The sequence below is a fragment of the Pseudophryne corroboree genome, chromosome 11 (assembly GCF_028390025.1).
Source record: "Pseudophryne corroboree isolate aPseCor3 chromosome 11, aPseCor3.hap2, whole genome shotgun sequence".
NCBI classification, from domain to species: domain Eukaryota; kingdom Metazoa; phylum Chordata; class Amphibia; order Anura; family Myobatrachidae; genus Pseudophryne; species Pseudophryne corroboree.
The window spans coordinates 121238160-121310248 of NC_086454.1; the positions used below are offsets into that span (position 1 = coordinate 121238160).

At 44.2% G+C, this 72089-nt stretch overlaps 1 protein-coding gene across 2 annotated transcripts; it reads right to left on the reverse strand.

The window, feature by feature from the left end:
• Positions 1 to 4151: 4151 nt before the first annotated feature.
• Positions 4152 to 54414, reverse strand: PNPLA2 (patatin like phospholipase domain containing 2). 2 transcript variants are annotated; one of them, XM_063944773.1, is made up of 10 exons: positions 54255 to 54414; positions 53850 to 54051; positions 17545 to 17777; positions 17340 to 17405; positions 15832 to 16041; positions 13481 to 13541; positions 12752 to 12922; positions 12227 to 12359; positions 12018 to 12140; positions 4152 to 7953 (listed from the first exon to the last, which is right to left on the reverse strand). In XM_063944773.1, the coding sequence occupies exons 2-10, from the start codon at positions 54034 to 54036 to the stop codon at positions 7662 to 7664; spliced, it is 1476 nt and encodes a 491-aa protein (XP_063800843.1). In that variant the 5' UTR covers positions 54037 to 54051; positions 54255 to 54414; the 3' UTR covers positions 4152 to 7661. The 2 variants fall into 2 exon arrangements, with proteins under 2 accessions (XP_063800843.1, XP_063800842.1); XM_063944772.1 differs by having other exon boundaries at positions 54248 to 54413.
• Between the last annotated feature and the right edge of the window lie 17675 nt (positions 54415 to 72089).

The following is a 72089-nucleotide window of genomic DNA, read 5'->3' on the forward strand; positions in this document are numbered from 1 at the left end:
AGCACATGTGACAGACGTGACAGAGTCTGGAGATGTCAAGAAGAACGTTCTGCTGCCTGCAACATCCTTCAGCATGACCGGTTTGGCAGTGGGTCAGTAATGGTGTGGGGTGGCATTTCTTTGGGGGCCGCACAGCCCTCCATGTGCTCGCCAGAGGTAGCCTGACTGCCATTAGGTACTGAGATGAGATCCTCAGACCCCTTGTGAGACCATATGCTGGTGCGGTTGGCCCTGGGTTCCTCCTAATGCAAGACAATGCTAGACCTCATGTGGCTGGAGTGTGTCAGCAGTTCCTGCAAGACGAAGGCATTGATGCTATGGACTGGCCCGCCCGTTCCCCAGACCTGAATCCAATTGAGCACATCTGGGACATCATGTCTCGCTCCATCCACCAACGCTACGTTGCACCACAGACTGTCCAGGAGTTGGCGGATGCTTTAGTCCAGGTCTGGGAGGAGATCCCTCAGGAGACCATCCGCCACCTCATCAGGAGCACTCCCAGGCATTGTAGGGAGGTCATACAGGCACGTGGAGGCCACACACACTACTGAGCCTCATTTTGACTTGTTTTAAGGACATTACATCAAAGTTGGATCAGCCTGTAGTGTGTTTTTCCACTTTAATTTTGAGGGTGACTCCAAATCCAGACCTCCATGGGTTAATAAATTTGATTTCCATTGATAATTTTTGTGTGATTTTGTTGTCAGCACATTCAACTATGTAAAGAACAGAGTATTTAATAAGAATATTTCATTCATTCAGATCTAGGATGTGTTATTTTAGTGTTCCCTTTATTTTTTTGAGCAGTGTATATATATATATATATATATAGTATGTGCTTATATATAAAATAGTGGTGGATAGGGTTTCATTAAATGTTCTCAACCTAATTCAATCATTAAAATAAACCAGATGGTTTGAGTGTTTTTTGGAAAAAATATTAGCCAATTAAGTGATTAAAAGGTGTCAAATATATACTGCTCAAAAAAATAAAGGGAACACTAAAATAACACATCCTAGATCTGAATGAATGAAATATTCTTATTAAATACTTTGTTCTTTACATAGTTGAATGTGCTGACAACAAAATCACAGAAAAATTATCAATGGAAATCAAATTTATTAACCCATGGAGGTCTGGATTTGGAGTCACCCTCAAAATGAATGTGGAAAAACACACTACAGGCTGATCCAACTTTGATGTAATGTCCTTAAAACAAGTCAAAATGAGGCTCAGTAGTGTGTGTGGTCTCCACGTGCCTGTATGACCTCCCTACAATGCCTGGGCATGCTCCTGATGAGGTGGCGGATGGTCTTCTGAGGGATCTCCTCCCAGACCTGGACTAAAGCATCCGCCAACTCCTGGACAGTCTGTGGTGCAATGTGGCGTTAGTGGATGGAGCGAGACATGATGTCCCAGATGTGCTCAATTGGATTCAGGTCTGGGGAATGGGCGGGCCAGTCTATGGCATCAATGCCTTCGTCTTGCAGGAACTGCTGACACACTCAAGCCACATGAGGTCTAGCATTGTCTTGCATTAGGAGGAACCCAGGGCCAACCGCACCAGCATATGGTCTCACAAGGAGTCTGAGGATCTCATCTCGGTACCTAATGGCAGTCAGGCTACCTCTGGCGAGCACATGGAGGGCTGTGCGGCCCCCCAAAGAAATGCCACCCCACACCATTACTGACCCACTGCCAAACCGGTCATGCTGGAGGATGTTGCAGGCAGCAGAACATTCTCCTTGGCGTCTCCAGACTCTGTCACATGTGCTCAGTGAGAACCTGCTTTCATCTGTGAAGAGCACAGGGCGCCAGTGGCGAATTTGCCAATCTTGGTGTTCTCTGGCAAATGCCAAACGTCCTGCACGGTGTTGGGCTGTAAGCACAACTCCCACCTGTGGACATCGGGCCCTCATGGAGTCTGTTTCTGATCGTTTGAGTAAACACATGCACATATGTGGCTTGCTGGAGGTAATTTTGCAGTGCTCTGGCAGTGCTCCTCCTGTTCCTCCTTGCACAAAGGTGGAGGTAGCGGTCCTGCTGCTGGGTTGTTGCCCTCCTACGGCCTCCTCCACATCTCCTGATGTACTGGCCTGTCTCCTGGTAGCGCCTCCATGCTCTGGACATTACGCTGACAGACACAGCAAACCTTCTTGCCACAGCTCGCATTGATGTGCCATCCTGGATGAGCTGCACTACCTGAGCCACTTGTGTGTGTTGTAGGGAGGTCATACAGGCACATGGAGGCCACACACACACTACTGAGCCTCATTTTGACTTGTTTTAAGGACATTACATCAAAGTTGGATCAGCCTGTAGTGTGTTTTTCCACTTTCATTTTGAGGGTGACTCCAAATCCAGACCTCCATGGGTTAATAAATTTGATTTCAATTGACAATTTTTGTGTGATTTTGTTGTCAGCACATTCAACTATGTAAAGAACAAAGTATTTAATAAGAATATTTCATTCATTCAGATGTAGGATGTGTTATTTTAGTGTTCCCTTTATTTTTTTGAGCAGTGTATGATATTTACATTTGTTATTACTGGTGGAGAAATTATAGTAAGCAAGTGTTTTTCATTCAAGGTTGCTTTCTAGCATCTTGCCGTAATTTTTCAGTGTTTTATATCGCTCTGGAATAAACAATTTTTCACAGACCTCCTTTGCATTCCACTATCACACAGGAAACATTTTCCACTTTAAATTTCCATATGGCACAATTCACTTCTTATCTTTTCCTCACAAAGAACAAACAACTGTATTTACTAAGCTGTAATAAAATGTACCTGTCCTAACTGCTTAAGATGTAGGACCACAACAGGAAACGTACTGCATATATGTGGGAATGCCCGCTGATTCACACTTTTTGGGAAGATGTTATTGCGCTCTTTTCTGTGATACTCGATATAGCCATTCCCACTACTCCTGCTTTCTGGCAACTAAACTATTCTTCCACTACTCTGTCTAACTTTAAAGCACTCGTTACTCCACCATCTGAGCAACGCTGCTCGCGCATCCATACCTGTTTTATTGAAATCTTCCCTCCCACCTACTCGCAACACCTGGTTTGCTAGGTTAGACTACTTCCAGACTATGGAAGAAATCCTCCTGACCTCTGAAGATAAATTATCTGAGTTCAGGTCGGTCTGGTCCCCCTGGATATAATTTAAAGCTTCAAGAACTTAAAGATTATATTGCTAAACCGAAAGGTCGAGAAATACCTCAGTTTATTTAAAGGTTTATGGGGTCTACCCTGATTGTAGCTCCGTATGTACTTTAATGTGCCATTCTCTCTCTTTTCTTCTTCTTACTTTTCTTCTTTGCTCTTTGGGGATAATTCAGACCTGATTGCGCGCTAGCGTTTTTTTGCAGCGCTGCGATCAGGTCAGAACTGCGCATGCACCGCAATGCGCAGGTGCGTCGCACGGGTACAAAGCGGATCGTTGCTGTGCGATGGGTTTTACGAAGAATCCATTCGCACAGCTGATCGCAAGGAGATTGACAGGAAGAAGGCGTTTGTGGGTGGCAACTGACCGTTTTCAGGGAGTGGTTGGAAAAACGCAGGTGTGTCAAAGCGTTTTGCAGGGCGGGTGTCGGACGTCAATTCCGGCCCCGGACAGGCTGAAGTGATCGCAGCGGCTGAGTAAGTCCTGGGCAACTCAGAAACTGCACAAAGTTTTTTTGTACCGCACGGCTGCACATGCGATCACACACTTGCACAGCTAAAATACACTCCCCGGTGGGTGGCGACTATGCGAATTCAGGACTGCAAAAAACAGCTAGCGAGCGATCAGGTCTGAATTACCCCCTTTGTCTTTACTCTTCCTAGCCTCCACCCCCCTCCCCTCCCATGTTCTTAATACTCAACTTGTTTGGAATGTTTTATGTTAATTGTGACACTGTGACTTTATAGGATGTGCTGTATTTTAGATTGGCCGTATTGTCTACGATTTGTCTTATTTTTTGTTCTATGGCTATATGGTCTCTCGCTGTGTTGAGTGTCTGTATTTTTGTGCTATTAAGCTTTTCTTCCATATTGCTTCGTGTTTGCAGATATTTCAATAAAAAAACGGATTATACAAAAATAAATAAAAAAATTACCTATCGCAGATACATCATCTGCAAATGAGAATTCTGAGACAGTGACCGTATGCAATCAAAAAAATTTATTATTTCTATACATATATAAAAGCAATTTTTGTTACATTTTTACAGCTGGCAGTCAAACAAGAAGAAAGTGCAGCAAATGCAATGTTTATATACATTTATATTACAGCACAGGTAAATCCGTATGTCTTACACACACACACACCTATGTTTAAATACTTAGTTATATGCATAGTACTGTAGTTCCTCACTTCCTACAGGCTGCATAGTAAATGGCAATAGAAAATGTGGCACATCACAAAAGATTGCTAAGTATCAATGTTCTATATGGCTGCTTGGTGTAATCTTATAGATGTACTCCTGTATTCTGTATTGTCATAATGTATGTGCACCAGATAACAATGAAAGCAGGTCATTTTCAGTAGACTCTTTAAAATAACAACTAGCCTTCTTAGAAATGAATGAGGCAATAATATGCGATATTTGAATGCCTGACCCAGAGTTACATGACATTTGTAGCCGGCCTCCTTATTGATTTAATAGATTGGAATTTATGGAATGATTCTCTCTGTTGTACTTAGTGCTCCATAGATACCAATAGAGACCGCTACAATTAATATCTTCACAGTTCCCACTCAGGTATTGAAACAAAGGTTACTGCTTCAATTTATTCTCGAAGATGTTTTTACATTAAAATTCTGGAATATGACAACACTTTCCTAAGGACTTAATACTTAACAGTAAAAGCGAATGGTTACAATAATTTGGCATCCCTTCAACACCAGGATGCAATGGAAAGCCTGCCACATATGTGCATGACAACCAAAGACCTTAAACACTTGTCAATATAGGTAACTGGCACACTTGGCTGTCTAATCCTGCAGCACAAAATCTAAACTGACTTCTGTGGTTACATGCTGTACAAAGTTCAGCCAATACATTGCACCAATATATGAAATGACTAAATCGACCAGCCACATAGGCATTAGGCTACAACGCAGTGTTAGTTTTTTAGCATCAACTCACACTAAACAGATTTCTTGGCAAGTTGAGTGAGTGATCTATAAAAATGACTATTTCTCTGATCCAAGCAACCTTATAAAGGTGAGAGGCTAACGCAAAAACGGCAATACATATAGGCTTGGAGGGCTGACTTTGCAAACTGCTGATTTGACATTTAACTCTGGTTCCTCGTGATAGCTAGCTGTGAAAGTACACCAGCATGAAGCACAGCTATTAAGCCAAAACTAAATAACGTAGCTTAAGTCAAACAAGTACATCCTGGAAAAAAGATCTGCACCTACTGAGAATTCTAGAGAGAAACACATTAATGCACACATGCATTAATAATAATATGGAGCCGTTGAAAAGGCTTATTCCAATATTTAAAGGAACTAAGGGCCAATGGTGAGTAGGGCATACGTCCGTTTCTTTAGCGTGAGATACACAAATTTGCACTGTTCCCATTGACTCAACAAATGATACATGTATATTTTAGAGCTTTTTTAATCACATAATTGTCCAGCTCAGCATCGGTATGTAAGTTCTCTTTTGGGAGTCTGCACTGAAGTGGCATTTCTATTCCACAACAGAATCCGAGATAAGCAACACCTGACATACAGATCCCTGCAGAGCAGTCAAAGTTCAAAATATTTCTCCCTGGGAAACACTCAGATCTTTAAATATTCTGTACTATTTCCACCCTGCTATAAAAATCTATACGCCATGTTATAACCACATTATATTGACCACAACAGTGATTTTGTTTCATTGGTGAAACAAAGCAGCAATGGTTGTGACTGAGGTAGAAAGAGAATATTTTGGGAACTGGAGTCCCTGAGGTGAAATCCTTCTCATTATCACCCATTCTGAGGTTCATGAAAAAAACATTATATATAAGTTAATATATATATATATATATATATATATATATATGAAAATACTATAGACTGAATGAAGAGAAGTACATTTGTACACGGCATAAAATAATTAGTTTCTAAACAGAAAAAAAAATTAAATTAGTAGGGAAAATAAAATTTGTATTTAAAAATACTGATTTTGTATGTAAATGTGTTACAATTCCAAAGTTAGAAGCAACTATAAAATGTCCTATAATATTACCCACAATTTCTGATAAATCAAAATTTGGTTGGTAATGAACAATTGGCTTTTTTGGAAGTCTCAAACAGCTCACTAAGTGCCTTTTTTATATAAGTTATTCAAAATTAAAGAAAAATTATCCTGAAATAACCTGAATCCCTGCACTGTATGTAAAATAGGAAAATGCTTCACTTTCTGTGAGCAACAAAAGCCGCTGACATTTTCCATAACTTGCAGAATTTACCAACCTAAATAATCCAACGTACGTTTCCTTCAGAAGCTGGTCCTTCCTTTATCTTCTACATCAACAAAGTAATTACATACTTTTACCTCTCAAACATTCTTTTATCCAAACACTTAAGCAAAAATAAAGAAAAGGTTTTTCAGATTTTTTTAAGGCGAAACATAAATTCTTAAAAAAATTGCTGTGAAACAGTAATGTTATTAGGACCTGAGAGCTATGAGGTAAGAGGAAGCCAGTCTGAGATAGAGCTCTCTATGCTGACATGCCGACTCGCCTTCCGAGTCCAGCTAATTAGGAAACACTATGCTCCCTCTGCTTTATAAAACAGCCACTCCTACTGTGTGCTCTGGAGGGAAAAACATGCTGGATTAACGTTCGCGTGGGAGTGACTATATAGTGCCAAAGGCTTTCTGTTGTAAGGCAATAAAATTACATCATAGGACCTGACAACAGGTCCTCTGTAATGCTATGGGCCCTAGTCGGTTTTGCCCTAGGCACTGATATTTTTAACCCCAACCCTCTAAGGAATCTACTACGATTCCTTGCCTCTTAAACGTAAATTTGGCTATCATTTTATACAAGTGACAGACTTGTATAAAATAATAATGAGGATACTAGATCTCATTTTATGTAGTCAAAGGTTAACATTGAAAATATATGAAAGCATTTGTTATCACTTTCTCTATGTATGATAATGTATGTCTGAGCTCTAATAAGAGCTCAGACATACATTTGTTTTGTATTATGAAATGTACAATGTCTTTTTCCTTCCACTGAATTTACTAAGATCCCCTGCATTTCCTTTCTGTGTAACATCAAAGTAATATTTCTGCACCATTATGGCAGCTAAATATCACAGCCACAGAATCTCTTCTCCATAGCAACACTCACTCTGTACTCTTTGTGTCTATCCCAATCTGGTCCCACAAGACCATAGCTATACTTACTCGGTGGGCACCTGGATTGTGTTTACACAACCTCTTAAACATTACCGGTTTTCCCAGATATGGACATGCTAGGCCCAAGGAGAATTGGTCAAACTGAATTACTATGAGCTTACATCACCAATTTACCTCAGGGAACTACATCCATGAGTGACCCAAGTCAAATGAATATCACTTGATAAAAAAAAAGACCACTAGTAGATAAGGTCCAAAACCAAAAATGGACATAAAATAATTGGCATCCATTTAAAAGCATGGTTTTCACAACGTCTCCAAGCTATTTGCTTTGGTCACCTCCACCATCACTAGACTGTTAGGGTCCATGGAGATCTCAGACTTCTGTGGTTGTTGATGGTGGTACAGTGTGGCTTGCATGTCTACGTTGATACAGAAGAGTCCGGGCATCAACTGCCTTTGGTAGTCCTCCCATTTCTGCATCATGTCCATTAGAGAGGTATTGCTCCTCAGCCATCTAGGCAAAGACTCGCTGGCACCAAGGACCAATGGAACAGGAAGGCTCTGAGATCTCCTCAATTCCAGATGGTAGTAGAGCCTAAAACACAAGACAAATCATAAACTATAGAATTTATTTTCAAATTCACACAGTTGCAAACCAAAATAGTAACATATGCAAAAAGACAGCTCTCACTAAAACAAGAGAGGTCTGGGATGTTTTCACCTGGGTTACAAGCAGAAATAAGCGGACATTTGTATGGTAGCACCAGCCACCTGTCTACAGTAGTGTTGGATGGTTATGGCTACAAGATTCCTTTTCGAAATTGTTGTAGTGAAATATGCAATATAACAGTTTCTATGGGCCAACTGCATGAAATGCACAGTTACAAAGAGGCTCTATAAGTTATATGGCATTTATTCAGTACTACGGAGAGAATAATGTGCTTTAGTGAAGCCCCGTGCATCTCTTTGTGCCAGTCCTCCATTAGGTCGGGGAACAATTGCCCTCCAGACAGTTACTTGGCTTTGCAGCATTCCCTCAATATACAGTGCTGCGTAACTGTGACTGTGCATTTACATAAATGTGGTATGCTGGGATGTTAAGGGCATGCAGGAAAGTAACAGAAGAAAATACATTTGTTTTAATTTTAGGGGTGATTAGTCATATACAATTAATCGCATAAAACTGGACTATGGGGGTAATTCCAAGTTGATCGCAGCAGGATTTTTTTTAGCAATTGGGCAAAACCATGTGCACTGCAGGGGAGGCAGATATAACATGTGCAGAGAGAGTTAGATTTGGGTGGGGTGTGTTCAATCTGCAATCTAATTTGCAGTGTAAAAATAAAGCAGCCAGTATTTACCCAGCACAGAAATAAAATAACCCACCCAAATCTAACTCTCTCTGCACATGTTATATCTGCCTCCCCTGCAGTGCACATGTTTTGCCCAATTGCTATCAAAAATCCTGCTGCGATCAACTTGGAATTACCCCCCATGTGCCCGAGTCAGAGATAGACCAGTCAGCACAGCCGCTGCGTACAGACGCAGTCAGCACAGCCGCTGCGTACAGACGCAGTCACTACAGCCGCTGCGTACAGACGCAGTCAACATAGAGGCAGTACTGCGTACAGATGCAGCAGTAGTGCTAAAATATGTAAAATCAGCAGGAGGCATTTTCACACTGCTGAAGCCAATAAAGCTATTGCTAAGGACACAGGCACTGGCTTCAGCACAGCCAGAAAACTTTGAGAAATGAGGTAAATCTCCTTCAGCACTGACAGAAGCTGACGTAACCACTGTAATTATATCACATTTTTTGCCTTTGATCCCTTAAATGCAACGTGAGCTCATGGGCTAATAATATGGCTGCTGGTTACAACCTGACATAGGGCCTAATTCAGATCTGATCGCAACAGCAAATTTGTTAGCTAATGGGAAAAACCACGTGAACTGCCGGGGAGGCAGACATAACATATGCAGAGAGAGTTAGATTTGGGTGGGGTGTGTTCAAACTGAAATCTAAATTGCAGTGTAAAAGTAAAGCAGCCAGTATTTACCCTACACAGTAACAAAATAACCCACCCAAATCTAACTCTCTCTGCACATGTTACATCGGTCCCACCATTAGAGGAAAATGTTGTTTTGCAATCAACCTTGAATTAGGCCCATATTGTACAATTCTCCAATGAAAGACATTTGACATAGATAAACGTATAGGTTGGAAACTAGTTTTTCCCTTCCCTATACCCAGTGGAATCATTTACAGGATAACACACAGTGATAAAATGATGTTTTTGTGGCCTTATTATGCTGAAGAGAAAGTGATCAGCTTTAATGAATATATTGCAGCAACCAGCAAGTCTGCCATAGAGATTGTGGGGGAAAAAGTGTGATTCTTCAGAATGGTTGTAATTGCTTGGATCACCATCAGGCAAGCAGAAAGAAGAGGACCTCTATAATCCACTGTGTACAGCCATCTTCTCCTCACAGTGAAAGCAACCTGAATGCCACATAGCCTTAGGGCTCATCCATCCAAATTGAGCAGTACTACTGTAGCTGGGACCCAGTGTCCAGAAAGGGATTTTGATTTGTGAACCTCTTATGCAGGGGATGCCTTGGTACGCTATGTTGGCCAACTAGAGAGACTCACAGACCTACAACATTAGCATGCAGTGTAGCAATGTCGTATAGATGTTTGACTTGCAGTATCAAACCAACTTACTTGGCTTTTATGAAACAGTAAGTGCGAACCTTGATCAGGGTAAGGAGGTGGATGTAATTTTTTTTAGACTTTGCCAAAGCTTTCGACACAGTACCACACATGAGACTTATCTATAAGCTACAAGAAATAGGGCTAGGGAGCACAATATGCACTTGGGTCAGTAATTGGTTAGATAATAGGGAGCAGCGCGTTGTGGTTAATTGATCATTTTAAAATTGGATTAAAGTGCTAAGTGGTGTGCCACAAGGGTCTGTACTTGGACCACTATTGTTCAACATTTTCATTAACGACCTAACAGTAGGTCTAGAGAGCATGGTGTCAATTTTTGCTGACGATACCAAATTGTGTAAGGTTATAAATACGGAGGGGGATGCCGAGTCTCTTCAGAACGACTTAGTTAAACTAGTAGCATGGGCAGCAAAATGGAGACTGAGATTCAATACAGACAAGTGTAAGGTAATGCACTGTGGTAGCAAGACCAAAAATAACACCTACATACTAAATGGAGTAATATTAAGGGATTCTGTACTGGAAAAAGGCTTAGGTGTTCACATAGATAACAAACTAAGCAGCAGTACCCAAAGTAGGATTACAGCAAAAAAGGCTAATAAGATATTAGCATGCATAAAACGGGGAATTGATGCAAGGGACGAGAGTGTTATACTCCCATTATATAAATCACTAGTGAGGCCACATCTTGAATACGGAGTACAATTTTGGGCACCATACTACAAAAAGGAGATCCTGGAGCTAGAAAAGGTTCAGAGGCGGGTGATCAAACTAATTAAGGGCATGGAGACACTGGAATACGAGGAAAGGCTTGCAAGACTAGGCATGATTACACTGGAAAAGAGGAGACTAAGAGGGGACATGATCAACATCTACAAATATATGAGGCGAAAAGGTTTTTTCACAGTAAGGACAATACGTGTTTGGAATTCCCTGCCTGAGAGAGTAGTAACAGCGGACTCAGTTAACACCTTTAAGAATGGGTTACATAAATTCCTATTGGATAAAGATATTCAGGGATATGGTGCTAGACAAGCATTATAAATAATATAACTAGTCCTAAAATAAAAATAACTAGTCCTAAAATAAAACTGCATAGGAGACCACAAACAGGTTGAATACGATGGACAAATTGTCTTTTTTCAACCTTAGATACTATGTTACTATGTTATCATACAATTGCGCTGCAGAGGATTTCAGGGCAGCTTCTTACACTGAAATTAAAAAGACAAAGTTCAAGGTTTTGTTCACACTCTTACCAGGTGAAACAATGGCCCTCATTCCGAGTTGATCGCTCGCTAGCTGCTTTTAGCAGCATTGCACACGCTAGGCTGCCGCCCTCTGGGAGTGTATCTTAGCTTAGCAGAAGTGCGAACGAAAGGATCGCATAGTGGCTACAAAATAATTTTGTGCAGTTTCAGAGTAGCTCCAGACGTACTCAGCGCTAGCGATCACTTCAAACTTTTCAGTTTCTGTTTTGACGTCACGAACACGCCCTGCGTTTGGCCAGCCACGCTTGCGTTTCCCCAACCACACCTGCATTTTTATCTGGCACGCCTGCGTTTTTCCACACACTCCCTGAAAACGGTCAGTTGACACCCAGAAACGCCCACTTCCTGTTAATCACTCTGCGGCCAGCAGTGCGGCTAAAATGCTTCGTTAGACCTTGTGTGAAATAGTACTTCGTGCGTGCGCATAGCGGCGCATACACATAAGTGCAGTTTTTTTGCCTGATCGCTGCGCTGCGACCGAAATCTGCTAGCGAACAACTCGGAATGACCCCCAAGGCCCTTACTACTGATGCATACAAGTGCCTGGTGCAGCAACACTATGCCTGTCAATGACTTCGTACAACAACACGTGTAAGTAAGTGTTGGGTTTAGTGCCAGTATTATCCCTGTGTCAGTAGATGGTAAAGCAATGTATACCTGGCTGATATGTGGCTCCCCAGTCTTTTCTTTGCGTTCCTCAGCACATAGTGACATACTTTGCGGGTTTGATCTTTAATCCACCGGATATCTTCTGGGACATCAGGAAGCCATTCCAGAAGCCTGCAGACAGCATCATTACAAAATTAATACATAATAGTAACTGAAGGTAGATGCCGGCCTGAAAACCTTAAAAGTCCATTCTTTACCTGACAGTGAAGGACAGTGCAGATTCCAGGGGCAGAGTGTATGGCAGCATCATGGCAGATGCTAAGCGAACAGGCAGCAAGTTGGATATTGATAAGTAGACACTGCGCTTCTCTGTACAGGCCTCCAAGAGAGCTGGTGGGGAGAGAGAGTGTTAGTTCTTTGGTCAAATTAAGAGTAGCACACAATAGGCAATATGACCAGGCTGTCATGCTTGTGTTGTGTATCTCACTGGTTATGTGGAGTCTAATGTGGGTAGTAGTGCAAGCAGTCATTGTGCAGTCTCTATAGGGCTACATAATACCTATAATGGTATATTGCATGCACGCTTTAAGTATGGAAAGTGACATGAAACTCCTCACCTTCAACAACCAGTACAGGAACATGATGAACACAAGGAAAATACCTTTCTACAATAAGTATCTTCCTTTTGTTGTTTTGTCACACATGTATTTATATATTGATTGTGTATCACACCTGTACTATATGATCTAGTATATATCTGTAATGGGTATTTGTATTCTTACCCTGGTTTAGTCTCTGGGGAAGATGCTCAAACACATGATCCTCAGCCTCCTCTACAGTGATCACTTCTGCAGCCTGCTCTTCCCTTTCACTGTTCTCTTCATTCTGATTGGCCAGAATGGCAGGAGCCGGCAGGGGCAGGCACCTCATAGGCCGCGGCTGATCCAGCAGCCCTGTTGTAGTAACACACATCACCACATTACTTCTCACTGAACTAATGAAACAACTCAACACATCAATTTCTGATTGTATTGATTTAGTTCTCTGTATTTAAATATAAACATATCTTCCTACGTGACTTGAAAGGCTGGTGGCACAGGCTTGTTTTCATTGGAGCATAATGCAAAGCCAGTAGAAGACGCTAAAACATTTTGCTGGATATTATATACACTTAGAGTCAGATTCAATTATCGGCAGTGTTTACCGTGCGAGCAAAGCTTCAGGTTTAACGGCAGGGGCTATTCAATTAATAGTCATTATCCCCGTGTGGTAAATCCAAGGATAACTTGTGTTAACCCATAGATTCTGGCAGAGGGTGCATTTAATGCAAGGGAAAATCCATGTTAAGTCACCTCCGGGGGTTTACCATGCCAGGTTGCAACCCTTAGTTGAATAGTTGGGGGCTGACAACCCCACAACTCAATGAAACTCCCCCTCAAATGCTACTTTTTTTATTTACTATACTTGTTATATCTAATAAATATTTCATATACATTTGTACATATACATACCATTCCTCTTTAAGAAATGTAGAGCATCTCTGTACCCCTGCTTACACATGTCTTTCAGCACCTATGGAATATAACACAGAGAGGAAAGGTTACACCTATGCACAGAGCTTCCTTCCAATTGCAGCATTCAAGTAGCTGATTCAAAGTATATAGAGCTCTATTTACCAATGTGCATAGAGGCCCCTGCTCTGATTCTGGAGCAGCGCAGAGAGCCATATGTAGTAATGAGTTATTACATAGACAGCTGCTCTGCTCCTAGCCTCCATTACCTCAGAGGGGGCAGGAGGAGAGGGAGATGAGCTACCATGTAGTAATCATTAATCTCATTATTACGCATGCACCTGAGGCTCAGTTCTTCCCAAATCCTCCTTTGTGCTGCTCTGTATTTGTTGTGATACACTGAACCCATGAGATGTTACAGTGCTGGAATGTGCTCTGGGTACCGGATTTGAGGGGGTACCGAGACGACCGGAGCTCCCCCGACCCATCTTTACATGATGTCCAGTCCAGTGATTGTGAGCAGGCTACATGTCTGCTCTGCTGGACTAATCAGCAGGGCACAGGCATACAGGGACTGGGAACACCCGGCACAATTAAGATTTATGTTTCCCTATCTGCGCTGTGATACTAGGAACATACACTAATGCCGCAGTCTGTAATTAGTAGGCACTCACCGGCTGTGTCTTTCATCTACCACTTGCATACAAAAACACATCATTGGTTGCACCGGGTGTGGATCATTAGATCGACAGTGTCTAGGTCGAAAGGGTCAGAAGGTCGACATGTTCTAGGTCGACAGGTCAAAAGGTCGACATGAGTTTTTTTATGTATTTTTTTGTGTCGTTTTCTTCGTAGAGTGACCGGGAACCCCAATTAGTGCACCGTGTCCCCTCGCATGGCTCGCTTCGGGATTACCGTTCCAATCGTAGTCCACGTGGTTCGTGAAGTATGAAAAAGTGTAAAAAAATAAATTGAACAAAAAAAAACACAATCATGTCGACCTTTTGACCTGTCGACCTAGAACATATCGACCTTCTGACCCTGTCGACCTTCTGACCCTGTCGACCTATAGTGGCTGACCTAAACATTGTCGACCTAGACACTGCCGTTCTTCAGACCGGATCCCGGTTGCACCATCACACTTCTCTACAACCCTCTGACTGCTCAGAATGTCAGATGGAACCAAGCCGCCGGGGCCAGTGCAACTACATACAAAGAAGTGTAACCAAACCACCACTGAATCATTTACTCTTTACAGGATTCTCTTACCGGAGCCGCCTTGGTTGTTTAAACTACAGTATTATTTTTACTTGTTTTACGAATATACCCATCATTAGTTCATTTCACTGCTCCACAGCTAAAAACAACAAGATGGTGCTTGTCTTCACTAATGCAGTAGAAGGCTCTCTTATGTATTCATCCACTACAATGAATTCAGTCCATTCAAATGTATTCTCTTTGTGTAACTGCTGTATGTTAATAGGTTTTGCTACTTAGATTTCTGTATTTCTGTATTTACTTTTTGTTGCCACTAGGTGGAGATAAAGTACAATGCAAAGTTCTAGCAAAAAGGCACATTGGGGGTCATTCCGAGTTGATCGCTCGCTAGCTATTTTTTGCAGCGCTGCGAACAGATAGCCGCCGCCTATAGGGGAGTGTATGTTTGCTTTGCAAGTGTGCAAACGCATGTGCAGCCGAGCGGTACAAAAAAGTTTTGTGCAGTTTTTGAGTAGCTCAGAATATACTCAGCTGCTGCGATCACTTCAGTCCAGAATTGACGTCAGACACCCGTCAGTTGACACCCACAAACGCCCTCTTCCTGTCAATCTCCTTGCGATCGACTGCGTGAATGGATTCTTTGTAAAATCCATCGCTCAGCAACGATACGCTTTGCACCTGTACATACGGTGCATATGCATGCGCAGTTCGGACCTGATCGCAGCGCAGCGAAAAAACCTAGCATGTGATCATGTCGGAATGACCCCCACTGACCAAGACAGCATGGGTTTCTGGTGCACAAGTACAGTGGGGAAGGGTTTCTAGGTGCAGTACAGTGAGGATGGCATACTTGTTTTAATGCTTACAAAAACATTTCATAACGTTCCCTATGTTTCCAATTTCCGTAGACATGGAAAACAAAACTTGAGCCCATACCAAACAATTAGCTGTCAAGTCCAAAATGGATTTTATAACCTCTGCCCCAATATGAAAAATGGTTGATATACAGTATATAACTTATTTATTTTTTCCAAAGAAATGCTGGCCATATTACTAAACGCCATGCACAGCTGAATGATTACAATGGCAAGTCTCCCCATCCACACATCATCATGCACACATACGGCCAATACCTGAGGCTCAGGAGGGAACAGGGCCTTGGACAGCCTGTACAAGTTACTGAGGTTAAACTGAATGCTGGTGTTGGTGACTCTGAGCTCGTGGATATTGGTGCAGCCATCGCGTGGACAAATGTCACTCTCGCCCGAAAAGGGGGAGACGGTGATGGTATTCTTCAGCTCATACTGAGGCAGGTTGTCAGAAATTCCACCATCCACGTACCTCTGATGGGGTGATAAGACAAAGATCAATTGCAGGTGGCAAAATCCTTATATGAGCACAGTTAATTCCAAATGTAAATGTGCTGTATTATTCTGTATATCAGCTGTTCATATTACTGTATGTAAATGTTATATGTTTCTAACCTAACACATGCTGCATTATATACTAATCACAGTATTATAAATTCTTTATTTTAGTACTTTAGAGGGAACAGAGTATTATATCCCTTGCAGATGTTCTTCTCCAGCTATTGCTGAATGTCCACATTTATCCAGCATTCATTATTGGTTATATGCTCTCAACCATAAACTGAGGGAAAACAAAGCACCCTTTGCACTAAATTTGGTGAAAGTGAATTGGTAATTGGTCAGTAAAGGTCACTGTACATTTGCACATGACGATTACCCTCACTGAGATAACTAGACCCAGTAATACAAGAAAAAGCCATTTTACTCATCTCTGCTGTTGACAAATTGATGTTTGGGAATTAAGTGCCTAATTCAAGGTTAATTGCAAAATAACATTTTCCTCTAATGGACAAAACCATGTGCACTGCAGGTGGGGCAGATATAACATGTGCAGAGAGCGTTAGATTTGGGTGGGGTGTGTTCAAACTGAAATCTAAATTGCAGTGTAAAAATAAAGCAGACAGTATTTACCCTGCACAGAAACAAAATACCCCAATCAAATCTAACTCTCTCTGCACATGTTATATCTGCCACACCTGCAGTGCAAATGGTTTTGCCCATTAGAGGAAAATTGTATTTTGCAATCAACCTTGAATTAGGCCCTAAATATACTTTACAGGACAGGTTTGTCTGACCTTGCCCTCCAGCACTATTGTAGGCAGGATTATGCTAATTCAGGACACAGATGGATAAGCCTTTTCTGCAGTATGGCTAGCGACCAGTGTGAAAGTCAGCTAAAAAGTATTTGTACTGAAAGACTGCAAACCAGGCATCTTCTATACAGCAGCTGCTGAGCTGTGCACTATTCTGCCTCCTGTTCATGTGACAATAATGCTAAATGACAGTGTTTGCAGAAGCTCAGGAGCACAGAAGTCACCTGTCACACTGTGTTTCATCTCCTGTGCAAGGAGCCATAATGTGCTAGAACTGCGTGCCACAGCCAGCCCGGTCGTGCTCAGGACTCTTCTATCAGAAACAGAAATTGCTGCGGCTATTTTCTGAGCGGTGATAGAATGATCTTTTAACCATGTCACCGCCTGACAGACAGCAGCACAATATAGCACAAAGAAAATAGTTTAATGTAACCAAGGTACGATGTATCCTGTACTTACTACTCCTTGCAGGCATGGGGGGATGAGTCCGCAGTATACAGGTATGAATGTACTGCACACATTTGCCTGAAAGACACAGAGGGCTAAGTTAAAGGACAGACAAAACTTGGTTATAAAAATAACAATAAAAACTGTGTTAAAAAATAAAAATTATAATAATAATGATCTTTATAGCTAAAGGGATCTACACCCCAGAGAATGGTACCTGTATAAGCTCTTCCTTGGTGTTGAACTGTGTCAGCAGCACATTCTCCCCATCAGACACTCGTGTCAGTGATATGCCCAGCCGCCCGGTGGCATGCTCATGTGCATCATCGGGCAGTGTCTTGTAAAGGCAGTTCCGAATGATCTTGACCAGGTTAAATGATGGATGCAGAGGGCCCAGGAACCGTTTCCTTGCCTCCTTAGAGACATCAATAATATTTGCCCCAGCTTCTCCTAAGAAATAAAAGAAGAGAGTCAGATTGGAGAGAAAATCAGTGAGATATTACTCTACATTAAAAAGAAACTAAGAAAAACGTTTAAACCTTGGAATTTGTGGATGTTATTATTAGGATCTCAATGCAATGTACCTACAGTATGTATACAGGAGCACATGGACGTATCGGTATGTATTCATTTCTGTCAAATATGTTTCATTAGGAAGAAGATCACATTTCCATGCACATGAAGAGAATGTTCAGAGTGCTGCAATCTCAGATCATTGTTTCCCTTTCATTTATACATATGTAAGAAAGGAGTATAAAGTATTGCTATAATTTTCAGAAATATATAAATTATAATAAAGTGTACTTCTATTAAATACAATAGATTATGGGACGTCCCCCTTTGCAGTGGTGCCGGGCTGCATAGTGTTTATATTTTTTTCGAAGAGGGCTGGGTCTAATTCAGACCTGATCGCAGCAGCAAATTTGTCAGGAAATGGGCAAAACCATGTGCATTGCGGGGGGGGGGGGGGGGGGGCGGGAGGGAGGAGATATAACCTGTGCAGAGGGAGTTAGATTTGGGTGGGGTGTATTCAAACTGAAATCTTAACTGCAGTGTAAAAATAAAGCAGCCAGTATTTACCCTGCACAGAAACAATATAACCCACCCAAATCTAACTCTCTTTGCACATGTTATATATGCCCACCCCCTGCAGTGCACATGGTTTTGCCCATTTGCTAACAAATGTGCTGCTGCGACCAGATCTGATTTAGGCCCCAAGATTTTATCACACCCTCCTCAGTACCCAGGCCCTGCGGCTGTCTCAGCGGCCCTGCACGTATGCGCAGGCCCATATGTGTGTAAATAGAAATATCATTTTGTGGAAATGTGAAAGGTATTTGACCTTATGAGAGAACTCAACCATCCTTGTCCTTTACATGTTATTATCAAGAACTTTTACACAATGTTCATACTTTTTCTCTAGGGAGTTCTTCAACTCATATGTTCTTAAACCATCCTTGTGTTTATGCTGGGCAAGGGTCTCTTTTATACAACACAATAGACTGTTGTTGATTTCACATATGTTTAACCATTTGTCTGATGCCACATTCACATATATAAATAGTATTTACCAGGGTGGAATATAAATGCTTATAGAAATCCAGTTTATACACTGACCTTTATTAAAGAAAGCTCCTGCAGTCAGTTATATTATTTCACTAACACCAAATTACAAGGATTCAGATAAAAGATTTTCAGACAAAATCAATATTATGCCTGATTCTTCTGTAATGCTACTACTGTAGGTATTGTTACATTTCTTTCCACTGGTCTCCCATGAAAGCAGAGGGATTGTGTTCACTAAATTACTAGCTATTGTTACAATGTGATCGTTAACGACATTGAGTGTACACATTGGACGAGATTGTAAACAATCTTGCTCAGATTGGCCCTTCTGAGCGAGATCTTTTACTTTCTCATCTAGTGTGTATGGGGCTTTAGTTGCGAGGTATTATTGGGCTGCTTTGCCCTTGTGATAATGTAGAACAGAGAAAGAATTGGAGTAGTCCTGCACAACCTATAGCAAATTTCACTGTTCTAATGTTGTAATGTGTATGAAAACCAGCTATCAATAGAAAATCTCTATATTCAATTACATTGCTGGTGGTACTCCCCGAGGTAGAAATTACAAATGTATCACAAAAGGGTTGTTCCTGGAAAGGACCAGGGAACCAAGAAGTAAACCTCTTTGTGGGGGCACTCTTTATTTTAGAATGTAAATAATATATTTTTTTAAACTTAAGTTTAAAAAAAAAAAAGATTATTTACATTATAAAATAAAGAGTGCCCCCACAAAGAGGTTTACTTCTTGGTTCCCTGGTCCTTTCCAGGAACAACCCTTTTGTGATATTGTAGAACAGGCCTGGACTTGTTTGTAATAGACTAGGGTCCGCTAAAGGACAGCAGTGCATAAGTATAGCTCTGTAACCTGTGTGACTGTGATAAGTGGTTATCACATGGTTACAGCTGCCATATGCAGGGCTGTTTATCATATACTAGGTTACTTGCCATATGTGTTTGCTTCACCTAGTTCCAATACATATATCCTCTGTGTTACTTTGTCTGTACCTTCCTCTCTATGTAATATTGCAACTCAACATGCTTTTTACATAGCATTTAGGCAATCACTGCCTGTTTCCTCAGACAGTAGTACCATTGTCAGAGGAAGGAAGCAGTTGTGTCCTCTGAAATGTCTAATCTGCACAATAATTTATCACCTACTGCGAAACACCAAAGATTATCATTATCATTTCTAATAAGCACTTAGGTGGTCATTCCGAGTTGTTCGCTCTGAATTTTTTTTTCGCATTGCAGCGATTTTCCGCTAACTGCGCAATGTTCGCATTGCGACTGCGCCAAGTAAATTTGCTATGCAGTTAGGTATTTTACTCACGGCATTACGAGGTTTTTTCTTTGTTCTGGTGATCGTAATGTGATTGACAGGAAGTGGGTGTTTCTGGGCGGAAACAGGCCGTTTTATGGGAGTGTTTGAAAAAACGCTACCGTTTCTGGGAAAAACGCGGGAGTGGCTGGAGAAACGGAGGAGTGTCTGAGCGAACGCTGGGTGTGTTTGTGACGTCAAACCAGGAACGACAAGCACTGAACTGATCGCACTGGAAGAGTCTCGAGCTACTCAGAAACTGCACAGAGAAGTCTTTTCGCAATATTGCAAATCTTTCGTTCGCAATTTTGATAAGCTAAGATTCACTTCCAGTAGGCGGCGGCTTAGCGTGTGCAAAGCTGCTAAAAGCAGCTTGCGAGCGAACAACTCGGAATGAGGGCCTTAATCCATTTGGGATTACAACGCTTTCCAGCTATTAAATACTATGATTACATCGGTGTGGCGGAAAATACACTGTGCCCAGTGGATCCCGCATTGGAGAAGCTGCAGGAACTAGACATATTCTTCAAAAGTTCTACACAATCTTAATTGCTTCTAATTTGGTAGCACTTCATACCCCCCTTTAGGAAACTTTTACATTCTCTACCACAAAGGCAGGCATCTTATAGCTAGTGTGGAACTGTTGTGGGATTTGTAGTTCCAGTACAGCTGGAGAACCAGTGACGTGCTCTAACCTTGTAGACCAGGGATGAGGAACCTTCGGCCCTCCAGCTGTTGTTGAACTACACATACCCAGCATGCCTTGCTACAGTTTTGCTATTTGTCCATGCTAAAACTGTTGCAAGGCATGCTGGGACGTGTAGTTCAACAGCAGCTGCAGGGCCGAAGGTTCCCCATCCCTGTTGTAGACAAATACCTGGAATTCACACTACCAGCTAGTAAGATATTTTACAAAGGAGCCCTCCCCCCAGCTGGAGCCTCCAGGGCAGCTCTATTTAGAAAAAACTTTCATGTAAGTATGTAGTAGCGCAGCTTTCCTCGGAATATCATGGTGATCTCAGTGAAAGGTCAAGATAAATGTCTTTTATAAAGACTCTGGCTTTAAAACTTGTGAGAAATGTAAAGTGGGCATTTTCTTTCTGTCTTAACAGCAGAGAGCACCAATAGGAAGCATGGAGCAAAGTGTACACAATGATGTTATTGGAGCCAGTGGCATCGAGAGAGAAGGGGGGGGGGGGGGGGGGGGAGGGTACAAATTACCTGGGCCCAGATCTGATAGAGGGACCCAGTGGGGGTCCAGATCCTCACCTCCTTTGATTAGGCCATGTCCCCTGAAAAGTACCTGGGCCCAACCAGGCTCTCTACTGCCCTGGCTGGGCGGCGTGCCATGCTTCTGTGAGTGGTGTCTTCTCATGTGCTAGACATGCCCCCAAACAGAAGTGGCCATGCCCTCAGTATGCTGTGGTCACACCCCCACCAGTGGGGGGCAGGGGGGCCCAGGAAGTTGTTGTACCAGGGACGAGAATTTCTCTTGGCAGACCTGATCGGAGCCTGCCTGTTCCCTATACAGGTTGAGTATCCCTTATCCACAATGCTTGGGACCAGAGGTATTTTGGATATCGGATTTTTCCGTATTTTGGAATAATTGCATACCATAATGAGATATCATGGTGATGGGACCTAAATCTAAGCACAGAATGCATTTATGTTTTATATGCACCTTATACACACAGCCTGAAGGTAATTTTAGCCAATATTTTTTATAACTTTGTGCATTAAACAAAGTGTGTCTACATTCACAAAATTCATTTATGTTTCATATACACCTTATATACACAGTCTGAAGGTCATTTAATACAATATTTTTAATAACTGTGTGTATTAAACAAAGTTTGTGTACATTGAGCCATCAGAAAACAAAAAGTTTCACTATCTCACTCTCACTCAAAAAAGTCCGTATTTCGGAATATTCAGTATTTCGGATATTTGGATATGGGATACTCAACCTGTACTCACATTCAGTGCGAGTGGAGTAATGGGGTCAATGGAATGCCCTCCATTCACTATAGAAAGTGATGGGAGCAAATTAGCTTGGCATATGCACACGGGCATACATGTGCCCATCAGCATGGTCTGTGTTCCATTCTACTGACTTAGTGACACATGAAAAGGTTGACATGAGTTTTGAAAAAAAAAATTTAGTGTCAAAATGTTCCTTTCAGCAGGTGGACCCCCAATTAGTGCGCATGGCTTATTTGGCTGGGGTACTATTCCCAAGTGTAGTCCACGTGGATAGTAAAGTATGAAAAAATCCTCAAAATGAAAACAAAAAATAAATAAATAAATAAAAAACCACCAAAAACTCATGTTAACCTTTTCATATGTCGACAGTTTCTCCATGATAACCATATGCAGTCGATCTACGGACTGTCGACCTATCATCCGGATACCTGGAGAAGTGCAGGGCTGAACGCTCAATAGGGCAGAAACTGTAGAAAGCTGCAGCTACGTCCAACTAACATAATGCCCTGAGTTGTCCAGTGAGCAGACTTTGCAATCCTAACAGGGATCAATAATCCCTTTCTAAACTTCAGTTTGAGATACATTTTGCTAAATTCCAGAACGCCGCTTAAGCAAGGCACAATGCAGGCTGAGCCTCCATGTGCATGTAACTGAAGACCTTACATATAGGAGATACCATGAGTTAAATTACTGTACAACTAGGGGTTAATTTACTAAGGTGGGAGTTTTTTTAGAACTTGTGATGTTGCCCATAGCAACCAATCAGATTCTACTTAACATTTGTCTAGCTACTTCTAGAAGATAATAGATACAATCTGATTGGTTGCTATGGGCAACATCACCAGTTCTAAAAATCTCCCACCTTAGTAAATTTACCCCCTAGTTTCAGTTCAATACTCCTGCAGTCTATGGGTAAAAGCATTAAAACCAGGAGCAATGTCTGTGTACTAGTGCAACGCAACATGCATTTTTATGTGTACCTACTACTTACATCACAAATCATCCTTATTGCCAATTAGAAGTCAAACAGTTAACGCTATATTAGACTTGAAACCAGGGTCTTGATCTTTCAGCCACCCATACAACTAGCTGTGCGTGGTGCCAGTGCACTCATTGGCTGCGCTCCATGCATGAGTAAAGGGCAGCAGGCAGTGTTCCAGTACTAGCCCCCGTGACAGCTTATCATGCTGTTCAGGGTGGGAAGAGAATGTCAGGATTACATACTGGCATACGTAGGAAAAGTGCAAATAGCCCTCACCGTGTAGACTTACACCAGATACCAGCAACATGATCAGTGTATATAAAAGCTTTACTGTACCCTACAGGTCACTCAATGATAAACGTCCGCTGGTCACTATGCTAACAATATGCATTGTTGTGTGGCCCATTCACACGCATTACCGAACGGCCAGTTGTGTAATTACACACCACACCAATACTGCAAGACCTTGCGTTTTTATTGTAGAAAACTACAAACATCTTTTAGAAGACTGAAAGCATACTGACACACTCAGTGCACCATACAAAGCAATAATTCCATCACTCCTAATAATCAGAATCTATGAGAGTACCTAGCACTATTTTTTACTAGCAAGAGTTTACTATCAGTATATGAAAAAGTGTAAACAACCTCAACATCATTTTCCATAGCACAATGCAAACACGGAGAATAGATAATGCAATAAAGTATAGCTTTATGTGAGGGAAAGGTCCCCATTCTACGTGATAGGCCGTGTTCCATAAACACTTCTAGGAAGCACATTTCTAAGAAGTCCCTGAATTTGCTGGCTGTGTGCCAGGAGCCGTCTATCTATAAGCACGCCATTGTGTAACTTTCTCTACTGTAGCGTAACATTAAACAACTATAGCAGGACAGATATATACATATAGCGGCTAACATCACATGCTTGGACTTGTAGTTCCACATCAGCTGGAGAGAGCTTGTCTACCTTTGTTATAGAGACTTATAGACACATAGGCAAGGAGCCAATAACGCCATCTGGGAAATTATCGCACTACATCGGACATTACAAATGTGCGTCTATTTCCCAGAACTCAGCCATGCGTATCGGATCAGAGTTGCCACTGTATTCAGACTAGAAAACGTCCGATTTTTTCGGACCAACCAGAATGCATTTTGTATTACAGGAGGTCTACAATGTCAGAGAAAGTCACCCATTGGCACCCAAAAGTTCCATGATTAAACCAACACACCCCCTAAATAATCCCCAGTCATCCAGGACGCACAAGCAGTTTATGCTGATTTAAATGATATGTGGTATAGCTATATTCTGTGTGTACTTGTGATTGTATAAGCGTATCATAACATTTTGTATGCAGATGCAGTTGCTATTACACGCAGAACATAGGCATGCTGCACATCATTTTAGACAACGGGAGCTGCTTGTGCGTCCTATTTGCATTGGTTCATTTTAGAAGCAAAACTATTTAAATTATTATAGTCAATTTAATGCAGATCTTTAATTAAATGCATTGTAAACTTCAGAGATATTCATAATACAAATTTGTAAAACCCTGTAAATATCAAAACTAATTATGCGTCTTAACTAAACATTTTTTTTTTCAGAGTTGCTCATATAAGCCTTGGCAAAAGAGAAAGGGATTCTGGGAAAGGCAGCTTACATTGCAGACTTTTTGGTGAATTAACATGTCCAGTGTACAGCTCAGCATAAAGGGTCCATTATGATTCTCAGCTGATTCTGGTACACTAAATCCATAATTTGCAGCCTTCACAGTTGATAATAAGCCTGTCCTATTTCTACACCAGCTTATGGTCAGATTTAGTAAATCTATCCTATGATACTACTGTACCTCCATATTGCATAACACATCGTGTGAATTGGCTCACAGCTATTGCAAGCTATCAGCTTGGAAGCCATCAGATGTACTCAGCATAACGGTCTGCAGCATGTTTTTATCCCATACTAGTACAGGTTGAGTATCCCATATCCAAATATTCCGAATTACGGAATATTCCGAAATACAGAATTTTTTGAGTGAGAGTGAGATAGTGAAACCTTTGTTTTTTGATAACTCAATGTACACAAACTTTGTTTAATACACAACGTTATTAAAAATATTGTATTAAATGACCTTCAGGCTGTGTGTATAAGGTGTATGTGAAACATAAATGAATTGTGTGAATGTAGACACACTTTGTTTAATGTACAAAGTTCTAAAAAATATTGGCTAAAATGACCTTCAGGCTGTGTGTATAAGGGGTATATGAAACATAAATGCATTCTGTGCTTAGACTTAGGTCCCATCACCATGATATCTCATTATGGTATGCAATTATTCCAAACTAAATACCTCTAGTCCCAAACATTTTGGATAAGGGATATTCAACCTGTAGTATAGACGTGGCGTTTGCTATAGGCCAGAGGTTCCCAAACTGTGTGCCGTGGCTCCCTGGGGTGCCTCGGGACACTTGCAGGGGTGCCCTGGGTTGGTGGTCCAGGACCAATTTAAATTATTCATGGTCAATATCATAGGCAAAACCTGTGCTGATGGCTGCCAGTCATAAAATATGTGGCCAAACAGAAGCAAATCTTGTCCCTCACCACACAACTGACCCTAAGGATGACATATAAACGCGATCTACTTAATGTAATATTTCTTTCTAAATTTCTCAATAAGAAATTTTTGGCCTAGGGGTGCCGTGAAAAAAATTCTGATATTCTAGGGCGCCGTGATTCAATAAAGTTTGGAAACCACTGCTATAGGCACATAATGTGGCATGTTCAATAGCCAAATATTTGGCATCACGATACAGCAAGCCTAAAATGAGATAGCAGAAGTATGAATGTCACTGCTCATTTGGCAGATGAATGCCTCATATGATAGGCATTTGTGTTATTTGCTAAACTTCTCCCCGACGCCTACCTCAGGAATGAGAGCAAAGGATGTAAACATCACCCAAAGGATCATTACAGCGAGAATACATGCACTGTCCTCTATACACACCAAGTGGCCAAATACTGTAAATACAAAGTGCTTGTGAAATATATACCTTTATTTCATGTCACTGTGAGGGTCTGGTGGCATTATACATAAGACTACATGCTTGAGATATCTAATCATGTGATCATGATACATGAGTAGTCTATACCACGTCACATCAGTTCTAATATGCCACAATGATTTATATTAGTGGTATGCACTTTCATTTTGAGAGCAATGGCACTTGTATAATAAGAAAAATTCTTTGTTCTGATGTATTGAAATGTGATGTGTGTTGTAGCATATCCCTGCAATTTACTATTATTTCAAGTCATAGGTCCTTCTGGCAGGCACACGTGTGATTTTGTCAAGTCTATTGGTATTTTTAAAGCGGCAATCATTTGAAGATCAAAACCAGGTAGGGACACCGTTTCATAAATATATGGCCTATCTATAACTTATCTATAAAGTAACCTATCTATAAAGTAAGGTAAGGCAACACAAAATGCATGTATGTCAAGAATTAAAATTATACACGACATATCCATAGACTTTTCTACAACTTATATTAAAATAAATTAGTGTCCAGCATTTTCTTCTCCCAAAGATTACAATTTATATTAAAATAAATCAGTGTCCATCATTTTCTTGTCCCAAAGAAGCATGCACAAGCTGCATTCATAACATATTTAGATATGTTTCCTGTTCCACTATGACAGCACAAGGTCAAGCAAACATTAGTGGTTGTCACTAGCAACAAAGACAGTAATAAAGCGAAACAATTTCCCTTGATTTCATATTTAAGTCAGTATTTTCATCTCAGAACTGGCCATTCTTAACACTTATTACAGTTCAAGACTGTCTAGAGATTATATATATATATATATATATATATATATATATATATATATATATATATATATACACACACACACACACACACACACACCCATGCATACACACACACACACACACACACACTTTACTATTTAAATACATTCGCCTACAGTGTCTTCCATGCGGCATGATATGCGTTAAACTGCCTTTCATTCTCGTCCTGTCAGGGGTGAACACTGCATGTCCTAGACATTGTGTTCTGATCACTGAACTCAGGGGAAAGATATACACGCATGTGTTGTCCTCTGCCAATAACTCCACAGGGTCACCTGCAGTATCACAATAAGCTACTCCCAGTTGCTGCTGGCCTGGGTAAGCTGGGCACAGTGACACAGCGCATAGGCTGATAGAACAAGTCCGGGTAGATCTTTTCTAAATATGACTTCCCTGTAATTCCCGGCTCACTCCAAGTAATGAGTTTTATTTCTTTTCTGTCGTTCATGTAAGAGGTGTCCTATGTTCTGTTTTACATAATGGCTGCCCTTATTACTCATTATTACTCCTTAAGGGACTAGTAAATCCCATTATTTAACATTTCAGATAAGAACAATCATATCTCCCAACATTTCACATCCAGGAATTGGGACATAAGGAGTGGTCACACCACTATGGGGCAAGGGCTCCTCACAATGGGGGAGTGCCCCTTAAGCTGGGTACACAATGGCAGATATATCTGCAGTTCAATTGATCTGCAGATATATCTGCTGATGGTGGTTGTTCTGATGTGTCACTGAACGACACATCGTGCCCGGTGGGGGCCGGTATCGACAACTGCATACACATTTGCCGATGCCGGCAGCGACGAACGGCGGTGGGAGGGGGGGGGAGCTAAAGACTGCCGCAGATCTTCTTGCATGCTGAAAAGATCAGAGACTGTTGCAAGCGACCCACGGGTGCACGCATCGCCATCAGTCATACACACGGAACGATGTACAGGATGTGTCGTTACAAATGATTGGAAACGCCCACATCGGAGCTCTAATCGTTCCGTGTGTACCTACCTTATCTGCAGTTATATATGCAGATGGGGGTTGTTCATAAACACAGAAAAATGCACCAATATATCTACAGATATATTGGCCATCTGCTGTGTTGCACAGCAGATGCAATATAGCTGTGAAAGGTATCTTTCACAGACATATTGCTTGTACACACTTTCAGATCAGCAAAAGATATATATGCCGATCAATGGATTGCCCAATATATCTGCCAGTGTGCACCCAGCATTAGCCACCTCCATCTGTGGGCACGACAGAGCCATCTAACTGGTACCATCCCACCTAAATCCGAACAGTTGGGAAGCATGGAATAGTGGACAGAGGCGTCACTCACCTCTGTGACACCTGGTGCAGCAACGAGTATAAAGGGGCGGGGCTTCACGGGAATGGGTGGGGCTTAAACAGAGGGGCGGGGCTTCGCGGGCGGAACCCGTTTTTAGATTATTGCAGGCACACAAAGGGGCGGGGCTTTGCGAAGGGGCGGGGCTTCGCGTCCCGACACCCGTTTTTTTTTTCCACTGGGGGGTGTGGGAGGTGAGGGCTCACTCCCGGGAGGTGCTGTCCCTGCAGTGCTGGCTCCTACACAGTGACAGGAGCCGAGTACTGCACATAATATAACAGTGCAGCACTCGGCTTCTGTCACTCTGCAGGAGCCGGCATTTTGGTGTCACCCCTCGGCGGGTGACACCCGGGAGCGGGCCGCACCCCCCGCACCCCCCTTGTGACGCCACTGATAGTGGAGGCAAAAATAAGATTTTACTCACAGGTAAATCTATTTCTCGTAGTCCGTAGTGGATGCTGGGGACTCTGTAAGGACCATGGGGAATAGACGGGCTCCGCAGGAGACAGGGCACTTTAAGAAAGAATTAGGAATACTGGTGTGCACTGGCTCCTCCCTCTATGTCCCTCCTCCAGACCTCAGTTAAGGAAACTGTGCCCGGAAGAGCTGACAGTACAAGGAAAGGATTTTGGAATCCAGGGTAAGACTCATACCAGCCACACCAATCACACCGTATAACTCGTGATAAACTTACCCAGTTAACAGTATGAACAACAACAGAGCATCAGACAAACCTGATGCAACCATAACATAACCCTTATTTAAGCAATAACTATATACAAGTATTGCAGAAGAAGTCCGCACTTGGGACGGGCGCCCAGCATCCACTACGGACTACGAGAAATAGATTTACCGGTGAGTAAAATCTTATTTTCTCTAACGTCCTAGTGGATGCTGGGGACTCCGTAAGGACCATGGGGATTATACCAAAGCACCCAAACGGGCGGGAGAGTACGGATGACTCTGCAGCACCGAATGAGCAAACACAAGGTCCTCCTCAGCCAGGGTATCAAACTTGTAGAATTTTGCAAAAGTGTTTGAACCCGACCAAGTAGCTGCTCGGCAAAGCTGTAATGCCGAGACCCCTCGGGCAGCCGCCCAAGAAGAGCCCACCTTCCTTGTGGAATGGGCTTTTACTGATTTTGGATGCAGCAATCCAGCCGCAGAATGAGCCTGCTGAATCGTGTTACAGATCCAGCGAGCAATAGTTTGCTTTGAAGCAGGAGCACCCAGCTTGTTGGATGCATACAGGATAAATAGCGAGTCAGTTTTCCTGACTCCAGCCGTTCTGGCTACATAAATCTTCAAAGCCCTGACTACATCTAGTAACTTGGAATCCTCCAAGTCACGAGTAGCCGCAGGCACCACAATAGGTTGGTTCAAATGACACACGCCTAGCCGAAGCTAAGGCCAATAGCATGACCACTTTCCACGTGAGATATTTTAACTCCACGGTCTTAAGTGGCTCAAACCAGTGAGATTTCAGGAAACTCAACACCACGTTAAGATCCCAAGGTGCCACTGGTGGCACAAAAGGGGGCTGAATATGCAGCACTCCCTTTACAAACGTCTGAACTTCAGGAAGAGAAGTCAGTTCCTTTTGAAAGAAAAATGGATAGGACCGAAATCTGGACCTTAATGGACCCTAATTTTAAGCCCATAGTCACTCCCGACTGTAGGAAGTGAAGGAAACGGCCCAGCTGGAATTCCTCTGTAGGGGCCTTCCTGGCCTCACACCAAGCAACATCTTTTCGCCATATACGGTGATAATGTTTTGCTATCACGTCCTTCCTAGCCTTTATCAGCGTAGGAATAACCTCATCCGGAATGCCTTTCTCTGCTAGGATCCGGCGTTCAACCGCCATGCCGTCAAACGCAGCCGCGGTAAGTCTTGGAACAGACAGGGCCCCTGTTGCAACAGATCCTGTCTGAGAGGCAGAGGCCATGGGTCCTCTGTGAGCATTTCTTGCAGTTCTGGATACTAAGTCCTTCTTGGCCAATCCGGAACAATGAGTATTGTTCGCACTCCTGTTTTTCTTACGATTCTCAGCACCTTGGGTATGAGAGGAAGAGGAGGAAACACATAAACCGACTGGAACACCCACGGTGTCACTAGTGCGTCCACAGCTATCGCCTGAGGGTCTCTTGACCTGGCGCAATACCTTTGTAGCTTTTTGTTGAGGCGGAATGCCATCATGTCCACCTGTGGCAGTTCCCATCGATTTGTAATCTGTGTGAAGACTTCTTGATGAAGTCCCCACTCTCCCGGGTGGAGGTCGTGCCTGCTGAGGAAGTCTGCTTCCCAGTTGTCCACTCCCGGAATGAACACTGCTGACAGTGCTTGCACGTGATTCTCCGCCCAGCGAAGAATTCTGGTGGCTTCTGCCATCGCCACCCTGCTTCTTGTGCCGCCCTGGCGGTTTACATGAGCCACTGCGGTGATGTTGTCTGACTGAATCAGCACCGGTTGGTTGTGAAGCAGAGGCTCCGCTTGACTCAGGGCGTTGTATATGGCCCTTAGTTCCCAGATATTGATGTGCAGACAAGTCTCCTGACTTGACCACATCCCCTGGAAGTTTCTTCCCTGAGTGACTGCCCCCCACCCTCGGAGGCTTGCATCCGTGGTCACCAGGACCCAGTCCTGTATGCCGAACCTGCGGCCCTCGAGAAGGTGAGCACTCTGCAGCCACCACAGAAGAGACACCCTGGCCCTGGGGGATAGGGTGATCAGCCGATGCATCTAAAGATGCGATCCGGACCACTTGTCCAACAGATCCCACTGAAAAGTCCTCGCATGGAACCTGCCGAAGGGAATGGCTTCGTATGACGCCACCATCTTTCCCAGGACTCGCGTGCATTGATGCACCGACACCTGTTTCGGTTTTAAGAGGTCTCTGACCAGAGTCACGAGCTCCTGGGCCTTCTCCTCTGGGAGAAACACCTTCTTCTGGTCTGTGTCCAGAATCATGCCCAGGAAGGGCAGACTCGTCGTAGGAATCAGCTGCGACTTTGGAATATTCAGAATCCAGCCGTGCTGTTGTAACACCTCCCGAGAGTGTGCTACGCTGATCAGCAACTGCTCTCTGGACCTCGCCTTTATGAGGAGATCGTCCAAGTATGGGATATTTGTAACTCCTTGCTTTCGCAGAAGCACCATCATTTCTGCCATTACCTTGGTAAATATTCTCTGTGCCGTGGACAGACCAAACGGCAACGTCTGGAATTGGTAATAACAGTCCTGTACCACAAATCTGAGGTACTCCTGATGAGGTGGATAAATGGGGACATGCAGGTAAGCATCCTTTATGTCCAGAGACACCATAAAATCCCCCTCTTCCAGGCTTGCAATGACCGCCCTGAGCGATTCCATCTTGAACTTGAACCTTTTCAGGTAAATGTCCAGGGATTTTAAATTCAATATGGGTCTGACCGAACCGTCCGGTTTCGGAACCACAAACATTGTGGAATAGTAACCCCTTCCCTGTTGAGGGAGGGGAACCTTTACCACCACCTGCTGGAGATATAATTTGTGAATTGCCGCTAACACTACTTCCCTTTCTATGGGGGAAGCTGGCAGGGCCGATTTGAGGTAACGGTGAGGGGGCATCACTTCGAATTCCAGCCTGTATCCCTGAGACACAATCTGTATAGCCCAGGGTTCCACCCGTAAGCGAACCCACTAGTGGCTGAAATTTCGGAGACGCGCCCCCACCGCTCCTGGCTCCACCTGTGGAGCCCCAGCGTCATGCGGTGGATTTAGTGGAAGCCGGGGAGGACTTCTGTTCCTGGGAACTAGCTGTATTGTGCAGCTTCTTTCCTCTACCCCTGCCTCTGGCAAGAAAGGACGCACCTCAGACTTTCTTGCCTCTTTGTGATCGAAAGGACTGCATTTGGTAATACGGTGCTTTCTTAGGTTGTGAGGGAATATATGGCAAAAAATTTGACTTCCCAGCCGTAGCTGTGGAAACTAGGTCCGAGAGACCGTCCCCAAACAATTCCTCACCCTTATAAGGTAAAACCTCCATGTGCTTTTTTGAGTCGGCATCACCTGTCCATTGCCGAGTCCACAGGACCCTTCTGGCAGAAATTGACATTGCATTTATTCTAGAGCCCAGTAGGCAAATGTCTCTGTGGGCATCCCTCATATATAGGACAGCGTCTTTTATATGCCCCAGGGTCAGTAATATAGTATCCTTGTCCAAGGTATCAAGTTCCTCAGACAGAGTATCTGTCCATGCTGCTACAGCACTACACATCCAGGCCGACGCAATTGCCGGCCTTAGTAGGGTACCTGAATGTGTATAAACGGACTTCAGGATGCCTTCCTGCTTTCTATCCGCAGGATCTTTTAGGGTGGCCGTATCCTGTGACGGCAGGGCTACCTTCTTAGATAAGCGTGTCAAAGCTTTGTCTACCCTAGGGGAGGATTCCCAGCGTAACCTGTCCATTGGCGGGAAAGGATACGCCATAAGTAACCGTTTGGAAATCTGCACTTTCCTATCAGGAGAATCCCAAGCTTTTTCACATAACTCATTTAACTCATGTGAAGGGGGAAAAGTTACTTCTTGCCTTTTTTCCCCAAACATATAAACCCTCTTGTCAAGGACAGGGTTTTCCTCTGAGATGTGCAATACATCCTTCATTGCTATAATCATGTAGCGGATGGCTTTAGCCATTTTAGGCTGCAACTTTGCATTATCGCCATCGACACTGGAGTCAGAATCCGTGTCGATATCCGTGTCAACAATTTGGGATAGTGGGCGCTTCTGAGACCCTGACGGCCTCTGCGCTGTAGGATCAGGCATGGGTTGGGACCCAGACTGTCCCAAGGCTTCAGCTTTATCCAACCTTTTATGCAAGGAGTTTACATTATCATTTAACACCTTCCACATATCCATCCAATCAGGTGTCGGCGGAGACACCACATTCATTTGCACCTGCTCTGCTTCCACATAGCCTTCCTCGTCAAACATGTCGACACAAGCGTACCGACACACCACACACACAGGGGATGCTCTATTTGAGGACAGAACCCCCAGAAGGCCTTTTGGAGAGACAGAGAGAGAGTATGCCAGCACACACCCCAGCGCTATATGACCCAGGAATTACACAGTAACTTAGTGTTTACCCAGTAGCTGCTGTATATACTGATATTGCGCTAAATTTATGTGCCCCCCCTCTCTTTTTACCCTCTTTCTACCGTGAATCTGCAGGGGAGAGCCTGGGGAGCTTCCCCTCAGCGGAGCTGTGGAGAGAAAATTACGCTGGTGAGTGCTGAGGAAGAAGCCCCGCCCCCTCAACGGCGGGCTTCTGTCCTGCGATTTTGTGTAAAATAATGGCGGGGGCTCATGCATATATACAGTGCCCAACTGTATATATGCTCTTTTCTGCCAAGAGGTACTTAATTGCTGCCCAGGGCGCCTCCCCTGCGCCCTGCACCCTACAGTGACCGGAGTGTGCGGGTTTAATGTGGGAGCAATGGCGCACAGCTGCAGTGCTGTGCGCTACCTCATATAAAGACAGGAGTCTTCTGCCGCCGCTTTCGAAGTCTTCTTGCTTCTTACGCCGGCTTCTAGCTTCTGGCTCTGCGAGGGGGACGGCGGCGCGGCTCCGGGATCGGACGACCAAGGGTGAGTTCCTGTGTTCGATCCCTCTGGAGCTAATGGTGTCCAGTAGCCTAAGAAGCACGACCTATCCACAGTGAGTAGGTCTGCTTCTCTCCCCTCAGTCCCACGTAGCAGAGAGTCTGTTGCCAGCAGATCTCTCTGAAAATAAAAAATCCTAACAATATACATTCTTATTAGCAAGCTCAGGAGAGCTCACTAAAGTGCACCCAGCTCGTCCGGGCACAGATTTTAACTGAGGTCTGGAGGAGGGACATAGAGGGAGGAGCCAGTGCACACCAGTATTCCTAATTCTTTCTTAAAGTGCCCTGTCTCCTGTGGAGCCCGTCTATTCCCCATGGTCCTTACGGAGTCGCCAGCATCCACTAGGACGTTAGAGAAATACATTTACAGTTAACCTGACACTCCACTCTAGGGGCAATGTCATAGGGTGTGAGAATCAGAAAGTGAGAGATTTTGAGAGAGTTTTCTGGATTTTTTTAAAGCAGCAATCATTTACACAGCAAAACACACACACACACACACACACACACACACACACACACACACACACACACACACACACACACACACACACACACACACACACACACACACACACACACACAAAAGTGTTCCTTAAAAGTGTGAATGTACTCTTCAAAGAAAAAGAGACATGAAAAATAAGAGGTGCCTAACTTGCCAGACTCCTGGATTTGGTGTGAGAGAGGAAAATGCCTATGGGTATTTTTAAAAGGAGAATAAAAATGAAATGAGGTAGCCAGACAGAGACAGGAGGTAACCAGACAGAGACAGGATATGAAGGCTTTGCGACCTGTCTATTCTCCTAGGTTTTCAAGGAGTTTCCTACACTGGGTGGGATTCAAGTGTTTGAAAAGTCGGTTGGGTGTCAGTTTTTTCCTGTCCATTAGATAGGAAAAAACAGACTCCCAACTGACTTTTCAAACAATTGAATACCCCCCATTGACTTTATCTTCCAGATATCTGGATAGGCAAAGCATTCTGCAGATTACACTAGTGTCCCGTTTAAGAGACTTTGTGGTCATGTTAGTTATTCAGGACAAAGGGAACAAAAACATTGGAGATCAGTAACCAGTGCCTCAATATCAAAGATTGGCTCTCAACCATGCATGTTACGGAGAGAGCTTTAAATGACACTGACACTTTGGCCTATATTCCTGCAGCTCCAGAGAGACCAGGCTGGAGGGAGGGAATGGAAGACAGTACTTTTTGTAGTGAAAGGAAACAATTGATTTGGTTGCTACTAGAGATGAGCGCCTGAAATTTTTCGGGTTTTGTGTTTTGGTTTTGGGTTCGGTTCCGCGGCCGTGTTTTGGGTTCGAACGCGTTTTGGCAAAACCTCACCGAATTTTTTTTGTCGGATTCGGGTGTGTTTTGGATTCGGGTGTTTTTTTCAAAAAACACTAAAAAACAGCTTAAATCATAGAATTTGGGGGTCATTTTGATCCCAAAGTATTATTAACCTCAAAAACCATAATTTACACTCATTTTCAGTCTATTCTGAATACCTCACACCTCACAATATTATTTTTAGTCCTAAAATTTGCACCGAGGTCGCTGTGTGAGTAAGATAAGCGACCCTAGTGGCCGACACAAACACCGGGCCCATCTAGGAGTGGCACTGCAGTGTCACGCAGGATGTCCCTTCCAAAAAACCCTCCCCAAACAGCACATGACGCAAAGAAAAAAAGAGGCGCAATGAGGTAGCTGTGTGAGTAAGATTAGCGACCCTAGTGGCCGACACAAACACCGGGCCCATCTAGGAGTGGCACTGCAGTGTCACGCAGGATGGCCCTTCCAAAAAACCCTCCCCAAACAGCACATGACGCAAAGAAAAAAAGAGGCGCAATGAGGTAGCTGACTGTGTGAGTAAGATTAGCGACCCTAGTGGCCGACACAAACACCGGGCACATCTAGGAGTGGCACTGCAGTGTCACGCAGGATGTCCCTTCCAAAAAACCCTCCCCAAACAGCACATGACGCAAAGAAAAAAAGAGGCGCAATGAGGTAGCTGTGTGAGTAAGATTAGCGACCCTAGTGGCCGACACAAACACCGGGCCCATCTAGGAGTGGCACTGCAGTGTCACGCAGGGTGTCCCTTCCAAAAAACCCACCCCAATCAGCACATGATGCAAAGAAAAAGAAAAGAAAAAAGGAGGTGCAAGATGGAATTATCCTTGGGCCCTCCCACCCACCCTTATGTTGTATAAACAAAACAGGACATGCACACTTTAACCAACCCATCATTTCAGTGACAGGGTCTGCCACACGACTGTGACTGATATGACGGGTTGGTTTGGACCCCCCCCAAAAAAGAAGCAATTAATCTCTCCTTGCACAAACTGGCTCTACAGAGGCAAGATGTCCACCTCATCTTCACCCTCCGATATATCACCGTGTACATCCCCCTCCTCACAGATTATCAATTCGTCCCCACTGGAATCCACCATCTCAGCTCCCTGTGTACTTTGTGGAGGCAATTGCTGCTGGTCAATGTCTCCGCGGAGGAATTGATTATAATTCATTTTAATGAACATCATCTTCTCCACATTTTCTGGATGTAACCTCGTACGCCGATTGCTGACAAGGTGAGCGGCGGCACTAAACACTCTTTCGGAGTACACACTTGTGGGAGGGCAACTTAGGTAGAATAAAGCCAGTTTGTGCAAGGGCCTCCAAATTGCCTCTTTTTCCTGCCAGTATAAGTACGGACTGTGTGACGTGCCTACTTGGATGCGGTCACTCATATAATCCTCCACCATTCTATCAATGTTGAGAGAATCATATGCAGTGACAGTAGACGACATGTCCGTAATCGTTGTCAGGTCCTTCAGTCCGGACCAGATGTCAGCATCAGCAGTCGCTCCAGACTGCCCTGCATCACCGCCAGCGGGTGGGCTCGGAATTCTGAGCCTTTTCCTCGCACCCCCAGTTGCGGGAGAATGTGAAGGAGGAGATGTTGACAGGTCGCGTTCCGCTTGACTTGACAATTTTGTCACCAGCAGGTCTTTCAACCCCAGCAGACCTGTGTCTGCCGGAAAGAGAGATCCAAGGTAGGCTTTAAATCTAGGATCGAGCACGGTGGCCAAAATGTAGTGCTCTGATTTCAACAGATTGACCACCCGTGAATCCTTGTTAAGCGAATTAAGGGCTGCATCCACAAGTCCCACATGCCTAGCGGAATCGCTCCGTGTTAGCTCCTCCTTCAATGCCTCCAGCTTCTTCTGCAAAAGCCTGATGAGGGGAATGACCTGACTCAGGCTGGCAGTGTCTGAACTGACTTCACGTGTGGCAAGTTCAAAGGGCATCAGAACCTTGCACAACGTTGAAATCATTCTCCACTGCACTTGAGACAGGTGCATTCCACCTACTATATCGTGCTCAATTGTATAGGCTTGAATGGCCTTTTGCTGCTCCTCCAACCTCTGAAGCATATAGAGGGTTGAATTCCACCTCGTTACCACTTCTTGCTTCAGATGATGGCAGGGCAGGTTCAGTAGTTTTTGGTGGTGCTCCAGTTTTCTGTACGTGGTGCCTGTACGCCGAAAGTGTCCCGCAATTCTTCTGGCCACCGACAGCATCTCTTGCACGGCCCTGTCGTTTTTTAAAAAATTCTGCACCACCAAATTCAAGGTATGTGCAAAACATGGGACGTGCTGGAATTGGCCCAGATTTAATGCACACACAATATTGCTGGCGTTGTCCGATGCCACAAATCCACAGGAGAGTCCAATTGGGGTAAGCCATTCCGCGATGATCTTCCTCAGTTGCCGTAAGAGGTTTTCAGCTGTGTGCGTATTCTGGAAAGCGGTGATACAAAGCGTAGCCTGCCTAGGAAAGAGTTGGCGTTTGCGAGATGCTGCTACTGGTGCCGCCGCTGCTGTTCTTGCGGCGGGAGTCCATACATCTACCCAGTGGGCTGTCACAGTCATATAGTCCTGACCCTGCCCTGCTCCACTTGTCCACATGTCCGTGGTTAAGTGGACATTGGGTACAGCTGCATTTTTTAGGACACTGGTGACTCTTTTTCTGAGGTCTGTGTACATTTTCGGTATCGCCTGCCTAGAGAAATGGAACCTAGATGGTATTTGGTACCGGGGACACAGTACCTCCAACAAGTCTCTAGTTGGCTCTGCAGTAATGATGGATACCGGAACCACGTTTCTCACCACCCAGGATGCCAAGGCCTCAGTTATCCGCTTTGCAGTAGGATGACTGCTGTGATATTTCATCTTCCTCGCAAAGGACTGTTGAACAGTCAATTGCTTACTGGAAGTAGTACAAGTGGGCTTACGACTTCCCCTCTGGGATGACCATCGACTCCCAGCGGCAACAACAGCAGCGCCAGCAGCAGTAGGCGTTACACGCAAGGATGCATCGGAGGAATCCCAGGCAGGAGAGGACTCGTCAGACTTGCCAGTGACATGGCCTGCAGGACTATTGGCATTCCTGGGGAAGGAGGAAATTGACACTGAGGGAGTTGGTGGGGTGGTTTGCGTGAGCTTGGTTACAAGAGGAAGGGATTTACTGGTCAGTGGACTGCTTCCGCTGTCACCCAAAGTTTTTGAACTTGTCACTGACTTATTATGAATGCGCTGCAGGTGACGTATAAGGGAGGATGTTCCGAGGTGGTTAACGTCCTTACCCCTACTTATTACAGCTTGACAAAGGGAACACACGGCTTGACACCTGTTGTCCGCATTTGTGGTGAAATACCTCCACACCGAAGAGCTGATTTTTTTGGTATTTTCACCTGGCATGTCAACGGCCATATTCCTCCCACGGACAACAGGTGTCTCCCCGGGTGCCTGACTTAAACAAACCACCTCACCATCAGAATCCTCCTGGTCAATTTCCTCCCCAGCGCCAGCAACACCCATATCCTCCTCATCCTGGTGTACTTCAACACTGACATCTTCAATCTGACTATCAGGAACTGGACTGCGGGTGCTCCTTCCAGCACTTGCAGGGGGCATGCAAATAGTGGAAGGCGCATGCTCTTCACGTCCAGTGTTGGGAAGGTCAGGCATCGCAAACGACACAATTGGACTCTCCTTGTGGATTTGGGATTTCAAAGAACGCACAGTTCTTTGCGGTGCTTTTGCCAGCTTGAGTCTTTTCAGTTTTCTAGCGAGAGGCTGAGTGCTTCCATCCTCATGTGAAGCTGAACCACTAGCCATGAACATAGGCCAGGGCCTCAGCCGTTCCTTGCCACTCCGTGTGGTAAATGGCATATTGGCAAGTTTACGCTTCTCCTCCGACAATTTTATTTTAGGTTTTGGAGTCCTTTTTTTTCTGATATTTGGTGTTTTGGATTTGACATGCTCTGTACTATGACATTGGGCATCGGCCTTGGCAGACGACGTTGCTGGCATTTCATCGTCTCGGCCATGACTAGTGGCAGCAGCTTCAGCACGAGGTGGAAGTGGATCTTGATCTTTCCCTAATTTTGGAACCTCAACTTTTTTGTTCTCCATATTTTATAGGCAGAACTAAAAGGCACCTCAGGTAAACAATGGAGATGGATGGATTGGATACTAGTATACAATTATGGACGGACTGCCACGGTTAGGTGGTATAAAAAAACCACGGTTAGGTGGTATATATTATAATAATAATACAATTATGGATGGACGGACTGCCTGCCGACTGCCGACACAGAGGTAGCCACAGCCGTGAACTACCGCACTGTACACTGGTTGATAAAGAGATAGTAGTATACTCGTAACAATTAGGATGACACTATGACGGTATAAAGAATGAAAAAAAAACCACGGTTAGGTGGTAGGTATATAATAATAAATAATACAATTCTGGTCGGACGGACTGCCTGCCGTGTGCCGACACAGAGGTAGCCACAGCCGTGAACTACCGCACTGTACACTGGTTGATAAAGAGATAGTAGTATACTCGTAACAATTAGGATGACACTATGACGGTATAAAGAATGAAAAAAAAAACCACGGTTAGGTGGTAGGTATATAATAATAAATAATACAATTCTGGTCGGACGGACTGCCTGCCGTGTGCCGACACAGAGGTAGCCACAGCCGTGAACTACCGCACTGTACACTGGTTGATAAAGAGATAGTAGTATACTCGTAACAATTAGGATGACACTATGACGGTATAAAGAATGAAAAAAAAAACCACGGTTAGGTGGTAGGTATATAATAATAAATAATACAATTCTGGTCGGACGGACTGCCTGCCGTGTGCCGACACAGAGGTAGCCACAGCCGTGAACTACCGCACTGTACACTGGTTGATAAAGAGATAGTAGTATACTCGTAACAATTAGGATGACACTATGACGGTATAAAGAATGAAAAAAAAACCACGGTTAGGTGGTAGGTATATAATAATAAATAATACAATTCTGGTCGGACGGACTGCCTGCCGTGTGCCGACACAGAGGTAGCCACAGCCGTGAACTACCGCACTGTACACTGGTTGATAAAGAGATAGTAGTATACTCGTAACAATTAGGATGACACTATGACGGTATAAAGAATGAAAAAAAAACCACGGTTAGGTGGTAGGTATATAATAATAAATAATACAATTCTGGTCGGACGGACTGCCTGCCGTGTGCCGACACAGAGGTAGCCACAGCCGTGAACTACCGCACTGTACTGTGTCTGCTGCTAATATAGACTGGTTGATATTTAAAGAGATATTAGTAGTATACAACAATACTATACTGGTGGTCAGGCACTGGTCACCACTCCTGCAGCAAAAGTGTGCACTGTTAATTAATATAATTGTACTCCTGGCTCCTGCTAACAACCTGCAGTGCTCCCCAGTCTCCCCCACAATTAATTATAAGCTTTTAATTTATACATTGATGACTGTGCAGCACACTGGGCTGAGCTGAGTGCACACAAACTGAGTCACACTGTGTGACTGACTGTGCTGTGTATCGTTTTTTTTTTCAGGCAGAGAACGGATATAGCAGAGAGAAGTGAACGGATATATTATATTAAATAAAAGTTAACTAGCAACTGCACTGGTCACTGACTGTGGTAAACTAACTCTGTCTGCGACTCTGCACAATCTCTCTCTCTCTATCTAATCTATCTCTATTCTAATGGAGAGGACGCCAGACACGTCCTCTCCCTATCAATCTCAATGCACGAGTGAAAATGGCGGCGACGCGCGGCTCCTTATATAGAATCCGAGTCTCGCGATAGAATCCGAGCCTCGCGAGAATCCGACAGCGTCATGATGACGTTCGGGCGCGCTCGGGTTAACCGAGCAAGGCGGGAAGATCCGAGTCGCTCGGACCCGTGAAAAAAAACATGAAGTTCGGGCGGGTTCGGATTCCGAGGAACCGAACCCGCTCATCTCTAGTTGCTACGAGTTACCACCGGGGCACTGCTAAAATATTAATTATTGATAATGCAGGCTATATTGTGTATTTCTACGTTTTTTTACATCACTGCGAATATTAAATGTATTTGTATGCTTGTTCTGTTATTTCAGCTTGTGCACAATATAGTAAATTACATTGTTATATATTGTGCACAACATAGTATATGACTGTGGTCCTAATTCAGACCTTATCGCAGCAGCAAAATTGTTCTCTAATGAGCAAAATCATGTGCACTGCAGGTGGGGCAGATATAACGGTACCCGTTTGGCAGGTCGACCCTACTTAGGTTGACAGTCACTAGGTCGACCACTATTAGTCGACACTGACATGGTCGCAAGTGAAAATGGTCGACACATAAAAAGGTCGACATTGCTTTTTAAAAAAAATTTTTTTTTTTACTTTTTCATACTTTACCATCCACGCGGACTAAGATTGGGAATAGTAACCTGTGCAGAGCGCAGCAGCGGTAGTGGAGCGAGACACCTTGCCCACAACATGGCGAGTGAAGCTAGCCATGCAAGGGGACGCGGTACAATAACTGGGGTTCCTGGTCATGTTCCGGAAAAAATGACATTGTCGGGGGTGTTGTCAAGAACAATATGGTAGACCACGGGAAGCGAATATGGCGACCACGGGTTCTATTTTCACTTGTGGACTTCCACGAGTGGGAAAAGACCCTGTTGGTCGGCATGCCCACCGTCCGGATTGTGAGGGGGCGGCATATTGGGGAAAGTTATGTGACAGTCAGTCTTTTGACCGCCGGTCACATGACTACATTCCATCTGTAGATATATCGTCCATTGGCTGTGCTGCAGGGCTAACGCGATATTATTCACAGACAAATCATTGGTACACACTTGCCGACGCACCCACGATATATCGGGCATCCATTTGAACGACCAATATATCACAGTGTGTACCCAGTTTTAGTTACTAAACCACTTTTCTCCTATAATTATGATGCACCAACATATTACATATTGCTGTACACAGAGGGACTTGTATTCCACACAATGGGCGGTATCCTATTAGCCCTGATGCCGTTTCGGCTGATCTAAACGGGCAGATATCGCAATTATCCATTTTGATCGGCCAAAATTGGACCCACGATCGCACAAAAACAAATGGGATAGGGAAAAAGTCTGAGGCATCTGAAGCATAATCCACGATAAGTGCCAGCATCGGCGGGAAAGGAACGGCATTGGGGCTAATAGGATATCCACCAGTGATCCTTTTAGCAGTGGTAAAGTACCGCTGACAATAGGATAGCACCCAATGAGAGAAATCAGATGGTAAAGATTGTCCCTGCCCAAGTAAGCTTACAATCTAAGACTATACAGAACGATTCATACCACAGGTAGCAGAATTACAATTGTTGCTGGGGAAGGGCAAATTGCGGGTAGTTACTGCAAGGCAGAAGGATTATCAGTCATCATTAACGGTAAAGCAGTTTAGGGACAGTGCAGACATGAAGCACTCATTGTAGAAAGCTTAGCATTCAGCTGCTGGCAGGCAGACTGTACTGCAGTAGTTATGGTAACATAACAGAATCTATTGTTTTCCTTGCGGCTTGCTGCTCATGAGTAAAATAGAGCACAGAGTTCATATTTAGTCTGGTTTATACACTGCGATGAATCGCCAACTTGTGGCCCCGGGCACTACTTTATGCTGTATGTTAATAGTGTACTGGATGATAGGTCAATGGTCAATAGGTTGACTCATATGGTTGACATGCATTAGGTCGACAGGTACAATTGGTTGACATGCCAAAGGTCTCAACACACATACGGTTAACAAAAGTTTTAGCTTTTTTCCCCTCCATCATTCCCCTGTGGACTATGATTGGGAATAGCAACTTTGCCCGATGCGTGGCAAGCGAAGCGGTACACTTATTGGGATCACATGTGGTGTAACATAGAAAATAAAAAAATAAAAAAATACTACAACTAGTGTTGACCTTTACTGTGTCAACATTTTCACTGCCTACCTTTCACATGTTGACATATTGACCCTGTCGACTTATTTCATGTCAACTATATGCAGTCGACCTATTGATCTAATTCTGGACAACCCAATGACCCACACCCTGTTACTGTTTAGCATGAAAGTTTTGCAAGATTTTGACATCTTGCGTAATTGCATAGGGTGTAGAATGTGTTGCCGGCGGTCGGGCTCCCGGCGACCAGCATACCGGTGCCGGAATCCCGACCGCCGGTATACCAACAGCTGGGGGAGCGCAAATGAGCCCCTTGCGGGCTCACTGCGCTCGCCACGCTGCGGGCACGGTGGCACGCTACGCGCATTACGCTATCTATTCTCCCTCCAGGGGGGTCGTGGACCCCCAAGAGGTAGAAGAACTGTCGGTATGCTGGCGGTCTGGATTCCGGTGTCTGTATGCTGGTCGGAGCCCCGACCGCCGGCAAAGTGAATACCACCCATGCTTATACATGTATGAAACCAGTCTTTAGTTATATATGATCAGGTTTTATACATTGCAAACCAAGCAAATAATTAGTGCTCTTGCCTGTACTTGCAGCTTTATATCCTTGAAATGTCCCTGCAGGCATTTCTGTACAGAGTGGCCCTGTACCCAGCAGAAAATACATTGGCATGTGGTTTACCTGGCAAATCAGCCACATGTCCTGGGATGGATACTGTTTATGAGAGCAGCTTGTGCTTTATGAAATGCTGACAGGAACTGACATTTGGGTACAGCTCCAGTGGAGGAAGAACGCAGACGTCTGATGTAAGACATATTTGGAAAATACTCGGCTGGGGCAGAAGGGCTTGTGATTATGAACTGAGGAATGACTGACGAGCACTTGTAGATGAGAGCCAAGTCAAGTGGGGTATCTGGTAACGCCTACATTTGTGCCTCCACATTTCCTTATGTGTGTTTGTTTATATGTGATTTTTGGTTTAAGTCACGTAAAATATTTTCAGCAATTGACACTAATTATACCAATACCGATTTGTTGTCAACGTTACAGCAAATGGCATTAAATAGCCTTTTTAATAGCTGTATGTTCCAGTAATAAAAATGTTGGATATTTTATGGCTGTATTAATGCGATTTGAGGATGTAATCAACAGCATTGTAGTATTGCGCACGGGATCCGGTGTGTGTGTGTGTGGCGGGGGGGTTGGGCTGCGGGGTGAGAGTTAGGGTTAGACTCCGTGAAAGGGATGGGGGGGGGGGGGGAGTTTAGGCTCAGGCTGTAGGGGGGGGGGGGGGGGTGTTGGGCTTAGGCAACTCTGGGGAGGGTTAGGCTGTAGGAAGGGGGGGGGGTTAGGTTTAAGCACCACAAGGGAGGGTTAGGGTTAGGCTGGGGGGGGGGGGGGGGAGGTTGGGTTTAGGCTGTGGAAAGGGAGTGCTACGGTTAGGGGGCATTGGAGGCTGGTAAGTATACTTACCTAGCACCTGTCGGGATTCTCACCATCAGGATGCTGTGGTCGGTCTTTTGATCGCTGGCATATCATACCCAACCCATTGCTCACATCGAATCCAAAGAAGTTTTCTATGATTTTGCCTACATTTCAAATACAGGAGGTGCCTCAAGCTCCACTTTGGAGTACATTTAAAAGGTGAAAGGTTAGTTATTCTAATAAATATTCTGTAAACAATGTATCCTAGCTTCTGCCAGTGGCTTTTAAACTTTAGTAAGTGTTCCAACAGTTTAAAGAAACTAAATGAAAGAGAACAAATAATAATGAATGGGTGGGTAGGGTTTGAGTAAAGAAAGGAAGTGCGCTATCTTGGAATAATCCTTGACTCCTCTCTCTCCTTTAAACCACACATTCAGCACCTCTCACAAACCTGACATTTTAACCCCATACACACAAGACGAGAAAGTTAAAGATATCGCCCAGAAGGCCCATTCTGAACAACATATTTTACCATCTCATCTAGTGTGTACCGTCTCCCTCGTCTGAACAGTCAAGCCGAGGGAGGACCTTGTTAATGCAGCATGGTCCCCGCTCCCCCCATGCCGGCATCGGCAAGTGTGTATGCGCTTACCGATGCCGACACCCCGCCGGATCCCTGCCGCAGCCAATATCGCTGGTTACACGCATCGGCTAGTGTGTACATGGCTTTAATCTCAAAAATATTTCCAGGATCAGACCCTTTCTCACCCAGGATGCCACTAAGACTTATCCTCTTACTGGTCATCTCCAGAGGGCTTAGGATGAAAGACCCACTTCTTCACCAAACCCAACCGTCTTTCATCCTAAGCCCTCTGTCCCACGCTCATTGTCTACCTCATCTGTGTCACCCCTGTCAGTCTGCCTGCCCCTCCCCTTAAGAATGTAAGCTCTCACAAGCAGGACCCTCTTCCCTCATGTGGTTTTCTTTCTCCTACTTAAACTATTTTCTACTCCATACTCCCTTTGACGCAATCAAATCCCTTGGTTTTCAGCCACCCTGATACTTATTTCATGTTAATATACCCTGTACTTGTCCTATAATGTCTTGAGCTTTAAGTCGCTATTTTCTTGTTTTGCTCATTTGTTTATGTACTCTGTAATTGGGCGCTGCAGATCCCTTGTGGTGCCATATAAAAGATAATAATAATAATAATAATAATAATAATAATAATTTTAAAAAAAAATAATAATAATGGCACAGGGAATCCAAACACATTGGTATATAATTAATTGACTCAAATCAAATGTTCGTTACTTTCTGTGGTATAGTAAAAACATAAAACTACAACTAATTTAAACATAAAAGCAACTGAATGAGTCAACAAGCTTAAAGACTTGCATTATGTCAACACAGTACAGGTTTTGCTGCAGCTCAGACTACTTCAGGCTGCAAACACAAGATGGGGAGGAAAGCAGAGAGGTTACATGAGTTTACTGACCGACATTAACCTTGCTCCTCACAGATAAGGTAACAGCCGTATAATAAAACTGCAGGTCTTTTACATATTGGTGAGTGTGGGTAAGCTTTCATTTAAAATTGTGTTGGTTCTCTCTCTCTCCTGACCATTATAAGCCCTTCCAGAAAATAACTAGTGAGATACAATCAAAAGATTTATCAGAGCAATAAAGACATAACCAAACGAGATAAGATGTGGTTTAACAACATACAGAAATACAAATCCAGGTATGTACACCTAAAGAAAGGGCTCTCAAAACACAATTTAATGCAGACAAGACATTTTCACATGGAGTTAACATGTTCTCTAATCTTTGTTTCCTAATGCATATGTGTATTTGATAACACTACATATATAATCAATGCAACACTTTATTTTACCACATATCCCCACTTTTGAAACTTTACTCCCGACGGATGCTGCGAAGAAGCATAAAAAAATAAATAAATAAAAAAGGAGGTGGCTGTAACTCAATGATTATATAAAGTGGGAGCGGGACATGGCATATCAATATGCTAATTTCAGCATCACTCCCCAATGCAAATTCATGAAACTGGGTGTGGCTAGCCTAGAACACGTGATTTGAGTTCTATCAAGCAGGCGCAAGTTCCCTTCTGGGAGATTAGCCTGGTATCCTGAAAGTACAGGAGGTGCCACCCTAATACGCGAGCCTGCCGGATATTATGGGAGAGTAAGCAACTATGTGTTATATAAATGAGAGGATTAAAGTGCACCTATAACCTTTTACGCTGTGGAGGCTGTTCATTATAATGTATTGTCCCTCTTGCCTCAGTGGCTTCACTACTTCTTAGTGAATTCATAGGCAGAGTGACAGTTTAGTGCAAACTGACTGCTTAGGCGGTGTTTATAATTATATGTATTAATGTGTGCCAAAGTTCAGCCAAACAGCAACTGATTAGAAGAAACATATTGCATGCATTAACGTTCCACTTTATTTACTTCCTCTATTTGAAACCAAACTGAGAAAAATTGTGTTTGTGCAACACCTGGGTCAGCGTCACCTTCACACGCCATGCAGAGCAACGCGGGGCATCCATAAGCTGCACTGTAGAGGATAACTAAACCAAACTTATTAGTAGAGAGCAAGGAATAATCAGAAAGTATCTACTTATAAGCACTAGTTACACATTGTACCGGCCCACTTTTCAACATATACGTTATAGTCTTCTACAGTATTACATTATGACCTATACAGGGATTTCATATTTTAAAGAGATAAAAACTATACTCTCAGATCACACAATGTTTCTTTAATACATCATTGTTGCACATGGTGTAATTTTGGGTACCATAGAAATAAAGCATATATGCTCATTTTGGTTGGTTTGTTATCCAGTTAGATATTACAAACCAGAGGCCTTAAAACATTTATATGGGTCAGTTGTGTCAAAAGCAGTTTTACCTTCCAGTATTTGGGAACAAACCAAAGTACTAAAGGAAACTGATAAAAATACAGGAAGAACATACAAACTCCACACTGATAAAGCCCCAAGTTGAAAATAAACCCATTTCTCAAGTAAATTTAACAACTGTTATGCCACCAACTGATTCCAACAAGTCTACATGGTATTGATCTGCCTTTTAGGATTGGTAACATCCTGCTATGGAATATCCAATACTCAGATTATCAGCTCTTCTCATACTTTGTTTTCATGTCTGCACTTTTTTTGTTTCCTATGTTGTATGTTCCTGTTTCATATACTGCCTTTTCCCCACTGTGCGGCGATGTGGAGCAATGTGGTGCCTTACGAATCAACAGTAATAATAATGAAGGACTGTATAATGTAAAGCATCTGAACCTCTGCTTATTTAGGTTATCTCTAGCTACGCCTGTCACCTGGCTTCTAAGCAGCGTCTAGGAACAGCCAGGTGTTCGGTTACAAGCAGGTGACAGCAACGATCTGTGCCTGAACCACCTGCTCTCTTCTGATGTACCCAACATCCACCCTGCCAAGGCATAAGCACAATTTAGCAAATATAATCTATTGTCAAAAGCATCATGTATTAGCGTATTTGGTGCCAGCAGGTTATATACATTTTGGAATAATTATTAAATGGAAAACAAAAACATAATACAATTTTAAAGTGGATGTAATGTTATTCATATACTGTATGTACTTTAGAACACAATTGATCAGAGACTGTCGATCTGTAAATTAGTACAAAGTCTGCAAACTGGTGTCCTCAATTGCTTGGTTATGTCACGCAGCAATATACAGTGGCAAACAAGATAATACAGTGATAAGGAGCAGTACATAAACTGTTAAAATGTTTCATCACCTAGTACACTGAAAAATAACATGTTGTTCAGTATTGGTCTTATTACCTAACTCACTCCAGCAACCTTTAGCCAGAAGAAAACTTTAAGCTCTTGAAATTCTTAAATAATAAATGTAAATTATATTATGCTACCACAGTGGAGATGTATGAAGCCTTGGAGAAAGATAAAGTGGAGAAGTCGTCCAAAACAAACAACCAGCATCTGTCATTTATCTAGCTCAGTCTTTGAAATGACAAGTAGCAGCTGATTGGTTGCTTTAGGCAACTACTCCATTTTATCTATCTCCAAGGCTTGATACATCTTTCCTCCAATGTGCTCAATTTAGGTCTTCTAAGATCTGTAATAACACCACAGATCTTTACGTTTCCGAGAGGCAAGCCTGACCTGGCAGCCATTTTGCTACATGATAGATAGATAAAAAAAAAAAAAAAAAAAAGAGAGAGAGAGAGAGGAAGGAAAAAAAAAAAAAAAGACCATTGAAAAACCTAATGGAACAACGGGCAATTAGGCAATTAGTTTTCTGATGCAGATCCCTTAAAGGGTATTTTTTGTACAACTGATTAATGCTGTGTGACAGCATATCTGCAAGCTGTTCCAGGTTATGATATTGCAATTCATTAAATTGCCAGCTCTCTCATGAGTAGGTCTCTTCCAGGTTATTCTGGGACAGAAGGACAATCTACTGACTGCAGTTGTATTTTCAGAGCATTGGCTCAAAGGTCCTACATTTCACCTTTACAATTTTATTTTTATACAGCAGGGGATTTTTGCTGTCTGATTACAGCCTCAGTCTCATTCAGATGTCCATTGTTTTTTCAGTCAAACTATTTTTTTTTTCTCCTAAATTTTCCCTGAAGATAGTTGTCGCCACACAATATCTCTACCATTTTCCCATGCCTACTAATCATGATTTCAGTTATCTAATGTAAATGAACTCTGAGGTGATTTCCCAATGCAATTATTTCTTTCTGCAGCTCAAGTTTTGTGCTCAGATCTCCAGTCAAAGCAGTCATTATTACACTGCAGTGGATTCCAAGAGCAAATTACTTTATACACTATAAGGTAAACTTTTATAGAACCAGCAAATAAAGATTGAGGGTGGGATTAGTATCGCAAAGGACAACTCTCCCGATAAGAGCTGTCCTTTGCAATGTATATGACCCGGGAGTCCATCTGCGCATGTGCAGACCAGTGGCAGCCGCGGGGGATTCTGGGAGTGTTCCGTGACGGAACCCTCTCCACAATGCATTGCGGAAGAAGCCCCATAGGCTTCTATAGGCCTGCGCAGTGGAGACCTGGCGGACGGAGGTAAGTACATCTGAAAATGCTATAGTACACCGCACCCTATTAGAGGAATACTATACATATACACAGAGGCAAGCATTGGCGCTCAAGGACTGAACAAAACTCTTAATAACATGTAAATGTATCTATATGTGATGGGGGGCATTTATCAAAGTATGGAGAGAGATAAAGTGGAAAGAAATAAAGCACTTACCAATCAGCTCCTAACTGTCATTTTTCAAACACAGCCTGTAACATGAGTTAGAAGCTGATTTTTTAGTGCTTTATCTATTTCCAAGCTTTGATGAATATTACTCGTTTGTAACTGAAATAAAATTCTGACCTACAACCATTCAGATAGCTGTTACCAATACCAGAGAGTATACAGACCACTCAGCACACATCTCTGGGGAAATCTCCCCGTCAGTACGACCCTTAACAGCTAACCAAACAATTGTATCAGGAAAGCAGCAGTGTAGCCTAGTTTATAGAATTGCCATTTTTTCTTTACTTTTCTATATACTCAATATAGCTTTTGAATTAGGTAATGGGCAATCAAGAGTTGCAATCCCTTAAGTATCACAACTAATGTTATTCATAGGTTACTACAGTGGCTCTCAAACTGTGTGCTATGGCACCCTGGGGTGCCCCAGCGCACTTGGAGGGGTGCCTTGGATTGGTGGTCCAAGACCAATTCAAATTATTTATGGTCAATGTAATAGGCAAAACCAGTGCTGGTGGCTGCCAATCACAACATATGTGGACAAACACAGGCAAATCCTGTCTCTCACCCCACAACTGAGCCTAAGAATGACATATAAACACAATTTACTTGATTTAATATTGCTTTCTAAATTTCTCAATAAGAAACCTTTAGCCTACGGGTGCCGTGAAAACAATTCTGATACTCGAGGGCTCCGTGATTCAAAAAGGTTTGGAAACCACTGGGTTTCTAGACAGATTCCACCTTTATGCTAAAAGTCAGGTTTAGAATAAAAGAAACAGATACTCAGCCACATCGCATAATAGAACAGCAAACATTGACACAGACAAAAATAATCATACATTTGTGATTCAGGCTACATTATAAATCAGTAAGCAGCACTAACAGTGGGACTGAGTAGACAGAAATATGCTGTCTCTCATATGCATGCTACGCATGTAGTCTGTATATAGATCTGCTTTGTCATCATACTCTAAGGTCACTAGCTTATGTTTTGTCTGTGATACAAACACAGACTATAGTAAATTAGTGAATATACATATTTAAAGGATTATTATGTTACTAGCGCACCAGACGCAATGCATTGTGGTGATAGGAGAACTATAACGCTAAATTAAGTTTGTGCATAGAGTGAAGGATTTTTATGTTCCTGCATTTTATTGTATAACATTACTATTTTAATAGCAAACAGGCTGCAAACTGTTTTAATGGGTGGTCTTCAGTATGCAGACTGACGGGATCCCGGCGCACAGTATACCGGCGCCGGGATCCCGACAGCCGGCATACCGACACTTATTCTCCCTCGTGGGGGTCCACAACCCCCTGGAGGGAGAATAAAATAGCGTGGCGAGTGCAGCGAGCCCGCAAGGGGCTCATTTGCGCTCGCCACACTGTCAGTAAGCCGGCGGTCGGGCTCCCGGCGCCTGTATGCTGGTCGCCGGGAGCCCGACCGTCGGCATATCGTAGTGAACCCGTTTTAATACCTGCAATGCCCCATGAAACATTGAGATCAGCATAGTTCTAAACTACTTAACCCTTTATGACCCCTTGACCATTTAAATCCGGGGTGGGGAACCTTTGGCCCTCCAGCTGTTGTTGAACTACACATACCAGCATGCTTTGCTACCGTTTTGCTATTAGGCCATGCTAAAACTGTTGCAGGGCATGCTGGGATATGTATTTAACAACAGCTGGAGGGCCGAAGGTTCTCCATACCTGATTTAAATGGACATTAATAAAAATGTATTGCATAGACTGTATTGTGAGGATAGTTGCCATTCAAATCCCAAAGTCCATACAAATGTACAAAAATACTGTGAGCATTTTCCGGCAGATGGCAGCACACGCGTGTAACGGTTGCTGCGTGTTTGAAAGATGGCTTTACCCAGAAAGAATGCCACAAGGGGAGTGTCCCACTTTACAAGTAAAACGACGTCCGTTATCAATTGAATTTTGGCAAAATCGTTATGCAAACAGTAATTGGAGATGCTAGAATATCAAAATATCGAATTGGAACGAATCTAAATATTTTGGTGTACGAGCTACAACGCTGGCAAATCGTTGTCCATTAGGATGGACATTGGGTCTAAATGATCAAACCACATTTTTGGGGGTTACTTAGGGCCTCATTCGTCTACTTTCTCAGTGTCATCACCGGGACACACTGGAAACATGCAATGGGTCAGAAAATAAGTTTGTTACTAATTAACCTTTTATCACAGAAGTATCTCTTCAGACATACCCAAAGTTAAAGGGGGTAGTCACGGAGCGATCATGCTTAAATCTAAGCAATCTAGTCATATTGCTTAGATTTTAAGCAGCGATCGCTCCGTGACTACCCCCCTTAACTTTGTGTGTGTAGCCCTGACAGCGATAGCAGGTCGCTCACTTCACCTGCTGGGTGAAATGAAGCCCCCCCCCGTCAGCACACATCTCTCCCGCATCGCCCGGTGAGTACTGGCCTTTACTTTAATAGAAATTATCTGCATCTAGTACTTATCTGTACATATATCTTCATGCTGGCTTGCTGCTGGATATGTGATATGACTACATTAATATAATATGTACCCCTGTTTATTTTCATTTATGTATTGAAATATGATCTATAAGCTGGTTTTTGTTATGTTTTTTTTTCTTCCTTCAATTTATCAGGAAACAAATCATAAGCAGCATGTGATATTTAATTAAGTGAGTAAACAGAAACATGTATTATGTGTAACATATGTATCATCTCTGTCATTTGTTGAATCACTACATCATGATACACACAAAACAAAGGGTTCCTGCTCTACATTATAAATAACAAACATATTACAATGGAATATAAAGAGAGGGGGGGGGGGGGGAGAGACAGGCATACAGAGGGAAAGATAGGGGGTGAGAGAGAAAATTGAAGAGGGAAAATAATCACGGGGACATTTACGAAGTAGTGGTAAGAGCAGAGAAGTGAGCCAGTGGAGAAGTGCCCATGGCAAACAATCAGCACTGAAGTAACATCTATAATTTGCATACTATAAAATTATACAGAGCAGCTGATTGGTTGATGGGGCAACGTCTCCACTGGCTCACTTCTCCGCTCTTATCACTGCTTAGTGAATGTCCCCCTATGAGACAGAGGAGTGGAGCATAAATGGAGTAAGGAAAGGAGAGGAGAGACACAGACAAATAAACAGTTGGGTCAGAAATAGAGAGGCATACAGATAGACCGAAGGAGAGAGGCAGAGAGGGCAGAAGTGGAGAGAGATACACCTGCGCTGAAAAAAGGACCATGGCCTTGCAGGAAGGGGTGTGACAACCCTGCATCTATTCACCTGCTGCTCCACATAGTGCTCCTCCAAATTCCCCCACCCACAGGATATTGTGGCCCGTGGGTAGGGCGGTGCATGAAACTGGAACTGTCCAGCCCAAAGCGGGACGGTTGGGGGGTATATTTCAATAACTGCTAGATAAATTACAGAAACTGATTGGTAGCTTTGGCCAACTTCTGCACTTTATCTCTCCCCACGGCTTGATGCATCTCTGAGAGAGAGAGAGAGAGAGAGAGAGAGAGAGAGAGAGAAGGGGGCAGAAATGGAGAGAAAGATTGACAGTGGGGGCAGAAATAAGGAGATAGGAGGGAAAGGAGAGAAAAGGGGAGAGAAGAAAGGGAGAAAGAAAAGGGGACAGAGAGAGGGGGGGAGAGGGAGATGGGAGGGAGAGAGAGGTGATAGAGGGGAAGAAAGAGCCGCAGTGCTGCCAGTCACACTCACCCAGGCAGGCACCGCTGACTAGAGCTGTGGCAGTGAGGGCACCGGCAGAAGCCCCGTAGATGTTTCTGGCATTCTCCACCAGGAAGGGTGCGTGTTCCTTCAGGCAGCTGGCCACCCCGATATGGTATATTCCCAGGAAGCCGCAGCCAGCAAAGGAGATGTTCCAGGAAGAGTCCAGGGGAAACATGTCCGAGACTCCGTGCTGCGGGAGAAGAGGCCACATGTCACTCACACTGCCCGGTCACCCATCACACAGCGCTGCTGCTGCCCTCATCACCCCCGGGCTCACCCTGGCACAGTAACCCTCTCCCACCCACTCCCATCAGCTAAGGAGCCCTGTATAGAGCCATGCCGCCTGGCTGCTGCCCGCTCCCTCTGGCCGCCGTAGTCATGTATACCTGCTACCTGTAGGCGCTCAGTGTCACTCAGCCAGCAGCGTCTAATGCCTCTTATTCCGTCCCGGCCAATATAACCTTATTCTCCTTCCAATTCCTGGTATTTTATTATGGGCGGCCCCACACCCGGCCTCCCATCGTCACACAACGCCGCAGCCAATCCGCCAGTGCAGCACGCGGCGGTGTCACACGCGATAAACAGCCCGTGCACCAATAGCGGCCCGCGCCCGGGAAACACCCAGATATGTGGGCGGGGCTAAGGCCGGGGCTCCTGGTGACAGCAGCAGCGCCGCACTTCTCTGTGTGATGCGCCCCGTGGGGAGGGCGCAGTTCTTGTGACTCCTGCCCTACACAGATAGGCCGCTTCCCCAGCACTGTACACAGGACAGCGGCGCCTCCAATGACAGCTCACGTACAGTCTTTGTTATGTTCTCTCTTTCCAGGACGCACATGGAACGAGATGTGACTCTCGCTCTGTTTCTTCCTGGTAAAAGACTTTATAAACAATACATAGTTACATACGTAAATAATAATCATAATAATAACAAATGTTGTTTAGGGCGGCAGTGGCAAACGCAGGATTTCTTGAAGGGGGTTTCCAAATGCAGTTCACAGTCTCTCGCTCTGAGGAACATTGGAGCATGTGCAGGAGTCTGGGAGAGCAGTAGAAGAACCTAGTAAGGACCCTGGACATTAATGTAAACACTGGTTACTGTATGGAATACAGTATTAATATTTAACACTGTAGATGGTCTCTAGTTTAGGCTGTATCAAACATTTAATAAGATTTTAAACCTACCGGTAAATCTATTTCTCCTAGTTGGTAGAAGATGCTGGGGACTCCGTAATGACCATGGGGTATAGACGGGCTCCGCAGGAGATAGGGCACCTAAAAAGAACTTTGACTATGGGTGTGCACTGGCTCCTCCCTCTATGCCCCTCCTCCAGACCTCAGACAACTGTGCCCAGAGCAGATGGACAATACAAGGCAGGATTTAGCAATCCAAGGGCAAGATTCATACCAGCCCACACCAATCATACCATGTAACCTGGATCATACATAACCAGTTAACCATATGAACAACAACAGTAACGGTCCAAAACCGATTTCAACTGTAACATAACCCTTATGTAAGCAACAACTATATACAAGTCTTGAGGAGTTTCCGCACTGGGACGGGCGCCCAGCATCCTCTACGGACTAGGAGAAATAGATTTACCCGTAGGTTTAAAATCTTATTTTCTCTTACGTCCTAGAGGATGCTGGGGACTCCGTAAGGACCATGGGGTTTATACCAAAGCATCCAATCGGGCGGGAGAGTGCGTATGACTCTGCAGCACCGACTGAGCAAACGCTAGGTCCTAATCAGCCAGGGTATCAAACTTGTAGAATTTAGCAAAAGTGTTTGACCCAGACCAAGTCGCCGCTCGGCAAAGTTGTAATGCCGATACGCCTCGGGCAGCCGCCCAAGAAGAGCCCACCTTCCTAGTGGAATGGGCCTTAACCGAATTTGGTACCGGCAATCCAGCCGTAGAGTGAGCCTGCTGAATCGTATTACAGATCCAGCGAGCAATAGTCTGCTTCGAAGCAGGTGCGCCAATCTTATTGGCCGCATACAGGACAAACAGGGCCTCTGTTTTCCTAATTCTAGCCGTCCTGGCTACATAAATCTTTTTTTTTTAAATCACTTTTTATTGAAGCATTGTACAAAAGTAACATTCAGTATCCAAAGGGAAAATACAGATATTGTATTCAAAAGTGAAAAGAAATAAATTCAAAAAGTGAGCAATATCACTAGTCTTGTACACGTGTAGCTGTCAAATATACAATACAAGTATACTGAGTCAGAAACACAGTAATACAATAGATACAATATCGTAAAGAATTAAAACCAAAAAAGAAAATATAGGTAGTCTCTCCCCCGCCTCCCCCCCCCTCCCCCATCAAATCAATCAACCTTCACTTAGAAGGAGGGCGTGTCTAGAATTATAGGTGGGTCATTATCTACAAGACGTTGTAGATACCAAGTAGTATGTTTTAAACTAGAATATATTTGACCTCTCATTTCAACGGACAGTGTAGCGATATATGTTTCCCACATATCAAAAAACGTTCCCACTTTTTTCTCCTTTTCCAAGGAGACTTCCACCCAGTCCATTCGGAATAGATTAAAGAGTTTTGATTTAAAAAGTGACATAGATGGCGAGGCAGTGGAAATCCACTCATGAAGGATTGTTTTTTTTGCTGCAGCGCTGATAGCTATTAGTAAGCGTTTACAGCCTGTAGTAACCTTCATTCCGGAAGGAATTATACCAAATACCGCCCAAGCCGCAGTGAAGGGTACATAGTTGACTAAGTAGGATTCAGCATATCCCTTAATTTTAAGCTAATATCCACGAACTATAGGGCATGACCATAGACAGTGAAATAGGTCTGCCTGGTCCATTCCACATCTATAACAGCAGTGGGAAGTAGATCTGCCCATCAAAAAGCATCAATGAGGAGATAAGTAAGCTCTATGTAGGAGGTTTAGGACATTTCCCTATATACGGTGGAGGTAAGCAACAATGCAGGAGATCTCAAAGGCTTTCAATAGATCCCGAACAGTAAGTTCAGGAAACCTCTCGAGCCACTGAACCATACCACTTTCAGTAGACTCATGGCTCAAATCTTTCTTAAAACATCTATAGTAAAATGAAATTGCCTTTTTCGTGATTGGTGGATCAGATAGCAAAGAATCAATCTGGTTATTCCAGTCTTTCGCTGAAAGGGATCGGATTACCTGATCAATATAATGTTTTATCTGCAGGAAGGCCAGAGGGTAACCCCCGATTGAAGCATATTTCTCCCAGGCCTCATCGAAAGTTAATGCTCTACGATTAGCTCTGTCTATCAGACAGCCTATATTTTGTACTCCCCCCATGCGCCAAATATTGAATGGATATGAAGCTCTACCCTGTTGAAAATTTGGATTGTTAAGTAAAGGCAAAAACAAGGAGACATGTGACTGAATACCCGCTAGGTGTCTAACAATATACCAAATTTTTCTCGTGTTCCATAGCAGGGGATTGTCCTTTATCTGATCTGAAATCTCGTGATCTTGGAGGTGGAGAAACGAAAGTAAATCGCCATTCTCCAGGAAGCCTCGTTCTAAAGAGGTGTTAGCATAAACTTCACTATCATGTGTCCAGTCGGAAAGGTATCGGAACATTGCGGCCCTACTATACAATTGTATATCTGGAAATCCCATCCCTCCATTTAACTTATCTTGTTGTAATTTTAATAAACTTATTTTGTGTCTTTTCTTTTTCCAAATAAATTGTCTAAAAAGCCTGTTCAGAGTCTGTATATCTTTTATAGTAATAAATAGGGGAAGGGCCTGTATTAAATACATAATTCTAGGGAAGGTGACAATCTTAATTAGAGAAGCCCTACCTTAATAAGATAAGGGTAAGTCTTTCCAACTCTCCAACTCATCTGAAACTGTCTTGAAGGCCGGTTTATTATTTAATAAATATAAATTTGCCAGACGGCGAGGTATATGTATTCCCAAGTAAGTGAAATCATCCCTAGCCCACGGCAGTTCCATCTGCGCAAGAGCACGTGGGAAAGCATGACGGGGGCCAAGATATAATGCGGTAGATTTAGCCTTGTTTACCATAAATCCAGAAATTTCCCCAAATATGTCTAGCATCTCAAAAATACGTGTTAAAGAGTCTTCAGGGTTGGCGATGTACAGTAAAATGTCGTCGGCGAATGCCGTTAATTTGATGGACCTAGTACCAATGCAAATACCCTGGAATACCCTATCCGCTTCCAATTTGCGAATAAGGGGGTCGATGGCTATATTAAAAAGTAGGGGGGACAGGGGACATCCCTGTCTAGTTCCCCTGTGCATCTCAATGGGGGCACTTACGAATCCATTAATAAGATTAGTTTTGGGAGAAGTATATAAGTACCTGACAAAATTAATAAAAAAAGGGTTGAATCCTCTCATACGAAGGACTGCAAACAAGTGAGGCCAGAGCACCGTATCGAAGGCCCGCGAGGTATCAAGACTCAACAGAGTATTATGATGTGGGTGGGAGTGTGAGGACGCGGCAACTGCTGCTATGGCCGCTCTGATTCCTTTAACGGACTGGCGCCCTTTGACAAAACCCAATTGATGAGGAGTAAGTATGTCAGGTAAGATACACTGAAGCCTGTCCGCAAGGATCTTAGCAAAAAGTTTAGCATCTGTATTAAGTAGACTAATAGGTCGATATGAATCAAGTAGTTGGTGATCTCTGTTAGGCTTAGGGATCAAAATTGTGTGTGTCTGCGTGAAATAGGGAAATGGAGTACGATTAGACAAAAGATCATTGAAGAGTTCAGTTAACGCAGGGGCAAGCTGCTGTTGGAGAAGCTTATAAAATGAATTAGAATAGCCATCGGGCCCTGGTGATTTATTTAGTTTCAGTTTCTGAATGGCATTTAAAACCTCAGGAACAGTTATTGCCCCTCCCAAAATCTCTTTTTGATCAGTTGTTAATGGTGGAAGGATAATATCTTGCATGTATTCTGAATGTGCAACTTCGTCAAATGGGAGATCCGCATAGAGAGCAGTATAATGCTCCTCAAAGATCCTTACTATATCTTCTGTAGCCGTGATTACCTTATTATCAGATGTGGAGTTAATTGATGTAATATAATGTCTTCTATGTCTAGGTCTAGACATAGTGGCCAAAAGTTTACCCACTTTGTTTCCCCATCTATAGAACCTGTGTTTTGTGAATAAGAGATCTTTTTTCGCTTGGGCAAGCAAGTGGGCATCCAATAATTGTTGAAATTGTAAGTAGTGTTCTCGATTTTGAGGTGTTGGGTCATCAATATACGTTGGTAATGATGTGGGCAGTGCCTGTGACAAAGATTCGAATAGCGAAGAGGTCGCCTTTTTTTGTCTAGTTAGATACTCCGTGATGTGGCCCCGTAAAACGGCCTTGGACGCCCCCCAGAAGATAGTTGGAGTCTCCCAATAATCAATATTATCATCTTGGTAGTTCATCCATTGATTTAACAAAAATTCCCTAAAGTTGTCAGATTTATATAAATAAGCCGGAAAGCACCAGGAGCCAGTAGGTTTCATCTTACATGAAGTTATTAAGGATATTGAGATTGGAGCATGATCAGATATTAATATTGAATGAATATCTGTTTTATTAATTTTAGGGACCAAGTGGTCAGAAATAAAAAAGGCGTCTATGCGAGACCAGGATTTGTGGGCAGCTGAGTAAAATGTAAAGGATTTATCAGTGGGGTTAAACAATCTCCAAACATCAGTCAACCGCATAGTGGATTTAAAAGCTTGGAACTGAGTCCAACTAGCCGGTACCCTAGAAACTAGAGCAGGATGTCTATCAAGCGACGGGTTCTCAACAGCATTAAAATCACAAGCTATTATCAGAGGGTAGTTAGAACGTTGTGCCAATATACTGGTCACATGTCTCAAAAAATCAGAAGTTGCAACCCTGGGCGCATAGAGGTTAGCCAAAGTATACCTAGTCCCCCAAATTTCCACGTATACAATCAAATACCGTCCCTCAGGATCGATTATTGAATTCAAAATAGAGTAGTTGAAATTCCTATTGAACAGCACTGCCACCCCTCTGACCTTCCTGCAAAAGTTTGCTGTTAAGCAATCACCTATCCATTGTGCTTTTAAGCCGCATCCTTCACCCTCTGCCCAATAAGTCTCCTGCAGGAAAACCACATCAGCTTTAAATTTCTTCAGATGAGTAACAATCCTTTTACGCTTAATGGGGGAATTTAGACCCCCCGTATTCCAAGAGACTATTTTCAGAGTGCCCATAGAGGAGGATGTAGGGATATTAGTATGTTGTGTAGACATTTATCCAATGCCTTGTCTTGGCGGTGACATTGTATACATAGCATTAGTTAGATTGCTCATCCATCTGTCCCAGCAAGCAGACAGAGAGCACTTCACATCCCGCAAGGAGGGATGCCCTGCCTCCCTCAAAACGAGAGAGAGGGAAGAGACAGACAGAGAGAGACCCAAAAAATAAAACAAAATATATACAATACTTCCAGCACCAATTTTCTAATTTTCCTTTCTCATTAAGCATACAAGTGAGTATCGCATTCATTGGCGACACTAACCAGGTTCATAGTTCAGAAACACATTGAAGCCATAGTAAGTGTATAACATATAACCAGGCAATTGTAGAAGGAGAAAAAATAATAATAATAATAATATATCCTGACAGAATATACCATAGGCGACTATAAAAACTAAATGAGATTTTGTAGTAAATATAAAGTTGATACAACAGGACGAGAGATTCTCTAAATATCCCAGCAGTAGGCTGTAGACCGACTTTGTGGTCAACCGCCTCCAAAACTAACTAAAAAGAGCCAATAGATAGCCACTAATAACCTTTACAGTAAATCAAAAATAACAGTAAAGCTATCTAGGCGTTGCAAAGGGGTTGCTATGACTATTCCAAAAATCGTTTTCCATAATAAGGCAAAAAGGCTCCCCATCATTCATGACCCTGTGGTGAGCGGGCAGGCGACCTATTACTCATGAGCCTTTCCTTAGCCTTGATTGGGTCATCAAAAAGGATGGTCTGCCGATTATCAGTGACTCTAAGCTTTGCCGGGTACAGCAATGCAAAGCGGCGGTTGGTGTCATGTAGGTAGCGGCAAACTTCCGAGAACGCCTTTCTCTTTTGTGACACAGCTACAGAAAAATCTTGGAAAATCAGGATCTTATGGGAATTGACCGTCAGAGATGGTATTCTACGGTAATGAAATAGAATTTTCTCCTTTGCCCTATAATCCAGAAATTTAGCTATAACCAGCCTCGGGCCTCCCCTTGCTGGACGGTTGTCAGGGCCCAGCCTATGAGCCCGTTCTATCTGCGGGTTAGCAAACTCTCCCACCATACCGAGGGCTGAAGGGAGGTCCACTCCCAGGAAGTTTAACAACTGAGAGTTGAGTACGGGTTCAGGGACCCCTATAAAGCGAAGGTTATTTCTTCTGTGTCTATTCTCTAAATCGTCGATTTTGTCTTGCAGGGATTGTATAACTGTATCATGGGAATCGCCCTGTTGTTGTACGACATGGAGACCATCCTCCACGTCACTGGTACGCTGTTCTAGAGCAAGCAAACGTGACGAGTGAGAGTCAAGCTTAGCAAGCGTGGCATCCAGTTTCGTATTCATATCATCTAGACGTTTATCTATGAGGGGCATCATGATATTCGACATCTCCCTAGCCATATCAGCAGTGGGCAGAGAATCTACCGGGACAACCGCTATGGCGGCCTGCGAGGTCTGGTCCGCCAAGTCGACGGAACCACTCGCGGAGGGGTTAGAAGTATTTTTGTTGGCTTGTGATCTGTTTCGGACCATGGCGGTAGATGGTGAGGCGGCGACAGGAGTCAACTTCTCTAGAAATCTCTCCATGCCCTAGGGGCCCACCGTACACTATATCAACTGGATACCACAGCAAGCAGAAAAATAACAAATAGTATTCAATATAGAATAAGCAGAAAACAATCCGTCAGATCATGTGGATAGATGCCCTTTTAAGAGAACAATTAAGGCTTCAATACATTTCCGAGTAGATGGAAATTATTCACACATTAGCATCTGCATGCTTGTTGTGTACATATGCAAGCAATAGAGAAACATTTATCTTCAGTGAAGTCAGACAGTAGACGTGAAAGGGGACAAACAAAATGGATTCCTAACTAGTAACCTATCTAGCAAAAATAGGAGCAAATATTTATAAAACCATGGAAGAAGTACAGTTGCATTCACACTAAACAGCAATGATATGCACTTACAGTGTTACAAAGGGTAGAAATAGCGTACAAATAAGCTATCATAGATAATTATCTTGTTCTATTCCCTTCAGTAGTGTAGCAATAACACCATAAATCAATACAGGGAGTATAGAGATGCAATAGTGTGCTGTGCAACCACAGAAAAGGTGGAGCGGTCACTGAAATGCAAAGCAATGAGGAAGCAGAGGAGATAATCACTTAGTCCCGGTCAAATCAGCAATCTCTCAGCACCGACAGTGTTCACTTGAGGGCATCAGCAGGCGGCAAAAAAAAATAACAAAAAAGTGTTAGGGGTAGTAACAGGAGAAGGGTACCAAGGAGAGGTCTGGTAGGAGGTAAAAAAGGGGGGGGGGGGTTAGGGGTAAAACAAGCGGTGGGGAGGAACAACAGAGTCGGGAGACCTGAGACAGGAGTATTAATTAAGAGAGCAGGGGGTAGAGACAGACATTGTTAGTTGCAGGGGCAATCAAAGGCTATATATATTTTGCTGCGTAGGCAAGTAGCATACACAAGTCTCGGGATGCGGTCAAGATGCCGCCGGCCGGAATCCCGGCGGTCGAAATACCGACGCCGGAATCCCGACCGCCACAATCCCGACATATTCTCCCTCCGTGGGTGTCCACGACACCCATAGAGGGAGAATATAATAGTGTGCCGAGCGTAGCGAGGCACCGTGCCCGCAGCGTGGCGAGCGAAGCGAGCCCGCAAGGGGCTGCGTTCCGCTCGCCACCCCTGTCGGGATTGTGTGGTCGGGATTCCGGCGTCGGTATTTCGACCGCTGGGATTCCGACCGGCGGCATTTAGTACTGATCCCCAAGTCTCATATGCTGTGTCCACAGGTTCTAGATGACCCAGCAAGATTGCAGTTGGGAGAGACTGACAAAGTACCAAGATCAAATTAGCTGCCAGGAGTCCATGCGCTTGGTGTATAGTGCAGGGAGCCGGATCAAATATACCGCAGCTTGTAGCCAAAAGAAATCCACTTGGCAAAGTCAGTTAGCACTTCTGCAGCCACACCAGCCCCAGCTTAATCACACGGCCACCGTAATAACTCCACCACCGCTGTAACAATAGACCCCCTGGGAGCGATAATGGGGACCCGACAAGCAGGAAGCCGACTTCAGGGCTGCACCACGGGCAGACTTCCGCCGGGTACCGTCAAGCGGCGGGGAGCTCCGATACAGTCACCAAAAGGCAGGCAAGAGGCTGATGACTTACCCGAAGGGAGCGACTTCACCTCGGGCGGCCTCCAGCAGCGCAGCACGTCACTCCCAGCCCCCCGCGGCTCCAGGGAGATATCAGTAAGCCGGCGCTGCCGCAGAGATCAACAGACGTGCAGTCCAGGGCTCCAGGCGCTGCACCGCAGACTCGTCACCCACGATCATTCGCCGCTCATGTAGTCTGGTAACATCCAGTTCCCCCCGCATGTAGGTAAGAGCAGTCACACAGCGGGAGCGATCAACGGGGCCGACAGCACCCCCAGCCCACGTTCCGTTTCACGCCAAGTCACTCGGCGGTCATCCACGCCACCATCAAGTGGCTTAACGCCGGTGGATTCTCTCCCCCCAACAAGAAAGTAGGCTTAAACTGATCACCCGCACTCCAGCCACCCTTTAAGACACACAGCTGACCCAAAGCGACCAAAAGAACGGAGAATGCAGGCTAAATGTATGGGTTCTACACGGGACGGTCTCTAAAATGCGTCCATATTCAATGCCCCGCCCACCGGAAGTCCCGCTACATAAATCTTTAAGGCCCTGACTACGTCCAGGGATCTGGAATTCTCCAGGTCACTTGTAGCCACAGGCACCACAATAGGTTGATTCACATGGAATGAAGAAACCACCTTAGGCAAAAATTGCGGACGTGTCCTCAATTCAGCTCGATCCACATGAAAAATCAAGTAAGGGCTTTTGTGTGACAAAGCCGCCAATTCTGATACTCGCCTTGCCGATGCCAAGGCCAACAACATGACCACCTTCCAAGTAAGAAATTTCAACTCAACCTTGTTAAGCGGTTCAAACCAGTGTGATTTTAGAAACTGCAACACCACGTTGAAGTCCCACGGTGCCACTGGAGGCACAAAAGGAGGCTGGATGTGTAGCACTCCCTTTACAAACGTCTGGACTTCTGGAAGAGAAGCCAATTCCTTCTGAAAGAAAATCGAGAGGGCCGAAATCTGAACCTTAACAGAGCCTAATTTCAGGCCCATATCCACTCCTGTCTGTAGGAAGTGGAGAAAACGACCCAGATGAAAATCTTTCGTAGGTGCATTCTTGGTCTCACACCAAGACACATACTTTCGCCAGATACGGTGATAATGCTTAACCGTCACCTCCTTCCTAGCCTTTATTAAAGTAGGGATGACCTCTACCTGAATCCCCTTTTTCGCTAGGATTCGGCGTTCAACCGCCATGCCGTCAAACGTAACCGCGGTAAGTCCTAAAATACACAGGGCCCCTGTTGCAACAGGTCTTCCCTCTGAGGAAGAGGCCAGGGATCTCCTGTGAGCATCTCTTGTAGATCTGAGTACCAGGCCCTTCGAGGCCAGTCTGGGACAACGAGTATCGTCTATTCTCTTCTTTGCCTTATGATCCTCAACACTTTTGTGATGAGAGGAAGAGGAGGAAACACGTAGACCAATTAGAACACCCACAGTGTTATCAGAGCGTCTACTGCCACTGCCTGAGGGTCCCGAGACCTGGCACAATACCTCCGAAGCTTTTTGTTGAGGCGTGACGCCATCATGTCTATTTGAGGAGTTCCCCAAAGACGTGTTATGTCTGCAAAGACTTCTTGATGAAGTCCCCACTCTCCTGGATGGAGATCGTGTCTGCTGAGGAAGTCTGCTTCCCAGTTGTCCACTCCCGGAATGAAGACAGCCGACAGAGCGCTTACATGATTTTCCGCCCAGCGAAGAATCCTGGTGGTTTCCGCCATCGCGACTCTGCTTCTTGTCCCGCCTTGGCGGTTCACATGAGCCACTGCTGTGACATTGTCTGATTGAATCAGAACCGGTAGGTTTCGAAGAAGACTCTCCGCTTGTCGAAGGCCGTTGTAAATGGCCCTGAGTTCCAACACATTGATGTGTAGACAGGACTCCTGGTCTGACCAAAGTCACTGAAAGTTTTTTCCCTGTGTGACCGCTCCCCATCCTCGGAGGCTCGCATCCGTGGTAACCAGGATCCAGTCCTGAATCCCGAACCGGCGACCCTCCAGCAGGTGAGCACTTTGCAATCACCGCAGGTGAGACACTCTGGCCCCTGGGGACAGAGTTATTTTCCGATGTAAGTGCAGATGGGACCCGGACCACTTGTCCAGAAGGTCCTATTGAAAAGTCCTTGCATGGAACCTTCCGAAGGGAATGGCCTCGTAGGCCGCCACCATTTTCCCCAGAACTTGAGTGCATTGGTGAACTGACACCCTTTTCGGTTTTAGCAGGTCTCTGACCATGTTCTGGATGTCCTGGGCTTTCTCTATTGGGAGGAAGACCTTAATTTGTTCCGTATCCAGTATCATACCTAGGAACGGTAGTCGAGTTGTCGGAATCAACTGTGACTTCGGTAGATTTAGAATCCAACCATGTTGCGGGAGCACTCTCAGAGAGAGTGCCACACTGCTCAGCAATTTCTCCCTTGATCTCGCTTTTATCAGGAGATCGTCCAAGTATGGGATAATTGTGACTCCATGCTTGCGCAGGACCACCAGCATTTCCGCCATTATCTTGGTGAAAATCCTCGGGGCCGTGGAAAGTCGAAACGGCAACGTCTGAAATTGGTAATGACAATCCTGTACAGCGAATCTCAGGTATTCCTGATGGGGGGCATAAATGGGGACATGAAGGTACGCATCCTTTATGTCCAGAGACAACATAAACTCCCCCTCCTCCATGTTGGCTATTACCGCTCTGAGTGATTCCATTTTGAATTTGAATCTTTTTATGTACAGGTTTAGGGATTTCAGATTCAAAATAGGTCTGACCGAACCGTCCGGTTTCGGGACCACAAATAGGGTTGAGTAGTAACCTCTTCCCTGCTGGTGCAGGGGAACCTTGATTATCACTTGCTGTATACACAGCGTTTGAATTGCAGCTAACACTACATCCCTTTCCGATGTGGAAGCTGGTAGGGCCGATTGAAAAATCGGCGCGGGGGCACCTCGACGATTTCCAGTTTGTACCCCTGGGAAACTATTTCCAACACCCAGGGATTCAGGTCTGATCTGACCCAAGCCTGACTGAAAAGTCGAAGACGTGCCCCCACCAGTGCGGACTCCCTCAGGGGAGGCCCAGCGTCATGCTGTGGGTTTTGGAGCAGCCGGGGAGGACTTTTGTTCCTGGGCACATGCCGAAGCAGGTGCTCTTTTGCCTCTGCCCTTACCTCTGACGAGGAAAGAGGATCCCCGACCTCTTTTGGACTTGTGCGACCGAAAGGACTGCATTTGATAGGGTATTACTTTCTTTTGCTGTTGGGGAATATATGGTAAAAAATTTGATTTACCTGCTGTAGCTGTAGAAACCAGGTCCGTCAGCCCATCCCCAAACAATACATCACCCTTATAGGGTAGTACTTCCATATGTTTTTTGGAATCCGCCTCACCCGTCCATTGGCGAGTCCATAAGGATCTTCTCGCTGAGATAGACATGGCATTGGCCCTAGAAGCCAGCAATCCAATGTCCCTTTGAGCATCCCTTATAAATAAGACTGCGTCTTTTATATGGGCTAGAGTTAAGAATGTAGTATCCTTATCCATATTATCAAATTGATCTGTCAGCTCATCTGTCCAAGCTGCAATTGTGCTACACACCCATGCCGACGCAATTGTCGGTCTTAGCACAGCCCCCGTATGAGAATAAATACACTTTAAGGTAGTTTCTTGCCTGCGATCTGCAGGGTCCTTAAGGGCCGCTGTGTCAGGAGACGGTAGCGCCACTTTCTTGGACAAGCGCGTCAGGGCCTTGTCCACAGTGGGGGATGATTCCCAAATCTCCCTGTACTGCTTAGTGAAGGGGTATGCCATATAAATTCTTTTGGGGATCTGCGGTCTCTTTTCCGGAGTCTCCCAAGCTTTTCCAAAGAAATCATTTAATTCATGAGATGTGGGAAAATTAATAATCTGTTTCTTTTCCTTAAACATGTGTACCCTTGTGTCGGGGACCGAGGGTTCATCCTCAATATGCAACACATCCCTTATTGCCACAATCATACACTGAATGGTTTTAGTCACCCTAGGGTGCAATTTTACTTCGTCATAGTCGACACTGGAATCAGAGTCCGTGTCGGTAGTAGTGTCTTGTGTTAAGGGACGCTTTTGAGACCCCGACAGGCCCTGTGAGTCGGTCCAATCCGTGACCCCCTGATGTCCCCCCTAATTCAGCCTTATCAAGCCTTTTATGTAAAGATGCCACACTTGCATTCAACATATGCCACATGTCCATCCAATCTGGAGTCGGCACAACCGACGGGGACACACCACTCATTTGCTGCGCCGCCTCCTTGGAGAAGCCTTCCGCCTCAGACATGTCGACACACACGTACCGACACCCCACACACACAGGGATTAACCTATAAGGGGACAAAACCCCAACCAGGCCCTTAGGAGAGACAGAGAGAGAGTATGCCAGCACACACCAGCGCTTAAAAACACTGGACTATATATACCAGATAGCGCTTTTTATATATATAGCCTTAATTCCAACTCACTGCGTTCCAAAGTGCCCCCCTCCTCTTTTTTCCAGCCTGTGAAGGTTCAGCAGGGGAGAAATCAGGGAGCCAGCTTTTCCTCGTGCAGTTTCTGTGGAGAAAATGGCGCTGGTTAGTGCTGAGGATCAAGCCCCGCCCACCCGACGGCGGGCTTCGGTCCCAGTAAACTTATATAAAAAATGGCGGGGGATTTGTGGATTTACTGTGCCACAGCCTAATCCTGCTTATATTGCCACAAAATGAGGAATATTGCTGCCCAGGGCGCCCCCCCCTGCGCCCTGCACCCTTCAGTGCCTGCTTGTGTGTGAGTACTGGGAGCAATGGCGCGCAGCTTACCGCTGCGCGCTTACTTCATGAAGATCTGATGTCTTCTGCCGCCTGATGTCTTCTTGCCTTCTCATACTCACCTGGCTTCTATCTTCGGCATCTGTGAGGAGGACGGCGGCGCGGCTCCGGGACGAACCCCAGGTGAGACCTGTGTTCCGACTCCCTCTGAAGCTAATGGTGTCCAGTAGCCTTAGAAACAGTGCACAACTTGACAAGCCAGCTCTGTTTCTCTCTCCTCAGTCCCACGATGCAAGGAGCCTGTTGCCAACAGGACTCCCTGAAAATAAAAAACCTAACAAAATTCTTTAAAACAGAAAACTCTGGAGAGCTCTCTGCATTGTACCCTTTCTCCTCTGGGCACAAGATCTAACTGAGGTCTGGAGGAGGGGCATAGAGGGAGGAGCCAGTGCACACCCATAGTCAAAGTTCTTTTAAGGTGCCCTATCTCCTGCGGAGCCCGTCTATACCCCATGGTCCTTACGGAGTCCCCAGCATCCTCTAGGACGTAAGAGAAAAATAATTAAGTGGTAAGGAAAAGGTTAAACAAACCATAATAAATAGACAAGCATAAAAGAACCAGTACTGCACTTTCTAAGCACACATTCTCCCACCTCATGGTAAGGCTCCTGTCTTTTCTTCCTGGTAGCTAATCTGTACCAGACCACTGATTGAGAACTCAGATCCACACACACACAGCAACCGTGGTGGAAGTTGCTACCTCTGGGTATGTGCAGCAGCTCTGCTTTGTCTCTTAAACTGCATAGTGTGGCGTCAGCTTTCATAATTGTATTATATACCATCACTTTTGTTGTCATCATTTGAGCCACTTACCAAGAGGAGGGGGGTTTCCAGGCAACCAGCATGTTGTGATTGCCCCATACATCCCAAACTACATGGGTCTATGCACGAGCATAAGTTCATCCTGGTTGGCCGGAGGCAAGTGGGGAGTTTGGTGCAAGGCTGTCGAGGGCCACACGTGGCCCTGGTAAACGGGGCGTGGCATAATAAAGTGGGTATTACTATGCCATTTAATATAAACACATTTTAATAATAATTGTGGGTGGCCCCACGCGCTCCACAAGGGCAATGCTGTTTTAAAATGGGGGGGGGGGGGGCGCATTGCGGGGCCAGCGCCATCTTCCCAGTGATATTTGAGAAGATGACGCGGGTCACTAGAGAGCAATGACTCTGGCGCAATGCCAGTCTTTGCTTTCTATGTGCTGCGCCATCTTCCTGTAGATACCACCGGGAAGATATCGCCGCTAATGTCTTTTCACTGGTGATGAGTCTTGGAGTGTCGCCTCGTTGCACTGCGCTGAGTGAGTGCCAGGCAGGGCTTAAAGTGGTCCTGGTGAGGTGGTGGAACTCATGGAGGAGGACCATGGAGCCACCAGGACCTGAGGAAGGAGTAGATGGCTGCAGCTCATCAGCAACACTAGTGCCGCCTGTATCATCGATTGACGCAGATGATGGGGTGGGCTTTTCTGTTGGAATTACTGTGCAGGGCAATGGAGGAGGTGGAACTAGTTCTCCCTACCATAACAGGTGGTGGAACTCAGTTCCACCTCGTTCCCCCCCACTTTAACCCCTGGTGCCAGGTTTTTACCAGATTTTATATACACATATATATATATAGAGAGAGAGAGAGAGAGAGAGAGATCAGAAAAATGGAGCACTCACCAGTCTTTATCCTTAAATGTATATCAGTTTATTCTATGGACAGCATAATGTCAATTGCATGTTGCAGCCAGCAAGTTTTCCTCAAACGTTTTCGGTCACATACAGACCATCATCAGGAGATTCCAACAGATCTATGATACAAGCTGTCTTATCCATATTCCAAACCATCAGCCATAAAACTGACCAAGCCTCACCGGCTCCTTAAATACCCCTTCATACAAAAAAAAACGCCAAAACGGCCTCATAGTGACGTCATACAAAGGGTGGGGCTTGGGGAATCCATCACCAGATTAACTAAAGTTAAACAGTTACTGTGTGCATTAAAATGGATGTGAAAAAAAGAAAGAATGGGAGCGCTGGATGAATCTAATATATATTTTTTTATTAAAATATTATTATATCAACCACGTAAAAATACAGTACATAAACTGGCCTAAAAATGATGAACAATTAATAATGTATAAATATATACAAGACTGCCATATCTCCTGAACCAATATGAATAAGAAAACCTTTAATAAACCTTAATTAAGGGCTGCATTGGTGCTTCATGAAAATCAGCCATGCGTCCACGAGCTGAAATATTTATAAAAAGGAGACTGATGAAAAAGTGCCTCTGTTATAAATCACTGTTAAAGTGTACACTCTCTTCTCCTTGTACACAAAAGAACCTCATTGGCAAAGAGTATCCCAGTATTGAAATTGCGGACACCCGCGCTGTATTATTAAGTGACAAATGAACGGTGATAGTCAAATTCACTTGTAGTATATCACCTGATGTGAGAGCCTCTCCGTCAAAGGCGCTGTACTGAGCCGGGTTTGCAGCGGCTCTGTGCAGTGAAAGTACAGCTGGTCACATCGCCAGTGAACCATCCAGACAAACGCGGTTGTTTTCTCCGCTAAAGGGTACTGTACCAATTTGAATGTGCAGCAGTGCAGAAAGATTGGAGCAGCAAATTCCCCAGCCGCTGATGAAATGTCCGTTTTAATTGCGGCTACGGTCCACTCGATATATACGGCTCACGGAGTGTCAGGAGAATGCAGCAGTCAGATGAAGTCCTTCAATGGAGTACCTTAACGCGTTTCTCGGCCTACAACGCTGGCCGTTTCATCAGAAGGAAATGAATACTGTGTGCATTACAATGCAATCATAACTCATCTGAATATACTCATAGAGGTAACTTACCCCCAAAGACATCTAACACAGTTGTAGTGTATGACCGCCGCCGCCCGCAGCCAAGCTGCACGCTCCCGAATGCTGTAATGGCCACTTCCTGGATCCAATGAACCGCATCACGTGACCCCGAAAGTGACGTTGTGGCGCGGTCGCTAAGCAACCCTCCACACCGCCGGGGCACAGGATACGCTAAATCAATGACATCTAAGCCATCAGTGGAGGACCCTACCCTTAAAAGCAGGATATTTCACCATAAACTTAATATGAATTAACATCCAAGGATAAAGGTGACCACATGGAGCCGTTACCCAATAGCAAAGAGCTAAATACCCCACGTCACTAAAATGGACCATTATAGTATTTCTAAACCGAAATACATATAGGAGTTCTAACTCCTATCACTAAAGGGGGAATCTAGGAGCCGGTGAGCCTTAGATGATAACTAAATATACCACCCCCAGCACATATAAAATGACAAATATATCTTAATTTTTACTATCAAAATTATTAGAGAAGTGCATTGGTCCTAAAAAACTACCTATCTTAAAAAAAATCCCCAAAGGGTTGTTCTCATTAAGTCCATCCGGGACCAGTGTCCCCAACCTGAAGATCCATCTGGCTTCAAGTTTCTTCAAAATCATAGTTTGGTCACCCCCCTCACCGGGTCTGGTACCCAATCAATTATTCTGCACCTGAGTGATGACACCTGATGCCCCGCTGTCAGAAAGTGTTGTGTGACCGGTTTATCTGTATGGCCAGACAAGATGGCTTTGTGGATAGAACTTCTATGGTTCGCCATCCGCTCTCTGAAGCTACATGTCGTCATGCCGACATATGCCAGACCACAGGGGCATATAAGCATGTAGATTACAAATGTCAGTCTACAGTGTAACTTATACCGAATCCTGATAGGTCGACCAGTGTGTGGGTGTGGAAATGTATCCCCAGGTAACAGAGAACGGCAGGTTACACACCCCACACACTTATAACAACCGGGTTTCCTGGTATTTAACCATGTATTGTCTTCCTTTGACGTAATCAATCTGGCTGGCTGCATGAGAATCTGTTTAAGGTTCCTGCCACGTCTAAATGCCATCATTGGTGGTTTT

Coding starts and splice junctions, on each gene's coding strand:
- PNPLA2 (XM_063944773.1), bottom strand. CDS start 54,036: ATGTTTCCCCTGGACTCTTCCTGGAACATCTCCTTTGCTGGCTGCGGC. Junction 17,778..53,849: donor AGTCAGCGGTGCCTGCCTGG/GTGAGTGTGACT, acceptor TTTATTTCTTAG/GAGAAGCTGGGGCAAATATT. Junction 17,406..17,544: donor CCAAGGAAGAGCTTATACAG/GTACCATTCTCT, acceptor TGTGTCTTTCAG/GCAAATGTGTGCAGTACATT.